Below are 72089 nucleotides of genomic sequence, written 5' to 3'. Positions count from 1 at the left end.
ATTTGAATCATTCTTCGGCATCAATGGACTGTCAAGTTTAATCACGATAGCCGTAATTCAAATGCCGTAGCTGATGCAATCGCACACCTTGATAATACTGGACACATGGAGCTAACTATCATTTCCCAGCCATCTGTGGTTTTGCAGCAGCTCCTGTCCAAAGGCTTAGCTAGTACCTGCAGTGAATAATTAGCTGCTGTGCAGCGTTTTTTTTAAACCAAAAAATAAAATATTATCAATAAAGATTATATAAAGCATATTATCGATAAAATAAATTTAAAAAATATTAGGGATAAAATCATATTATCAATAAAGATTATATAAAACATAAAATAATTTTAAAATTGTATAGATATTATATTCAGTCGTCCCCTATGTTTATTTGTGACCGTAAACTCGTAAGATGTGTGATATTAGAGGGTCCAACACTTGCTTCTCCCTTCACATATCCTTTAACAACTTAAATCTGAATTTAGGGTTTCTTTCCTATGTGGGATAAATTAAGAAAACTACAAGAACTGATTAGTATTTGCAGGCTGACGTTTTAATGGCATACTTCAAATGAGGCATTGTGTTTTCTTGGGTCTTCATAGCCCATTATTTGTTAAAGATAAGGCCTGAAACTCGGTGCAGGAACACCATTTTTGATTCGACGAGCTGCAGCACAAGAAAGAAAGAGAAGAAGACAGTTTTCCTGGGGGGGTTCCAACGGTTTCTATACGAATAATCGAAAATTATATATATATATATTAAAGAAAATAAAAAACTGGACCGTAAAATAAAATAAAAAATCAAATTAAACGGAACCACATAATACAATTTTTTGGGTCTAATTGCTCAGCCCTGACACAAGACGCGGTTAAGAGAAGAAGACAGTTTTCCCCCACTTCCCAGAACATTGAGTCCATAATTTTCACCAAAGATGAATATAAATTAATAGATTTGACTTGGATTCTGTAGGGTATTCAAAATTTTCTGCTAATTATACAGTTTTATATTGCCTTTGTTATGCAAAACCCTTGATTCCATTTCTTTAATATGTAAGCATCAACCACTTAAATGTTTTTTATATTTATAATTTCATGAATCATTGATTATGAAAATTGCATTAGGGATGATTGAATTTGTTAAGGTGCCATGACGAGTAATTCTCTCAAATCACTCACCTATTCCCCCCATTGACAATTTTGCATCATTTTACCATTTTCGAAAAAGAAAAATTAGGACACCTTTTTAATCACAGTCCCTGTCATTTAAGTCTTAACCCCCCTTCATAATTTGAACTTTAACTTGGTCAAGATTCCCACGGAACCTTTATTAATATCTGGCTTTTCTAAAAAAATATTACTAAGCTATAGCCACAGTGTACAAATATAATTAAAAGTTTATTATCTTAAAAATATAATTAATTGATGATAAAAATATATTAGAAGAAATTTAAAATTGATTCATATTGTAGTATAAGTACACATCTCCCCCTCTGCGGAGAGGTCAACTTCAAAGGAAAAGTCCATACAGTTCACGCGGATTCGCCAGTGATGCATTTGACAAGAATAGTTTTCATTGAACCATTTCAAAACTAGACATTAATTTTATTATACTATAACTATTCTAGAATACTGTGATAATAATAATTATCTACTACAAACCCAGATTTCAAATTTGATCAAAAGCATTATTTTAAAGCTGATTTTAGCTGCCACACCGTTAAATACTAGCCTTGTTTTCACATGGACACAGTCCAAACAAAGCTTTAAAATTTTCCCCAGACCACTTTTTTTACAGAATAAATCAAATGGGGCTGTACGTTGGCAGCCGCGTTCATTTTTGTGATGCACCACCTTTGTGGACTTAAGGACTCGATATATATATTAATCCAAGTTATAAACATGGAAGAATTCCAAATATTTATCAGCATGATACGAAAGACGGAGTCAAAGCGGGTGGGAAGCTATATATAAAAAAGGGTGCTTCAAATCTCTTCAGACCAGTTTTTGTAGAATTAGATTTCAGACGAAAAGGAGGAGCAAAGAATGACAGTGATGAAGTTTAGCTGGGGATCAATTATACCAAGATGTTCAAAGGGTATTGAGAATGAGGAACCAGAAGAACCCAAGGCTAAGAGGGAAGATTCAAAGCGCGCTTCTTTTGGGCGGCTAGCAATGTTGGAGCTAAGCTATCCAGGCTCGATGCTGTCCGAGGATCTTTCCACATCGCTCGTCGGTTCCAATCTCAATGTCTTTACGCTCGAGGAGCTAAAGGTGATAACACAGTGCTTTTCATCAGCTAATTTTCTCGGCGAAGGTGGGTTCGGACCGGTTCATAAGGGGTTCGTTGATGATAAGCTTAGGCCTGGTTTTGAAGCTCAGCCTGTTGCTGTTAAACTCCTGGATTTAGAAGGCTGTCAAGGACACAGAGAGTGGCTGGTTAGTAATCTTTTTTCACTCTGTGTGTTCAATGAATTTCCAAATACTTTAAAGATTGAAAATTTGTTTCATTAATTACAGACCGAAGTGGTGTTTCTTGCACAATTGAGCCATCCGCATCTGGTGAAACTTATTGGATATTGTTGTGAAGAAGAACATAGGCTACTTGTGTATGAATATATGCCTAGGGGAAGTCTTGAAAATCAACTCTTTAGAAGTATGTTCTGTCCAAAATTTACCTGTTTCTTTTTTCTCAATGTTTTGTTTTGTATATTAAAGCGATGTCCAAATTGTGTTGCAGAGTACTCGGTGCCTCTTCCATGGTCGACGAGGATGAAAATAGCTCTTGGAGCTGCCAAGGGTCTTGCTTATCTCCATGACGCCGAAAAACCAGTCATATATCGGGATTTTAAAGCTTCAAACATCTTGTTGGACTCTGTAAGATCTCGTCTCATTTTAGAACTGAATCATCGGACTTTCGCTTGCCTCGTTTGCTAACATGTTCTTGTTTTTACTCAGGATTATACTGCTAAACTTTCAGATTTTGGCCTGGCAAAAGAAGGCCCTGAAGGGGATAAATCCCATGTTTCAACTAGGGTAATGGGGACTCAAGGATATGCTGCCCCTGAATACATCATGACAGGTTAGAAAATTTTGATCCATGTTCATGTTCTGATTGTATTTTTTATGTTCGGAAAACACTGATGGTCTCTGTTGTTGTTGTTTAGGTCACTTGACGGCAATGAGTGATGTTTATAGTTTTGGGGTTTTACTATTGGAGCTGCTAACGGGGAGGAGATCTTTAGACAAGAGCCGGTCTCACAAGGAACAGAACTTAGTTGAGTGGGCTCGGCCAATGTTGAATGAACCTAGGAGACTTGGTCGGATAATGGACCCCAAGCTCGAAGGGCAATACTCGGAAATGGGTGCTCGAAAGGCAGCTGCATTGGCTTATCAATGCATTAGTCACCGGGTAAAACAAAGACCCAAAATGAGTGAAGTGGTTAAGATTTTGGAGCCGCTTCTGGACTATGAAAACACCTCGGTTGGAACCTTTGTTTATACGGTCCCAACCCAAAGTGGTTCGCCATCAAAGGAGGTCAAGGACACTAAGGAATGTGAAGCTAAACCCGAGGAAAAGGAAGAGAATGACCATCATCGCCATCATCATCGTCAAAGGAACGAGAAAGACCACAACGGACGTAGCCATCGGAGCAAATCGTAAGTCTAGGAAAATGACACATTGAAACAAAATACTGAAAATGGCTCCAATTCTCCTCTGCACCGTAAGTCTAGGGAAGAACACAATATGGACTAGATGAAACGTATTTCACATTGTAAATATTGCCTTTGGATTTGTCTACTGATAAATGTTGAAAGTGGAAGTTTCTTTTGAGAGCAAAGATGTTTTAATAAGGCTTATTTAAGGAGATAATAAAAAATAGTTAAAATCATTTCTAATAAAATACAAGAATAATGTCAAAAAAAGTATGCATTTACGTAGATATATATGAACAGAAACACGAGTCTATAAGTGACTCTGAATTCTTTATTCCAGGTATTCAATGAAAAAATATATAAATATAATATCTAATCAATGTGAGACTTTGCGTTATCAACAAATATTACATTATTTTGATATTAATTTGTATAAGTAGTTAAATATAATCTTGTATACCTTCTTACTAATAGCAAAATGGATGCATTTTTCTCTGACAATGAAACTGTCGGCTATTATAAAAGAGGGAAACGTCGCCTTAAAGATTCGAAATCTCGCAAGGAACTCCATGAACTTAGCAGGCACGCACCTTAACCACTCGGCCAAAGAGAATGGTTGCGCCAGGAACAATAATAAAATTACCTGATGCTTTAGTTACATACTGAAAAAAGGGTCATAATCAACAAGTCTCGCAATTTGCGATCCTTAATCTCGGATTAAGACGTCTGTGAATAAGGAAAAGGCCAAATTACATAAATAGTCACTAAACTTTTAGGGTGCTTGCATTTTCGTCACCTAACTCTAAAACTTACAATACAATCACTTAACTTTTAGTTCGTTTTCAGTAAGGTCTTTGAGGTTACTATCGTTAGTTTTATCCAATGTTATCTCTCTTCTTCTCCTTCTTCTTCTTCTTCTTCTTAACATGGAGATAGTCAATATGTATGAAAACTAAAGGGAGGTAATGTCATGGACTTTACTAAAAACAAACTAAAAGTTCAATGACTGTATTGCAAGTTTCAAAAATTAAGTGACCAAAATGCAAGCGTCCTAATGGTTTGGTGACTATTTATGTAGTTTACCCTAAAGAAAACAAAAAAAAAGACATTGTTTACATTTAGGTGTTGATTTGATCAACTACCGATGTTTTTGTTGGTCAGAGAAACGCATCACACCACGTGCATAAAAGTAGTCACCAAACAATTGTTGGAAAAATTGAATGAATTGATGTTTTTATAACTAATTAATTATAAGTTATGTCACTTAGTGAATGAACTTAATTTTTGGTTTAAAGTTGCATACATTCAATCATACCTATTCAACAATTCTCTTCATGAAAAAATTAAATCATTTTATGAAAATGTTAAAACCCTTTCATCAAAAGGATAAGTCTTTTAATCAAAAGGTTATCCTTTCATCGAAAGGTCTTAACCTTTCAGTCAATTTCCTCACCTATATAGGCTAGTTTAGGCTCAATGAGACACAAGTTACACAAATTTAGAACTTTGGAATAGGAAAAATTTGGAAAATTCCTTCCAAATTCGTTCTTTTCGGTGATAGAGAAAGCCAAGATTGTGTTCGACTGATCACTACAGTTGTGCTTACTGTTGTGATCATTTTTTGTTGTATCCTAGGAGACCGACGTCAACATTACTCAAAGCACCTAGGCGAGGACGAATATGTCTTAAGGAAACTATTCATATAGGCCTTAACAAAATTTCTTCTTCGATTTATCTTACTCTACTCATCTGATTATGTGTTTACACATGAGTAACAAGTTTCATTCTTCTATTTTAGTTCTTTAATTATTTTATTTCGTTCGATATATAATAATAATATTATTATTTATCTCGGATTAACCATTTTGTCTAACAATCTTAAGACAGATTCTAATATTATTTATTAATCCGAGATGAGCGAACTAATTATCTTTAATATATATGTACGAGTTCAAGGAGTTTGGGATGCAAAAGCTTATTTACAAATCTATAATTTGCATGATTAAGGTACGTGCTTTTATATCCACTAATCATTGTGCAATGAAGATATACGTTGTGAGTTTGCAGGTTGCATGTTAAAGCAATTTGTAGGTTCTATGCGAATTTATTTTCGGGTATTTGTGACCGTGGATTTACAATTGATTGGGAATTGATTGGAAACTTAACTCATTCGAAAACTCATGAAATTGTTCCCTTCAATCTTTGAAGTCTTATCACTGTAACGTGTACGAGGAACCCAAATTTACAAATTGCATCGTAGGAAATCTAAGATTTTGGAAACAGATTCACGTGTTAAAGCAAATTCAAAGCAATTTGTGATTCAAAGTGTGAGTCCCACAACCATAAAAAAATAAAAGTTGGCATTAGTGAACGAAATTTTGGCCCTCATACTTTAAAGGAACGGGTGTTGGGAAGATTCCAAATGCCACAGACTTAACCGCAGCGACGATGTGCTTCCATCTGAATCGATATTATTTTAATTTTAAACCAAAGAAAGTAATAGACGAACATCACAATGGAGAGTCATATCGGTGCACTGCCTATACGAAGGAAGTTGTATCGACTACACACCTTTGTAACCAACAATGGAGGCCTAGACGATACTATCGTGGATGAGGTCTCGAGTTCCATATTAGTCCAAATAATGAAGTTTTTGCAGGCAGTTGAACAAATTGTTCTTTAATATGCAAATCATGAAATTTTTTAATATACGAATGGTACAAATGAATGAGGTGGAGCCTAATAAAGTTTAGAAGTCTCATCGTTCGAACAAGTTTGGAGACCTAAGGCAAGATTTTTAACAATTGCGTCTATTAATGACTACACACCCAATGATTTGGTGAAAAGCGTGTGTGGAACCTTTTGCAAAACCTTTTCAGGTTCATGGTGAAATATTTTCCAAGTTCCAAAACAAGGACAAACCTTGGTGATTCGGTCATTGCAAGGAATTTTTTTAATCAATAGTAATATGGTGAATTTCGATCGAAAATTCAAGAAGGTAAGTATAATCATTCAATATTTCTTTTATAATATTTATATATTGAGATTTTACTATTATTTCGAATTTTATTAGATTTCCACCGTTCAACAGAAGTTAGTTCTGTTTCGAGAATTAATTTATTAAATTCTCATCGTTCAACAGAAATTGGTTCTGTTTTGGGTTTTAATCTCGTTGTCCAATAGAAGTTGATTTTGTTTCGGATTTTAGTTTTAAATCCTAACATTTAAAGAATTCAACAAATAATGTTGATTTTGAATTTCTGTTTCGGATTTTAGTTTTACTAAATTTCCGTCATTTTACAGAAATTACTCAATTGTTGGATTTTAGTTTTGACTAAAATTCATTGCGATAAATAAGGTACCAAATGAAATTATGATATGTCTGTGAACAAAAATCGGGTCTATAATTCTGTTTCAAGATTTTAATCCTATTGTTCAACAAAATTTATTTAATTTACTATTGATAACATAAATCGTTTGGAGGTAACAACATTGTTACAAATTTTGTTTTAAAATTTTAATTTCTAATTAAATTTTGTTGTTCAACATAAACAAATGGTAAAACAAATTGAATTAACTTTCAATTTATTGTTGGAATTTTTACAAATTTTGGTTACGTGTTTTTAAACGAAACAATGGTGACCCCACTGATTCACCGAACTCTTGATTTAAAATGTTGATTCCTATTCAGACTTTGAATAAAATTCAACGATATCAGTGGTTGTGAGCCACAACGAGAAGCATTTGAAATTCATGGATAGAATTTCAAGACATATCGACATAAGATGTTATATTTAATCATGCTGAATATGGTCAAATATAAGATGATCCTCCTATTCATATAGAGAATGAGATAGACATTGTTGTCATTAAAGCTTGAAAGCATTCTAAGTTTCTATGTTGGAAATACATTTCGAATAGATTGTCAGATACACCATATGAAGTGTATAGTATCCATAAGATTGCTAAAGAATTATGAATGACATTTGGCCATGTTCTGAGTTGTCAACAAATTACCTTTAAATAAGGTAACTTACAAGAAAATAGGCGAGACACCATATGAGTTGTGGAAATGTAGAAAACTTTCCTACAACTACATCAAAGTGTGGGGTGCCTTGTATAAGTATAATGGTAAGTCGAGACACATATGTCGTCGACATAATATCATTAAACAATTGATCTCAACTAGAGTTATCTACATTGATTTTTTAAGATCAAAAGATAACATTGTGGATCCGTTAAACAATGAGCTGAATCGAGATCAAGTTGATAAACATTGAAAGGAATGTGACTAAAGCCCATTAATATTTAAGGCGCTATGTGAAGGAAAACCCAACTTAGTTGACTGGAGATCCCAAGATCTAAGTTCAATGGGACAACCTACTTGCATATGCCTTGTGAGGTCACTTATTGGGTTCTTATCCCCAAGTCCATTCCTATGATGAAAACAGTGACTAAAATGTGGAAAAGGTTAGGCAATGCTTTTAATGACCACTATGTGTTTCGGTGAGCCGAACAACATAAGTCGCCTATGTGAGAGTGAAGTGAAGCCGCTTTAAAGAGACTATTGGGGCATAGTTCTCTAAAATCTTGCAAAACCAGGAGATGTCCACGGTGTAATACCCCGACTCGTACTCGACCCAGATACGAATCGAATGTGTCATATTGACTTTTTAAAACTTTGACTCTCTGAAAATTCAGTCTAAATTAAAAGTTTTATTTTTTTTGGTGATGACCCCTGATACAAAAGTTAATATTGAAAATTCATATTTCAAAATGAAATTAAATACTTGATAATATACATAAATATAAAATAGTATGATTACAAAACTAATCAGAGCATTACAATTTAAAACTTTATAATACACACCAACAAAATTACAAAACGATAATAAACCTACAGTTCAAATTGTTCTGATATGATATTCTTCAAGTGTATGTTGTCCCTTCCTAACTTTAATCCTCTGATCTCTTTGAACCTACGTGTGAAAGAATCACACATTAAGTCGTTGACTTAGTGAGTCATAAATGAATATAAAAATAATAAAGCATTTACGTAACATTTTCAAGAAACATTATTTATGGAAACCAATATACCTTTCATACATATACTTATAATCTTATATTATATTCAATTCATATCAATTTGTTTAAAGAGCCCAATGCATATTATTGAGAACTCAAGGTATGTGAGTACATTGAGGTTGTGCACTGTAATTGCATTTGAAACTGCAGCGTAGAATTTGCACACTATGCCACATAGAATATGCACCAAAGTGCCACATAGATTTTTCTTGAAGGACCACATAAAATTTGTCCCGAAGGACCGTGTAGAACCCTCAACTCTTGGCATGCCAACTATACCTCTAATTCTCATATATATACTTTGGGCTTTAACCATATAATTAAATTTCATTACTTTATTCAAAGTGTCTTTTACCCATATAGAACACATTCGCGTAGAGCATTTTTCACGTAAAACACATTCACATACTAATAAAATCAAAACAGTGCTTTGGAAATACAATTTATATAAAACATTAATAAAATATTACATAAAATAAATAAAATTATTTTCGATCGAAAACCTTCTAGGTTGGCTTTTCGAAAGCCGTCCTCATATATACTATAAAATAATAAATTACACTCACATTTGTCTCACGTAAGTCCTAAACGAAATCCTTTTTCTTCCGTTCAATCTCTTACTATGTCGATTCTTCGGTACGCTTTCGATCCAAATCTACACATAAATATGTCCAAGATCAAAACTGAATTTCCATTAACATATAGCCAATTAGCACTTACATAAACGGAATGAAAACTCCTAATTAAATTTCAGACTGCATTGTATCAGTAATCTACACACAGTATTGATAATTCTCTTATATGGTACCGATACCTACTTCAATATCGATACCATTTTGGCATTCTGGAATTTCATCCTCAATTATAGTATCGATACTACTTCAATCAGTATCGATATTGTTCATCCGATTCATACATTTTTCCTTCAATTTAGCCTTATAGTATCAGTAGTGTTCTTCTAGTACCGATACCCTTACCCAGAATTCACCTATTTCACTTCGAATTTTACCAAAACTTCACCTAAATCTCATACTTTTAACTCCAATCAAATCCTTAAACTCATTAATACTTATATCAACTAACTTACATCCATTAATTCCCTTTTAACATCCAATTTTCTCTATAGATTACTTAAAGCTAAAAATCATACCCATTCCTTAAACTTGTTTCCAATCATTTCTAATACTTCCAACACCTTAATTAGACCTTTGACAAGTCAAATATGCCTTTAAAATCTAATTACTAACCAAATTTCATCCATTCACTTAAAAACTCATTTTACTAATTCACCATTAATTCCTTAATCACTTAGTTTCTCTTCATCTTTAAGCTTCCTTAATCTTCTATACCACTTAAAGCTTCAAAACCAACCCATAAATTAAAGAAACAACCAACTTGAAACATATCTCACCTTAGCAATGGAGTCACGGTGGAAGAGAAGAAGAAGAAGAGAAGATAACCAAAGTGCTTCCAGACTTTTCTTTCCTTATTCTCTAATTCCCACATGTTTATATCCTTTAAAAATGAATTTTAAATTCATTTCCTGTTAAAAGATCATAATGCCATTTCATTCTTCAAGTTTTAATAATAATAACTATACACAATTTTCAAAAATCAGTCCTTGTACTTTTTAATTTATCAAATTAAATTGCTAAATTTTTAAATCCTTACATTTTAGTCATTGACCTGATGTTTGGGGTATTACACACGGCTATATGGACATAACCATGAGAACCAAATTCTTGTTAGTGAGATATTTATGTGAGATATGTCACCGCTTACACTAACGCAGTACAATTCAAGGACATTACGTCTACTGGACAACCAATAAGGTAAACATATTTTCACAAGGGAAGCTTCAAAGGGGGACGCCTACCTATCCTATGAAAATATCAAACATAGAATCTATCACCATATCGAGTCAGTGTTTGAATTATCAAGTTCATTCATGTGGGGGATTGTTGGAAAAATTGAATGAATTGATGCTATTTATAACTAATTAATTATAAGTCATGCCACTTAGTGAATGAAAATAATTTTTGGTTTAAAGTTGCATCCATTCAATCATACTTATTCAACAATTCTCTTCATGACAAGATTAAATCCTTTTATGAAAATGTTAAGCCCTTTCATCAAAAGGAGAAGTCTTTTAATCAAAATGTTAAGTCCTTTCATTGAAAGGTCTTAACCTTTCAGTCAATTTCCTCTCCCTATATATAGGCTAGTTTATGCAGAATGAGACATAAGTTACACAAGTTTAGAATTTTGGAATAGGAAAAACACTTAGAAAATTCCTTCCAAATTCGTTCTTTCCGATGATAGAGAAATGTAAGATTGTGTTCGACTGATCACTACGGTTGTGCTTACTATTGTAATCGTTTTTTGTTATATCCTAGGAGACCGACATCCAACATTACTCAAAGCACCTAGGAGAGGAGGAATATGTTTTAAGGAGACTGTTCATACAGGCCTCAACAAAAACCCTTTTTCGATTTATCTTACTTTACTCATCTGATTCTGTGTCTACACATGAGTAACAAGTTTCATTCTTCTATTTTAATTATTTATAATTATTTTGTTTCGTTCGATTATATAATATTATTATCATTATTATTATTATTATCTCGGATTAACCATTTTTTCTAACAATAACAGGGAAACATCAAGGGGAACCTTCTCATCCCTCAATTAAAACTCCCATGTGAAATATCAACAATACTTTTAAAAATATTTAATACAACCATATACATATAAGAATCTAGGCTTAATACCAAAATAAATATCTAAATTATACCTAAATTCTTGAATAGGTACCAGTTAGGTATCTGGGTCGTCAATAACGTTAATTTTCCCATTCAGTGACACGTTTCACAATCTGGTGTTTCTAAAATTTTCATTTAAAATTAAAAAAAAATTAAAATTATGCATATTTTTAAAGAAAAACAAACATTTTGAAATAACCCCCAAAAACTTTGAAAACACTCATTTCAACCCCTAAACCCACGATGATCATTGCCCTTTGCCATCGACAAAGCTCCACCCGACCTCATCTCCCTCCGATGACCAAAACCTCTATGAATCTTGACCGATCGATGGTGAATCGACGTTTTATACCTCGCGAACCCTAGGATGAAATCACGATCCCACACGATCTCAATGGCCAATCGACGACAACTACGATGGCATATGATTAGGAGGATGTCAAGGACTACGATGACATATGATTAGGAGGATGTCAGGGACTAGGACAGTTGCGGCAAAAATGGTCGAAAAGGGTGGCGACGGAAGGTTAAGGATAGGATTTTGGGGTTTTAGGTATTTTGGGGCTTTTATATAATTTAAGAGAAATTAGAGTTTTTATAAATATAATAATATTTTTAAAATAAAATAAAAATTCAAAATTATCAGATTGTGACACGTGTCATTTAAAGGAGAAGTTAATGTCGTTGACATTCCAGGAACCTAAATGGATAATGTTTGTAATAATAGGCACCGGATGGGTCAATAAATAGTTTATGCACATATTCGAGAATTTAGGTATAATTTGAGAACTTAATTTGGTATTAAGCCAAGAATCTACAAAGATTTTAATTCACTAGTTTAAGATATATGTTGAATAATAAAAAACATAAAAAGTTGGAACCACACTAGCTGCTTTTGCAAGTTGCAACTGCATAGGCCCTGGCTCGCTTCTTTTGTAGTTCTCATTAACCTTTTTCTTTCTTTAATTATTGGTCTCAAATGATTGTGTTATATGTGAAACCCCATAAACCATAATTTAATCCTGCGAAGTAATCGAGGGTTTTGGGGCCAAACTTACAAGCCTCCATGATTATAATCATTATTAAACTCTCATAAAATACTGTATTTAAGGCTAAAGTATTGAGCATTATCTTGTTTCTAGAACTAATTACAGTCACGAGCATGTACCACACTTTCTTAATTAGTTTTTTCCTGCACTTCCTGGGGTCAGTGGATCACTCATCTTTGGTCACTTATACGTACGTATTTCGGTGTGCGTATATTAATTAGGTCTTCTTATGCTAAACAGGTCAGCTTCCATGACCACCGGCTCGTCTACTTAATTTACATCTTTCTTTCTATTAATTCAGTGTTTGGGATATTATTGCTTTCCAGTTCAATTTTTCACGTTTGTTTAATGTTTCTTCGCTTGGTATCTTATTCTATTCTTTTCCAGCTACTATCTTTATTTTATACGATCCTCATATAAACCCATTAATTATGCATCTATTTTTTTATATAATATTTGAATATAATTTATTTCAAAAAAATATTTGAATATAATAACTCAACTTTTCATATCGACTGGTCTCAAGGTTCAACCCATTAAAATCTTAAACGTTGTTACTTTAGAACGAGTTAAGCCTTAATATAAAAGTTGGATTAACATATACTGGGACGTCGGTATAATTTAGATTCTGAATTGGTTTCTAAACCCTGAAACATTATTGCATTTTTTCTTCGCTTGTAATCCATCTATACCCTCTTTCATGTCCCCCCCCCCCATGGACATGTGTTATATATAATTTTGTTATGGAAACTCTTAACTTCATAATATCTCATCATGCATAGAATTATCACCCTACAACATGATATCTTGCAATCAGATCTTTTACTTCAATTCCATTATGTTTATCAAAGTTTTTGGCTTTTTCAAAGGTGTTTATTATTTTTGAGAGGTTTTCAAAGGTGTTTAATCCTTACAATCATGCAGTGGGGATCTAGAAATTTAAGAATGAGATCCAAAATTTTCATTTTCATTTTTAAAAAATAATGGGTATACAAAAAATTTATTTATTTTTCTCTAACATAGATAAATTTAACAACTTTTCTATAATAATGAGATGCATTTGGCTCTAGGGGGCTTAGTGCATCCGCCACTGCTATTATCGAATTTTTCCAAAGCCAAATGTCAAAATTACGATATAGGCACACGCATGTTACCTAATATAGTAAGGTACTATTATTATAGTACTAATTTAGAGTTTATTTTACTTTTTATGTGAATAAATTGATATAAAATTATGTGAAAAATAAAATAAAAATCATGTTAAATCAAATAGGTCGATCATAATCAATTATATAATTAAAATTTTCGGAGTAAGTAAAATAATTTTATGCTTTTCGTTTTTACTTGATGAAAGTCGGTGATGAATTCATTAAAGATATAGGTGGGCATCATGAAATCTAAATTTTCTTTAAATAATTACATATTTTAATAGTTATACCTATCCTAAAATTTTATCCGTGTTTATGTCGTATAAAAATATATGCATGCATACTCCAAAAAAAAAATATTTATGAATCCGCAATGTTAAAATCATTAAAGAAAGCAACAACAAAGAAAAAATATAGAACAAAAGCTGGCAATGAGGTATACAAGTCATAAAAAAACATATTACTATTCCTATTGCAACAATCAACACACTTTGACTGTTTGAAGGACAGATGGATTTTTTAATGAGAATATAGAAGAATGTAACTTGAAACTGATAATCGGATTTTCATTTTACTGCTATAGAACATACACCACAAGTGCATTACAAAGATAACCACTTTTAACTAAGCTAATCAACTAGACTGGAAGTTAACTCTTCAGTCAACATGCTCCGTGCTCTTTCCACTCTTCAATTTGTCTGAATGCCACAACTCCAATCTTCTCGCGATACATGGCAAAGTAATCTTTAGTCAAGGCTTTACTTAAATCATCAGCAACCTGATGATCCGAAGGCACATAGTTCACTCTCAACTTGTCTGCTGCAACTTTCTCAAGCACCAAATGTAAGTCGAGCTCAACATGTTTAGTTTTCGAATGATACACCAGATTTGCACTCATGGCTATCGCACAGGAATTGTCGCTCCAAATCACCGGTGTAGTCCCTACTCCCTAGCCTCACACACATATCGTCTAACAAGGCATTTAACCATGTTACATCAGATGCCACGTCCGCCAAACTCCGATACTCAGCTTCAGTCGTGGATATCGACAATGTTTTCTGTTTACTTGAACTCCACATAGCCAAGTTTCCTCCTAGATACACACAGGTACCCGAGATGGAACGCCTGTCATCGATACTCGCCGCCCAATCTGCATCAGCAAATGCATTTAGTTGAAGTGAACTCTCTCTGGGAAAAAACGAGAGTCCATAGTCGAGTGTACCATTCAAGTAACGTAACACTCTTTTTGCTGCAGACCAATGTTGTTCACATGGATTGTGCACGTAGTGTGTCAATTTATTCACACTATATGCTATATCCGGTCTTGTATGACATGCATATAGCAAAGAACCCACCTGTCGTAACCGGATTTCGTCCGGGCACGAAATATTATACTTGGCGAGAAATTGATGTAAATAAATAGTTTTGAAAATAATTTGGGAGTCGCCATCGGCCTTTTGGGTCAGGTAGGTCGAATACCTAAAAATTATTTTTTTTAAAAGAGTTTTAAGAAAACACCAATTAAAAAATGAACTGATCTGCGTTTATAACCAAAAATTCGTTCTTTTTAATAATAAAAAGGGATTCGTGGTCGATTACGTTTAGGGAAGGATTAGCACCCCTACAACGCCCAAAATTGGTACTTTTTAATTATAAATTGTCTCTATTATTAAAAATTAAAAAATTCAAAATATATTTAATTTATAATCCTATTATTTCAAAATTATATAAAAAAAATATTAAAAAATATCAGAAAAGGACTTCTAGGTGCTTTAAGACAGCTCTTTTCTTTAATATTTAAAAATAAATATCAAAAACATTTTATTTTAATATAGTAAGATATTTATTTATTCAAAAATATCAGAAAATAGCTTCTAGGTACCTTAAGACAACTTTTTTCTTTGATATTAAAAATAAATAAATATCAAAATATGATTATTTTTCTTAAAAGTAATTTATAAAATTAAATTTATAAAAGGAAAATAGAATAAAGAAATAAATATTATATATATTTATAAGACTATATATTGACATAATTAATAAAGAATAATAATAATAATAGCAATGATAATTAAATATATATGAACATAAATATATAAAGGTAACATATGATTAAATAATGTTTAAAATACAATTAAAACATGGTATAAAAATAATAAAGCTTGTAAAATAAATGAAAATATTAAACTTATGGACTAAATTATAATCTAATAAAATTAAATACCCAATTCATAATTAATTATTTAAAATTATAGGGATCAAACATGCTATTTTCCTTATTTATTAATTTGGTGACTAAAATAAAATTATAAAAAATTTGAATATTAGATTAAAATAAATTCTCAGGATTAAAATATTATTTATTAAAACTAAAGGACTAAATACATATTTATCCTAAATATATTATTTAATAGAAAGGACTAAAATAAATAAATCTAAAATTAAAGGACCGAATTAAAAGGATTATAAATTGATTTAGTGACTAAAATGTAAAGTTACAAAGATGATGGACTGCGGATGGGGTTTACCCATATGTGAAATTACACAGATACCCTCACCAAAACGGCGTCGTTTTGATGAGGGTATTTATACCTATTTAAGCCGGCCCTTAGGGCCATGATTTCATTTTTCTTTTTTTCATTTCTCTCTCTAACTGAGAGAGATGAAATTTCTCTCTGCCATCTCTCTAAAACGGAGATGAAGAGACATCGGCCGGCAGCCGTGCTCCGGCGCCGACCACGACCGCCGGCCACCGTGAGTGGTGGCCGGAACTTACAAAACCATACCAAATCAAAGCTCTTTTAACCCTAAAGTCAAATTTGGTATCCTTTTCCCCTACAACCCCATAGTATTTCCTAGATCTAGGATTTTACCTTCGAAGTTCGAAGGTTTCCGGCGACGTTTCGAAAGCCTCTAATGACGGAGTAAGTTCTCTCTTCTTTTCTTCTCTTTCCGTTATATTGGCTGCTGTGGGTTCGTTGTTCTTGTTGATATCTGTTATTGGTGGTTCTTCTCTTTTTTTTTCTGTTTCTTTGTCTGGTTTTTTTTTTCGTTCCCTGCCGTCTTCCTCTTTCTTGCAGGTGTGGTGGCTTTTATAGCCATGGAGGTACGTTCTTCAGACCGGTTCCAGTGGGGACTTCTGGTGAGTCACCATAGCTATGGTGGTGACTCACCATAGAGTTCAACGTGGGTGGCTTCGTGGCACTCCTGGAGGATTCTTTGAGGCAGAGTCGTGGAAGCAAGGCGTCGGCATCATCTGGATGTGGAGGTGGCGCCGCGTGGATGTTCTGGAAGCTTGGAGGCGGCGGCTGGGATGTTGGACCATTGGTTGGGACGGCTGGCTGATGATGAAAGAAACCCTAGTTGTGTTTTAGGGTTATTGTTAGGCTAGCTCGTGATCAGGCCCCGATCTTGGCCTTTGTATATATATATATATATTTATTTAATAATAATAATATATAATAATAATAATAATAATAATAATAATAAAATAGTAAGAAAAAAAAATTAGTGTTTACAGCTGCCCCTCTTTGCTCATTTTTGTGTTAACAAGAATAGAGCAAAGACGAAAAAGACAATAATTTTTTTTTTTCATTTAGCTTATTTTGAGTAATATGGAAATGTTGAAAACATTCTGCCCAGAGGTCTTATGAATGACCCTGAGGGTTTGAAAACATCAAAAAGCTCCCGAAGGCTTTTTGGAAACATCATGCACTGAAGGGCTTACAGATGACCCGAAGGCTTTGAAAACATCAAAAAGCTCCCGAAGGCTTTTTGGAAACATCATGCACTGAAGGGCTTACAGATGACCCGAAGGCTTTGAAAACATCAAAAAGCTCCCGAAGGCTTTTTGGAAACATCATGCACTGAAGGACTTACAGATGACCCGAAGGCTTTGAAAACATCAAAAAGCTCCCAAAGGCTTTTTGGAAACATCATGCACTGAAGGACTTACAGATGACCCGAAGGCTTTGAAAACATCAAAAACCTCCTGAAGGCTTTTTGGAAACATCATGCACTGAAGGACTTACAGATGACCCGAAGGCTTTGAAAACATCAAAAAGCTCCCGAAGGCTTTTTGGAAACATCATGCACTGAAGGACTTACAGATGACCCGAAGGATTTGAAAACATCAAAAAGCTCCCGAAGGCTTTTTGGAAACATCATGCACTGAAGGACTTACAGATGACCCAAAGGATTTGAAAACATCAAAAAGCTCCCGAAGGCTTTTTGGAAACATCATGCACTGAAGGACTTACAGATGACCCGAAGGCTTTGAAAACATCAAAAAGCTCCCGAAGGCTTTTTGGAAACATCATGCACTGAAGGACTTACAGATGACCCGAAGGCTTTGAAACATCAAAAAGCTCCCGACGGCTTTTTGGAAACATCATGCACTGGAGGACTTACAGATGACCCGAAGGATTTGAAAACATCAAAAAGCTCCCGAAGGCTTTTTGGAAACATCATGCACTGAAGGACTTACAGATGACCCGAAGGCTTTGAAACATCAAAAAGCTCCCGATGGCTTTTTGGAAACATCATGCACTGGAGGACTTACAGATGACCCGAAGGTTTTGAAAACATCAAAAATCTCCCGAAGGCTTTTTGGAAACATCATGCACTGAAGGGCTTACAGATGACCCGAAGGTTTTGAAAACATCAAAAAGCTCCCGAAGGCTTTTTGGAAACATCAAAAAGCTCCCAAAGGCTTTTTGGAAACATCATGCACTGAAGGACTTACAGATGACCCGAAGGCTTTGAAAACATCAAAAAGCTCCCAAAGGCTTTTTGGAAACATCATGCACTGAAGGACTTACAGATGACCCGAAGGCTTTGAAAACATCAAAAACCTCCCGAAGGCTTTTTGGAAACATCATGCACTGAAGGACTTACAGATGACCCGAAGGCTTTGAAAACATCAAAAAGCTCCCGAAGGCTTTTTGGAAACATCATGCACTGAAGGACTTACAGATGACCCAAAGGCTTTGAAAACATCAAAAAGCTCCCGAAGGCTTTTTGGAAACATCATGCACTGAAGGACTTACAGATGACCCGAAGGCTTTGAAAACATCAAAAAGCTCCCGAAGGCTTTTTGGAAACATCATGCACTGAAGGGCTTACAGATGTGGGAAATAGTTTACTAAGTAAGAAACTATGGAAATTGTTTTCTTACTATTCAACAATTTTATTTTCAGAAAAGATTGAATGAGAAACTATGGAAATCGTTTTCTCATTATTTTTCAAGATAACATGTTGATTAGGTAACATGCCCCAATCTCCAGATAAGGTTGTTGGAAATAGTTTAATAAGTAAAAAACTAAAAAAATCGTTTTCTTACTTTTCAACAATTTCATTTTAAAAGATAAAATGAGAAACTATGGAAATCGTTTTCTCATTATGTTTTTGAAATAACATGTTAATTGGGTAACATGCCCCAATCTCAAGATAATACTCATTCTTGTGGATTGCGTCCATCTATTCTTCAGATGTTTGCGTAATTCATGTATTTACGGTTTTGAATACATTCTTCTTGTAAGGTATTTCTTATCATGAATTTTCTTGTTCTTCCGAAGATCTGTAAAACTTTATTTTTGAATGCACTCAAATGTATCAATGTAATGCATTGTATATTGTGCAAATGATGTTCTTATGAATGCATGAATGTTGATGCAATCTTCATTTGACTTCAAAGTGGTGAACTTGGTCTTCCTTCACTTCATCATTTATTGCCAGGATTACCTCTAGATATCAGTGTAGAAACTTATGTTATCAAGCTTGCATTCATGCAGAATCATCTGATCAACTTATATCTTTGCTGTCTTCTTTGCTTCATGAAAGTCTTAGAAGAAATGTTTCACCTGTGGAACTCTTGTCGTAGTCAAAGCTATGACTTTGATGCCCCATCTTGTCTTGGATAAAACCAACTTTCTTTGCTTGGACTTGTGTAGAAATCCCATAAAGCTTTCATCTTTGAAAAGAGAATCTATCATCTGACTCAGCAGGGATTAATTAGGAGAGTATAGTTTGTTCTAATTTGACTCTTGAAACACATCACAAGGAAGATTTATTCCAATTCCTTTCATGTCTCCACATATAATCAGATCTCGAATAAGGCAACTTGGACCAATATCATGTTGAGATGCTTAACAACAACCTGTAATTCAACCTTAGTTGACCCCACTAGTTTCTTATTGTTAAAATTTCAACTTTCCTTGGAAAGAAATCTTCATTATATCTCACTTCTAATCTTGGGGTTGAAAAAGACAAACTTCATCTTGGATCAATAAATGGAAACCATATGATTGCAACATTGGTTCAGTACCATAATCACTGGTTCGTAAAACATTTGACAATACATTCATCTTTTCCTGTGGTTTCTGCTTGGATTATTGGTCAAGGAAGCATTTGACAACACATTCATCCTTTCCTGTGGCTTCTGTTCAGATGTTCGTAAAACATTTGACAACACATTCATCCTTTCCTGTGACTTTTTCCAAGATTTCTTAATCATTGAAGCTCTTTGCCTAATGTTCAAAGCTTTTGAATGACGTCACAAGACCACTTGAGAACAAAACTCAGTGGGGATTCAAGTGTAATGTTGGTATGACAAAAAAATTGGTCAAATTCACAAGATATACTGGTGTCGAATTGAATAGGAGACACTAACTGATCTTGATATCATCTCGGGCAAAGACAAATGTGATACTGATCACATTTTCTTCTATAATGATCTTTGTAGGAAGTAGAAACACATCAACTGTAGGATCAATGTACAGAAAGATATCCGTGGAATTTTTGCAGCTGGGGATGAAATACAAATGATAAAACCAAAATAGATGAAAACTCAGTTCATCTTGGCTAGCAATGATGATCCCAAATAACAACGGGAATAACAGTAATATAAGTGAGAGTCGAGTCTCCCTTTTTAATGTCATCAAGGAAACAAAAACTGATGTGAAAAACAGCTTCATAATCTCAATAGTATGGTTGAAATTATTTGCTAGGAATCTCAAAGAAATATTTTCAATTATCACCGACACACAGAGGGCCAAATTCAATGCTGAGATCTTAAGGAACTGAACCCTGGATCAAGTTAGTCTAACTGGGGATCATCTTTATTCATACAACCGTAATGTAGTTTATCAAAGAACACACTGTCATGTGACATACGGTTAAGAAGATTAGGTATTTGAAAACATACTTGATGAGTAAACATTTATTCAACATCATGATCATAATGTAATTGCCTGATGAACGAAACAATTATGTATAGTCAGTTCGACTGTCACTGTTTCACCATTTTCATTCTTCATATCTTTCTGTCTTATTGGAAATATTTTTTTCAAGTCAATGATCTTGACACAGGATGATATGGGCCTTCAGCATGCCCCAACATGGGCTAATACAAGCGTGCATAATGCATCGACATTCTTGATTCTGATTGAAATGGGTTTTCATCATACCCTAGCATTTTGCTGATATAAACATTCAGGATACATCAACATTCCTGATTCTGATTGACAAGGATTTTCAGCATGCCCCCAGCATTTGTTTCTTTTTAATCTGAGTCTTCAAAATGCCCCACATGGATCTGTCTGAAGGAACCTTTAAAATGCCCCAATAATTGCTGATACAGATGTTAAAAGTGTGCTCAACATTACTTCTTGTTGAGATGAGCCTCCAAGAATGCCCAAATATTCATATTACTGTGAGCCTTCAAAATGCCCCAATATTCTATTTCTGGTTGAAATTGGACTTCAATATGTCCCTCTAGATCTGTCTAAATTGGGTTTTCTAGATGCCTCAATTTTCTATTTCTGGTTTACTCTCAACGTCTGTTTGACTTGAATATCATGATCCCTACAAGGTTCAATTTTGACAATACACTGTGGTGGATACTTGTGGCTTTATTCGTGCTCCAAATATGTTTATCCTGAATACTCTCATTCTGGTGTCACTAAACAATAATATTGTCAAGTAACTGGAGAAATTCTCTGTTGATATTGTCACAAACTTAAGAAGTACTCAATCATTCTGATAGAAACGTCTGAGATATGTGTCTTCTGAATGGGGTGACCATTTTCTGTATCTGGAGGGATTTAGTCAGACAGAGTAGTAAAAATAGCTTGGTAATCCGTTCCAGGCTGACACAGTGGCTTATCATCTTTCAGTGAAGGCCATCTCTGAAATATACTTTTCTGTGGGAGGGAAACCAATTTATGCAAAAAGAAATCTGATGCAATGGCAAGACTACATATACAATGGTATAAGCTCATCAAAAATCCACACCCATGCAACATGTTGATCCTGATAACAACTCATCTGATTATGAAGTGATCTTTCAGGATGATTTCACAGATATTGATAGTTCTTCTGATATCGAGGAAATCCTGAATTCTGATTCTGATGAGGAGAATAAACTGTTATACTTGACAAAAATGGGATTCTAAGAGGCTGAGGCTTCAATAGCCATGGAGAGATGTGGTCCAGATTCATCAATTACAGAATTGACAGATTTTATATGTGCTGATCAAATGGCTAAAGGTGCTGACGCACTTCTTATGGTAGAAGATAGGAAGCCATTATGCAATGATCCCAATTACAAGCAAAGGCGAAACTTGGGCTATGATTTTTGTAAAAGGAAGAAGCAGAGGAAGCTTGAAAAGAAGCTTTTTAATGAAGATGATCATGCAGTTCATCTTTCAATTCCAATGATCGGTTCTGGGGTTCCTACTGAATCAGATCAGATAACTCAAAGAACACTTCCAGAAGATGCTATTGGGTCTCCTTATTTCTACTATGAGCAAAATTCATCTTTCAAATCCAATGATTGATTTTGGAGTTCATACCAAATCAGATCAGATAACTCAAAGAACACTTCCATAAGATGCTATTGAGTCTTCTTATTTCTACTATGAGCACATGGCACTTGCTCCAGTTAATGTTTGGACTGGAATATCACAATACTTATTCGATGTAGAGCCAGAATTTGTAGATTCGAAGCATTTTCATGCTACTACACTGAAAAGGGCTATATTCATAATTCTGCCAATTGAGAACAGATTTTCTCTTATTCTGCTTCCTCCATGTGCTGATGCTTTTCCATTGACAAAGAAATGATGGTGTTCCTTCGAGTGTCCAGAAGTATGTTCTTGATGAGTGCTTGAAAATGGAATCTGGTATGGATTAGAAAGAATAAAATGGTTCCACTTGAACCTGATGAGGTGGAAATGCTTCTAGGTTTCCCTAAAAACCATACATAAGGATCTGTATAGAGACATGTTCCATGGTGGTATCAATGTCCTGTCTCTTTTTCTCTGGAATCAGTGATGCAGAGATTGCCTTCTATTGTCTTGGCATACCTTTGAAAACAGATGTACAAGAACTGAATGGTGATCGGTTGGAACAATTGATGAGTAGATTTGTTGATTTCGACCTTGTTGTCGATGACATCCAGTGTAACAACCTTACTGGAAGAAATAAACATCATCAGGATGAAATAGAAGATTTTTGCTGGTGCATTTTCTTGCAATGACTACCACAGTGACTGTCTTTTTCTGCTGCTCCAAAATACACACTGTCATATCCCACTCTTCCCTAACCATGGAAAGGTTTAGTTGATGGTAAAACTAGTTATCTCAACTTTTGGAATCCTGTACAGCATACAAGTGTAGAATCTGTTCCAATGTCTTATTCTGTGCCATAAGTCCTTAAATTCAAATTCAGCAATCTTCTGAAGGATATAATGGGTATCATCTTGACAAAGAAAGTGATCGGCATAGAAGAAGTAGCAATAATGTATCAAGACTTGAGCCGAGCATCATGGTATAACCAGAGTGCAGGTAGTGACTTGTTCATGGCTTTATGATGTAATCTTCTAGAGAACATGAATTGATGATTGGGGGAAATAATATTTCTGGTGATGCTTATCGCCCTCAGCATGAGATAAACGATAATCTTTCTTGATGAATTGCTAATGTCATAGGAGAGTGTCACAAGTTCAATTCTCCAGACTTTCTGGCTTCTTGGACCACTTGCCTTCAAAAATGTGAAGCGCTTCATTCTTCTGACTTCGTTCATTCTTTTTCTACAACAGAGGTAGAATAAGCAACAATTGCTTTAAGGACCTTCCTCATTTGAGACTGTACTGTTTGAAAATGTTTTTTCTCCTTTCTTTATTGAAGAATGAAAGAATTTTGCAAAGTATTACCCCTTTCAGGTTCACAGTATAATCGAATCATAAACAATGAGTTTAATGAATATCAAATAAATCAACTACACTTTTAAATCATTCAAAAATCATAGTCCTATGGCAAGTGTCAAAATTATTGACTGATTTGAGGTGTAGGTTGATTTTGGTAAAGTAGGTTCTTTCAAGTTGGTTCAGTATGTCGTTTCGGCTTCCACTATCTTGAAGAAAAGGTTGTTATGCTCATCTTGTAAAGATGCTTCTCATTTCCAAAATCTCAGGAACGTCTTTGGGATGTGCGGTGCTTCTTTTAAGAGCTTAAAATTGTCTCTTATGTCGTTGTTGCACCATTCAATATTCGAGCCGCCTTTTCAGGTTTTCAACTCAAATCCTCCTTTGGTTCTAAGATGTTATTTAAAAATTTACATCTTGAACCCCCTTTTATCATTTTTCATATCATGTATTAAAGATTTTAAAAACCAATTTTTGCAAATAAAAATCAATCTTGAGAGGCGGAATGAATTCTAAAGATAATTTTCATTCTTTTACTTGGAAATCCATATATGATTAAAATGGACTTTTCAGGTACGTAACGTAGGCCATGGCTTATGGTTATGAAAAAAAGGGATAAAAAGGCCCAAATAAGTGTTTAAGGGTCATCAAACCAAGGATCAATTCATTCTGATGCCATCAATCTTATTTTGTTTGACTTGGATCTGCCTTGCTGGGGAATTTTCCATCAACTGGATCCCTCTAGACTGCCAAATTTTGGATTCATTTCCATTTTCTCATATCTCCAGCATTTCTTGCTCTTCTTGTTTGTACTTGATCAACCTTGTAACTTGAGGCTCAATAAATCACCCATCTTGATTCAATTTTCCTTTTTCTTTTTTTTTTCCTTTTTTTTTCTTTCTTTGCTGGATGAGTATAATACTTCAATTGCTTTGAGCACCTCCTTTTCCTTTTGCATTTTGGAGGTTTTCCATTATTCTTCATTGGATTGATCTTCAAGCACTCTGTATTTGACATACTTTGTAGTTCAAAACTTTCATGACTTTATGGAAACTTGTCTTCGTAATAAAACTGTATTGATAATCTTTATTCTTGTGAGCCAATATCTTTTACCTTGCCCCCCAATGTAGAGGGTGATCCTTGGTTAGGGTTGAATTAGAAGAAAAATTATTCAGACTCAAATGGGGACAACAAAGGATATATATATATATATATATATATATATATATATATATATATATATATATTAAAGGATAAATGAAACAATGCCGTTCATCATCTCATACACAGAAACCTTTGTAAAAAGAGGTATCCACAGGGGGATGAATATTCAAGATTAACTTTATTTACATGAAAAAATGTAATTAATGCATGATATATTTATTTCAATCAATCACTTTCCCCTTCTTCTTTGAGTATGCCCTAATCACTCGAAATTATCATCAATGAGTTGGTCCATGATGCCTCATCTCGTTTCTTCTTGCAGTAAAATTCACGAATAGTTGAAAGTTTGGTTCTTTTGATGTCTTTTGGTTTATGATGGTTTTGTATTTGGAAGGACAAATGTGTGACTTATAAAGTCATGTATATGGTGGAAAGTAGTATTATCAATCAATCGACTCTACCCGAGAAGGTAAACATCTAGAGTTTGTTTCTCAAAAACAGGTAGAGACATTTCTTCAGAGTCTCAGATAAATGTAGTGTCAGGATTTGGTTTTGGTAAAGGTCGAGTAATTGGTGTTGGATGTGATATGGAAGATATAATTTTATCACTTGCCAATAAATCTATAACTCTTGCAAATTTAAAAGAATATTTAATCTACTTGATACTCAATAATCTCAAGATTAAAACTTGATTCTTTGCTCATAGCAACACAATTTATTTTTTTTGCACAAAAGGCGGAGAAAGAAACAAAAAAACAAGTTCAAACAAGATGCTGAAAATAGAAAAGTACTATAGTGGTAGATAACACTTCCACTTATTTATTTATCATGACTCATCACTCCTCTATTGTTGGGTATGTACTTGGCCCATGATTTTTATCCTTATTTGCTCCCCATTTCTTGATCATTTCTTGTGTCAAGACTCCCTTATCGACGAGCGTCTCTATTTCCTTTAACAGTGACCTACAATTGCCTGTAGAATGCCCAGATACCCCCAAGTGAAAATTACAAACTCTATCTTGATCATAGCTATGAGCAGAAGGGTTTGGTGTCACTTTAGTTGGTCTTGGTGTGATGTATTGACCTTTAACCAAATGAGGATACAAGTCTAAAATGGAAGTTTGGAACACTTCCAAAGTTTTTCTTGATCGCATGACTTTCTTTGGTCGATCCGAACAGTTACTTACTCTTTTTCTTTTGCAGTTGCGGGGATTCTGGATGCGACATACATTTACATCATCAGCTTTTGTTTTCTGACCAGTTGGGCTCTTGGATATGACTTTTGGGTTTTCTTCATTGATTACATTCTCAATTAAATCTCCAGTTGTCACAAGATTCTCGAATTCCTTTGTCGGATTTGCATGCATCAACTCGCGGAAAGGAGCGGGAAGGGAATCACGAAACATACGTGATATCTCTTCTTCTAACATGGGATGTTGAACTTGTGCTGCCACTCCTCTCTATCTTAGGGCATATTCTTGAAATCTTTCATTGGTTTTCTTCTTTACTCTTCGAAGATCCATACGTGTTGGAGCTAAGCCTTTAACATATCGATATTGTCTCAAAAATGCATCAGCTAGATCTACCCATCTCTTGATCTGTTCTTGGGTCAACTGATTGTACCATACTACTGTTGGGCCAACAAGACTATCATGGAAAGAGTGAATTAATAAATCATTAGAACTCAAATATCCTTCCATTTTTCTGCAAAACATTCTCAAATGGATTAAGGGACAACTGGTGCCATCATATTTCTCAAAATCAGGCATTTTGAATTCATGGGGAATAATCAAATCTGGAATCAAGCTGAGCTCTCTTGCTTCTAATTCTTTGTGGTAGGCACTAACATCTTTCATGTTTCTGATTGCTTTCTCTGTTCTCTTGACTTTCTCCTCATATTGTGAATAATTAATGAGGCTATTCTTTGAGTTTGAGTGGGATGCCCCAGGGTATGTTATCTTTCTCGACTCTTCAATCTGATAGCACGATTTCTCTATAGCAGTTGTATCTTCTTTATCAGATTCCATTCTCTAGATAATTTGATCTGATCCATCTGGTACTGAATCTGAAACTTCTTTCCTTGTATCCCGAGGTAACCCTGTCAATGGTTCTGGCCAATGGTCTCGTAGTCCCTCATAAGATTGCTCCATTGTTTTCATGATGACAATAAAGTAATATGAATGAATGACCTTGGTTTTACTGTTACAAAACCTTTCATTAATTATTAACATGTTTTTATAATTAAAGTACATGACAGTACTTAAATAAAAATGTGAAAAATGCATAAATGAAAAATAAGAATGCAAAATGTGCAATTCAAAGATATAAAAATACAAAATGAAAATGCACAGATACAAAATGTAAATGCATGTATGAAAAGGTGTTACTTAAGAGTGATCATCTTAGAACAGATTTCATTGAACACAAAAGCTTCAGTACATCAAACAAAACTTTTACATGTAGGGGACAACTTTTAATCCTAACTTCAACAAAACTTTACATATAGGGAATAACTTTCCCATTTTCTTCTCTAAAACCAAGTTAGATTATCAGCTTATGGGCCATATTGCTTGTCTGGACTGCAGCTTCTTTCATGACATTATGGGGTTCTTTCATCTCCTATGTTAATTCTTGGAGTTGATCATTTTCCTTTGCGAGAGAACATTTGTGTTCAAAAAGTTTTTGGAGAAGATCTTCATGTATGCTGCAACTCTTTTTCAGTTTAGTGACCCCTGATATCCACTCTTCTGGGGTGTTTCCTATACCAGCATTTTGAAAAGCTTGACTGACCTTCTGGAAGTCTTCATGTATGGTTTCCATTTTGGTGTTCAATTTATCGTTTTCAATCTTCAAATGACGTATTTGAGCTTCAAACCACAGCAAATCTTCTTCTCTTTGGGCGCCCCTACTGATATTCTTACATTTGAAGACTTTTGGTATTAATCTATCAGGACCCTTAGTTACCAAACTAGATCGATCATTTACCATAAATTGTAAAGTTCCATGATCCAAAAGACTTTGGACTCGGCGTTTGAAGGCAAGACAATTCTCGATGGTATGTCCTTGAGCTCCGGCATGATATTCACAATGAACGTTGATGTCATACCAATTTGGATACGGAGGTTGGAATGGTTTTATATAATATGGATCCACTTCTCGTGCTTCAAGTAGCTTTTCATACAACTCTTTATATGATATGGGGATAGTATCAAGATGAGAACCACCTTTTGTCTTGGATTGAACCTGAGTTTTAGACATCGGGAGCAGACCAAACTTTGATGATTTCTGATTACATGATTTCTTCTCTTCTCTGGGAGCTTGTACGGTTGTCACCATTTCTTTGGTATCTCCATACGATTTGTGAATACGAATGATGACTGTCTGTAATTTCTCTAATTGGTTAGGAATCGAAATCCCTTGCGTATCTGAAACTGCAGAGTTAGGTTCATTGAGCTCTCTCTCTTTCTGTGCTGGAATCTCTTTTCCTTTGGCCAACACAGATATTCTATCCATCATCTTGGACATCTGCTCTCTTATTTCTCGTATCTCCTCTTGCTCCTTAATGGTCATACGATCTTTGGGTGCATAGCTTGCTTCTATCCTCGGAGTTTCCTCAGAATGTCTTTCTTTGGCCGCATCATATTTTGTTTGATCATAGAACTTTTTGTCCATTTATGACTTCTTTCTAATTTGATGAACAGTCTTTTCAGTTAACACCTTTGGTCATGATCATGCAATGCAAACAAAGAAAATAATTTAAACAAATTAGAGCAAAAATAACATACATGGGAAAATAAGAAAAAATAAAATGGTTAATACCAACTAATTGAAAGAAAAATTTATTTATCATGGTATATAATAAATCCTAACCTCATGCTTTTTAGTTCCATGCTTTGTTTGGAAAAATTAACCTAACCGCATGATTTCTAGTTCACATGCATTTATTCAGGGAGAAAAAATAATAATAAATTAAATAAATTAAAAGCTAGAGCTTATTTCTCCTTGGTGTACACCTATGAATAGAGGTTCAGTACTGTCTTAGATTAGGTGAATTTCTAGGGTTTATTATATGCAGAGTTTCAGTTCTAAGAGTAAAGGTACTCGAATTGTCCTTGTTGATGCCCCCTTGGGCTGTCAACCCTCAATCCTAGTCCATTACAGACTTAAACGGATTGAGTTCAATTCGAGGGGACACATTTCTCTATACCTGACACGGAGAATAAATTCTCACGAAGACATAGAGCATATGAACCCCAAAAGTTACTTGCTAGGTCTGACACGGAGAATAAATTCTCACGAAAACGTCGCTTTCACTCCCACTTAAAAGGGACAAACTCAATTATAGAGCTTTATGTTATGCAATGCAAGTGTTGTGTGTGAGGAGAAATATTCAAACCTCTAACAGATAAATAAAATAATTAATACCTGAATAAAAAAACAATATTAATATAAAAATAATAAATAATAAAAATTTAAAAGAAAATAATTAAAAATTAAATAAATGAATTTTTAATTTCTAATTAATAGAGACAATTTATAATTGATTTTAAAGTTTGACAGTCCCCAGCAGAGTCGCCAAGCTGTCGTAACCGGATTTCGTCAGGGCACGAAATATTATACTTGGCGAGAAATTGATGTAAATAAATAGTTTTGAAAATAATTTGGGAGTCGCCATCGGCCTTTTGGGTCAGGTAGGTCGAATACCTAAAAATTATTTTTTTTAAAAGAGTTTTAAGAAAACACCAATTAAAAAATGAACTGATCTGCGTTTATAACCAAAAATTCGTTCTTTTTAATAATAAAAAGGGATTCGTGGTCGATTACGTTTAGGGAAGGATTAGCACCCCTACAACGCCCAAAATTGGTACTTTTTAATTATAAATTGTCTCTATTATTAAAAATTAAAAAAATTCAAAATATATTTAATTTATAATCCTATTATTTCAAAATTATATAAAAAAATATTAAAAAATATCAGAAAAGGACTTCTAGGTGCTTTAAGACAGCTCTTTTCTTTAATATTTAAAAATAAATATCAAAAACATTTTATTTTAATATAGTAAGATATTTATTTATTCAAAAATATCAGAAAAGAGCTTCTAGGTACCTTAAGACAACTTTTTTCTTTGATATTAAAAAATAAATAAATATCAAAATATGATTATTTTTCTTAAAAGTAATTTATAAAATTAAATTTATAAATAGGAAAATAGAATAAAGAAATAAATATTATATATATTTATAAGACTATATATATTGACATAATTAATAAAGAATAATAATAATAATAGCAATGATAATTAAATATATATGAACATAAATATATAAAGGTAACATATGATTAAATAATGTTTAAAATACAATTAAAACATGGTATAAAAATAATAAAGCTTGTAAAATAAATGAAAATATTAAACTTATGGACTAAATTATAATCTAATAAAATTAAATACCCAATTCATAATTAATTATTTAAAATTATAGGGATCAAACATGTTATTTTCCTTATTTATTAATTTGGTGACTAAAATAAAATTATAAAAAATTTGAATATTAGATTAAAATAAATTCTCAGGATTAAAATATTATTTATTAAAACTAAAGGACTAAATACGTATTTATCCTAAATATATTATTTAATAGAAAGGACTAAAATAAATAAATCTAAAATTAAAGGACCGAATTAAAAGGATTATAAATTGATTTAGTGACTAAAATGTAAAGTTACAAAGATGATGAACTGCGGATGGGGTTTATCCATATGTGAAATTACACAGATACCCTCACCAAAACGGCGTCGTTTTGATGAGGGTATTTATACCTATTTAAGCCGGCCCTTAGGGCCATGATTTCATTTTTCTTTTTTTCATCTCTCTCTCTAACTGAGAGAGATGAAATTTCTCTCTGCCATCTCTCTAAAATAGAGATGAAGAGACATCGGCCGGCAGCCGTGCTCCGGCGCCGACCACGACCGCCGGCCACCGTGAGTGGTGGCCGGAACTTACAAAACCATACCAAATCAAAGCTCTTTTAACCCTAAAGTCAAATTTGGTATCCTTTTCCCCTACAACCCCATAGTATTTCCTAGATCTAGGATTTTACCTTCGAAGTTCAAAGGTTTCCGGCGACGTTTCGAAAGCCTCTAATGACGGAGTAAGTTCTCTCTTCTTTTCTTCTCTTTCCGTTATATTGGCTGCTGTGGGTTCGTTGTTCTTGTTGATATCTGTTATTGGTGGTTCTTCTCTTTTTTTTTCTGTTTCTTTGTCTGGTTTTTTTTTTCGTTCCCTGCCGTCTTCCTCTTTCTTGCAGGTGTGGTGGCTTTTATAGCCATGGAGGTACGTTCTTCAGACCGGTTCCAGTGGGGACTTCTGGTGAGTCACCATAGCTATGGTGGTGACTCACCATAGAGTTCAACGTGGGTGGCTTCGTGGCACTCCTGGAGGATTCTTTGAGGCAGAGTCGTGGAAGCAAGGCGTCGGCATCATCTGGATGTGGAGGTGGCGCCGCGTGGATGTTCTGGAAGCTTGGAGGTGGCGACTGGGATGTTGGACCATTGGTTGGGACGGCTGGCTGATGATGAAAGAAACCCTAGTTGTGTTTTAGGGTTATTGTTGGGCTAGCTCGTGATCAGGCCCCGATCTTGGCCTTTGTATATATATATATATATATTTATTTAATAATAATAATAATAATATAATAATAATAATAATAATAATAATAAAAATAGTAACAAAAAAAAATTAGTGTTTACACCACCAAACTCCGATAATCTTTCGCATCGGTCAAAGGGCTTCCTGCATCCTTGGAGAGCCTGAGCGAGGCTATCATAGGTGTAGGAGTCGATGCAGCATTATTCATACCGTTCTTGGCTAAAAGCTCCATCACAAACTTCTTCCGACTTAAGAAAATTGCACTGCCAACTCGCTTTGCTTCGATACCTAGGAAGAAACCAAGTTGCCCTAGGTCCTTCAATGAAAACTTGGTGCCAAGAAGATTTACTACTTGTTCTACCTCATCTTGATCATTACCAGTCACTATGATATCATAATACATACGTGACATGTTCTTTGGTACTCTTAATGAACAAAGAGCTATCTGCATGTGAGCTCTTGAAACTTGCTTCATTTAAGAAATCCCTCAATTTGGCATACCAATTGCGTGGTGCCTGTCTCAAACCATATAGCGCCTTTTGTAACTTGTAAACCAGGCCCGATCCATCTGCAGCCTTCCTTTCAAAGCCAGGAGGCTGATCCATAAAGACCTCCTCATGAAGATCGTCTTTCAAAAACGTATTGTTCACATCAATCTGCCTCAACGTCCACTTATTATGAGCTACCAACGCTAAAACGACATTAACAGTAGATGACTTGATCACTGGACTAAAAGTATCGTGGAAATCTTGACCTGGTACCTGCGAGAACCTCTTGGCAACAAGTCTCGCCTTATACCTTTGAATCGATCCATCTGCATTAGAGAATACGCACGGTCCAATCCCAAGCCGACGGCCGCCCTTGTGTTCGGTGGCACGGTATTGGATGTTAAACCGTCACCGGTTGTTGCGGCATTTAGTTCGCGCAGACCAAATATAGTGACTCCGCAGATCTTGAAACCAGACGTGATTGGACCGGGAGTCAACATATTGGCTGCTTGGTCCGAGGCCATTGGTCCCACCGGCCTGGCCAAGGACACGAGGAAGACCATGTTCAACATCATGTCGGGTATTGCCTAACGGCTATATCTCTTGCATTTTACCCATAATCTGTTCGTCTTTATGTCCAACAGAGTTATTTTCATAAACAAAATACCATTAGTAGGAATAATCTGACAATATTTGTCTATAAATATTTAGATATACTCGTGTAATACGCATTCGACTTCTATTATTTTGTTTAGTTATTTATCATGCTTCTGTTTGTTGCTTTAGGTACATCAATGTCGTGCCCACACATCAGTGGGCTAGCAGCATTGATCAAGGCAGCTCATCCGGAATGGAGCCCAAGTGCGATAAAATCGGCTCTTATGACCACGGCCTACACCCAAGACAACACTAACTCGTCTCTCCGCGATGCTGCCAATGGTTCATTTTCGAACCCATGGGCTCATGGTGCTGGCCATGTTGATCCCCAGAAAGCTCCTTCACCCGGCCTAGTGTACGATATCTTCACCGATGAATACATTACATTTTTGTGCTCACTCGGCTACACCATCGATCATGTCAAGACCATAGTGAAGCGGCCCAACTTTACATGTTGGAGGAAATTCAATGACCCCGGTGAACTCAACTACCCATCGTTCTCAGTCTTGTTCCGTATACAAAGTAACAGTCAATGGACCATCGACAGTTGGGATCTCAGTTAGGCCGAGGACACTCACATTTAGAACCGTGGGGGAAAAGAAGAGATATACCGTCACTTTTGTAGCCAAAAGAGGGACAAACCCAATGGCTAAACCAGAATTTGTTTCAATAGTGTGGGGCAATGCTCGAAACCAAGTTAAAAGCTCAGTTTCATTCTCGTGGACAGAATTGAGCGATTGACAAGTTTGTTAATTCTTACTTCTTTTCACCCGTTAACAAGCCTCGCTCAGCACTAGTTTCCATCCAGGAAATCGGGTGTGCAAAAGGACCCCTCTAGTCCTGAAAATGTCATTAAGATTGAGATTTGACTTGTTGTAAACAAGGCCCCTCATTTCAAAAACAGGGTCGTTTGTAATATTTGTTTACTTGAGTTTATTTTATGGAGATTGCTTGATGAAGTTGATTGTAACAGATTTTGTTAAAAGTTTCAAAGTTTGGTAACCAACTTTGGAAAATGTTTTTTCAAAGTTTGGTAAATGTTTCTTTGAAAAATGTTTTTCAAAGTTTGGTAAAATTTTGGTAGATGTTTGTTGAAAATAGAAATGGGTAAATTCACTTTAGTCATTGCACTTTAGGGTATTTTCAAAGATTAGTCCCTAAGTTTCTACTATAAATACCCTTACCCATTTAGCTTCAAAATCATCCCAAAACATTTCTTTCTTCCTATACTAGAGAGCTTTCTTGTGAGTAGTGAGTGTTTTGTAAACACCTGTAAATTTTCTCTCTTAGTAAAAGATCTGCAGCAGCCCGGAGACGTAAGCACAATTGGCTGAACTCCGTTATCAATTTTCGGGTATTATTTTTCCGCTTTTATTTCGCATTCTCACTAATCTGGTTATAGGGAAATTACTTGTACTCGGTTTATTTTCCTAACAACTGGTATCAGATCTTTTGGTTGTGAATTTTGTCAAATTTTCTGCGAGGTTACTATTCATTACTATTCACGTGAATAGTGAATTTTGTGAATAGTGAAATTCGGTCGGCGATACGAGTTTGTCGACGGTGGTGTTCTAATACACGGTGATTCGCAAGAATTGTCAGAAACGATCCAAACGAAGCCAGATTCGAGTGAGAGCGATGACTGCAGACGAAGGGAAGGTGAAAATTGAAAAGTTCGATGGTGCGGACTTTGGCTTTTGGAAGATGCAGATTGAAGATTTTTTGTACCAGAAAAATCTATATTAACCTCTCTCAGGAAAGCAACCAGAGGGCATGAAGGATGAAGATTGGGCTATTCTCGACAGACAAGCCCTCGGAGTTATCCGACTGACGTTATCCTGCAATGTTGCTTTTAACATAGCAAAGGAAAAGACCACGGCGGGTCTTATGGCGGCTCTCTCCAGTATGTACGAGAAGCCATCGGCCTCAAACAAAGTTCATTTGATGAGGCGATTATTCAATTTGCGGATGGCGGAAGGGGCATCGGTGGCACAACACCTAAATGAACTCAACACAATCACAACCAAGTTGAGTTCAGTGGAAATTGAGTTCGATGATGAAGTTCGAGCTTTAATTCTCTTATCATCTCTACCAGACAGTTGGAATGCTACTGTTACAGCAGTCAGCAGTTCGTCGGGAAACAGCAAATTAAAATTCGACGATGTTCGGGATCTGGTATTGAGTGAAGAAATTCGACGAAGAGAATCGGGTGAAGCATCAACCTCCTCAGCCTTACACACGGAATCTAGAGGGAGAACTTCAGAAAGAAATTCAAATCGTGGCAGATCAAAATCTAGAAGGGGCAAATCAAGAACAGGAAATAAAGATTTTACCTGTTATAATTGCTGCAAAAAAGGTCACTTCAAAAGAGATTGCCGAGCACCGAAGAAAAATACCGGCGCACAGGAATCTGCCAACATGACGGAGGAGACAGGTGATGCCATGATTTTAAGCGTCAACAGTCCGATTGAATCATGGATCTTGGATTCAGGGGCATCTTTCCACTCCACCCCATGCCGAGAAATCATGGAGAACTATGTCAGTGGTGATTTTGGGAAGGTTCATCTAGTTGATGATGAAACCTTGAAGATCGTCGGAAAAGGAGACATCCGACTAAAGCTGCCAAACCAGACCACCTGGAAGCTGACAGGAGTGAGACATATTCCTGGCCTCAAAAGAAATCTGATTTCTGTTGGGCAGCTTGATGGAGAAGGATATAGTACAACTTTTTCAGGCTGTGAATGGAAGATTACCAAAGGAGCACTCGTCATTGCTCGTGGTAAGAAGACCGGTACTCTCTATGTAACCTCAAATTTAGAGAATATCATTCCAGTAGCAGATGCTGATGGAAAATCAAACCTATGGCACCAAAGGCTCGGCCATATGAGCGAGAAAGGAATGAAGATACTTTTGTCAAAAGGGAAGCTGCCGGATCTAAAGAATGTAGATGTCGGACTATACGAGGATTGCATCTTTGGAAAACAAAAGAAAGTCAGTTTTACAAAGATTGGCAAGACTCCCAAGGCAGAAAGGTTAGAATTGGTTCATACTGATGTATGGGGACCATCCCCTGTTCCATCTCTTGCAGGCTCACTATATTATGTCACCTTCATCGATGATTCAACAAGGAAGGTGTGGGTTTATTTTCTGAAGAAGAAATCAGAAGTCTTTGATACCTTCAGAAAATGGAAGGCCATGGTGTAAAATGAGACTGGTTTGAAAGTCAAGCGGTTGAGGTCTGACAATGGAGGAGAGTACAGAGACAGTAGTTTCAGAGATTTCTGCGCAAACAATGGGATCAAGATGGAGACAACAGTTCCCATAACACCGCAGCAGAATGGCGTAGCAGAGCGCATGAACAGAACTCTGAATGAACGTGCCAGAAGCATGAGGATACATGCCGGATTGCCCAAATTTCTATGGGCTGAAGATATCAACACTGCAGCTTACCTGATCAACCGTGGGCCCTCAGTTTCTTTGGATGGCGGAATACCAGAGGAAGCTTGGAGCAAGAAAGAAATAAACCTTTCACACTTAAGAGTGTTTGGTTGTATTTCTTATGTACACATAAACTCTGCTGAAAGAAGTAAACTTGATGCCAAGTCCAACAAATGCGTCTTTGTTGGTTACGGTGGTGATGAGTTCGGTTACCGGTTTTGGGACTACGAAAATCGAAAGATCGTCAGAAGCAGAGACGTCATTTTCAATGAAAATGTGATGTACAAAGATAGGTCAACCGCAGAATCAAGTAATACCGAAGCTGAAACAAAGGAATTTGCTGAGTTCGAGGATATTTCTGGAAATGATGTTCAGATCAATCCTGAAGCAGTTCAAGAAGAACCACACACACCAGAACTGAGACGCTCCTCCAGAATTCCTAAACCAACCCAACGGTATTCGCCTTCTTTGCACTATTTGTTGCTGACTGACAATGGTGAACCAGAGTGTTATGATGAAGCAATGCAGGTGGAGGATTCAGTCAAGTGGGAGTCTTCCATGAAAGATGAGATGGACTCGCTTATGTCAAATCAGACGTGGGAATTAGCTGAATTACCACCAGGCAAGAAAGCGCTCCATAACAAGTGGATTTACAGGATCAAAGAAGAACATGATGGGAAAACGCTACAAAGCAAGATTGGTTGTCAAAGGTTTTCAGCAAAAAGAAGGTATTGACTACAATGAAATTTTCTCTCCAGTCGTAAAACTGTCTACAATCAGACTGGTGTTGAAAATTGTAGCTGCGGAGAATTTACATCTCGAGCAGTTAGATGTAAAGACAACTTTCCTTCATGGTGATTTGGAGGAAGAGATCTATATGAGGCAGCCAGAAGGCTTCATAGAGGCAGGCAAGAAAAACCTGGTATGCAGGTTGAAGAAGAGCTTGTATGGTTTAAAACAAGCTCCTAGACAGTGGTACAAGAAGTTCGATAGTTTCATGAGTAGCAGTGGTTTTACCAGATGCCAAGCAGATCATTGTTGCTACATCAAGAGGTTCGACAATAGTTTCATTATTTTATTGTTGTACGTTGATGACATGCTCGTTGCAGGCTCAAACATGCAAGAGATCATAAACTTGAAGCAAAAATTGTCGAAGCAGTTTGCTATGAAGGATCTGGGCGCTGCAAAGCAGATTCTTGGGATGAGGATCAAGAGAGACACAAAGTCGGGGACTTTGATGTTATCGCAGGCTGAGTACATCAACAAAGTACTCTCCAGGTTCAACATGCAAGATGCTAAACCAGTAAGTACACCTTTAGGTGTTCATTTCAGACTCTCCAAAGACCAATCACCAAAGACGGAGGAAGAACGTGCACACATGGTGAAGGTGTCGTATGCCTCAGCAATTGGAAGTCTGATGTATGCCATGGTTTGTACCAGACCAGATATTGCTCATGCAGTGGGAGCTGTTAGCAGGTACATGAATAATCCGGGCAAGGTACACTGGGAAGCAGTCAAATGGATCCTCAGATATCTTCGGGGTACCACAAACAAATCACTTTGTTTCAAAGGTGGAGATATGATACTGACAGGCTATGTAGATACTGACTTAGCCGGAAATGTCGACATCAGAAGGAGCACTACAGGGTATGTCTATACTCTAGGAGGAACTGCAGTGAGTTGGGTTTCTCAACTACAGAAGATAGTTGCTCTCTCCACAACTGAAGCAGAATATGTCGCTGTTACGGAAGCCAGCAAGGAGATGGTTTGGCTCCAAAGTTTCTTGGAAGAGTTAGGCAAGAAACAAGAAAACAATATCTTGTATTGCGACAGTCAAAGTGCTATCCATCTAGCAAAGAATCTGTCTTTTCATTCCAGGACAAAGCACATACAATTGAGATATCATTTTATCCGGTCTCTTCTGGAAGATGGGATTTTGAAACTTGAAAAGATTAGTGGAGCTCAAAATCCGGCAGACATGTTGACAAAGACGGTGACTACGGACAAACTGAAGTTGTGTTCAGCTTCAGTTGGCATGCTAGAATAACAAGACCAGACATGCTGCTGCATTGATCGAGGTGTGAAGACATATTAAAATCAGTCTTCAAGTGGGAGATTGTTAAAAGTTTCAAAGTTTGGCAACCAACTTTGGAAAATGTTTTTTCAAAGTTTGGTAAATGTTTCTTTGAAAAATGTTTTTCAAAGTTTGGTAAAATTTTGGTAGATGTTTGTTGAAAATAGGAATGGGTAAATTCACTTTAGTCATTGCACTTTAGGGTATTTTCAAAGATTAGTCCCTAAGTTTCTACTATAAATACCCTTACCCATTTAGCTTCAAAATCATCCCAAAACATTTCTTTCTTCCTATACTAGAGAGCTTTCTTGTGAGTAGTGAGTGTTTTGTAAACACCTGTAAATTTTCTCTCTTAGTAAAAGATCTGCAGCAGCCCGGAGACGTAAGCACAATTGGCTGAACTCCGTTATCAATTTTCGGGTATTATTTTTCCGCTTTTATTTCGCATTCTCACTAATCTGGTTATAGGGAAATTACTTGTACTCGGTTTATTTTCCTAACAGATTTCCCCTACAAATGAACATCCACCATCGACAAGTACATTCAAGGTTCATTGAGGATTTCGACAAAGCAGCACACAATACAAGGAAAAGAAAAGAGGGGGTACATACGATGGAGGACCCCTAGCAGAGATCTTTTCTTGTTCACCAACTGAAATTGTTTCAATCTTATGCTTCCCCCCCCCCCCCCCCCAAAAAACACACACACACACACACCACACTAAAGCATGTGTCAGTCAAAATCCCTGGTATCTTTGAAACTTTGATGTTTCGTCATACAAAATGAAATGAATGAACATGGATTGCATTCTGGGTTACGGAAATCTTTTAAGAACTGATCGAAAAGACGTTTCAACCACATAATTTGGTCGAGATTTTGAAAGGCAGAAAGGAAACCATGGAAACCATCTACAAATTCAGTTCATTTGCATCACCCATGATGAAATTGCCAGTTTGAAGGTCCACTGGTTTGAATTTATGGGACCTGAAAAAGAGGTTCATCGTACTCTCTCACTCTCACCCAACAGAGTGATCCTAAAATGACAGATTAGAAATGTGGTCTGCTCCTGCAATTCCAGATTAAATCTGGGTTTTTGAAGTCCCAACAAATTTTGGGATTGATTCAATAATTCATACCATACTATGAACCCGAAAATGCAGAAATATATTAGAATAACAGGCAGCAAGGATTACAGCAGATTTTTGTACAGTTGCAGCAAAGGGTTACCTTTGGACATTTAGGACAACATTTGCATCTGCAGCAAAAATAATCTGTGCAGGAAGGGAATTAAAAAATGCCGCAGTTTTGGCTGCTGCATGAGACCTTTCTGCAGCAACTGGATTTAGGACACGAGAAGCATTGCCATTTCGGGATCGTGCAACAGCTCGAACATGAACAGCAGCTGCATGAGCAGCACTTACATTGCCATTTCGGGATTGTGCAGCAGCTTGAACACGAACAGAAGTCGCATGAGCTGCACTTACATCGTGATTTTGGGATTGTGCAGCAGCTTGAACACAAACAGCAGTCGCATGAGCTGCACGTACATCGTGATTTCGGGATTGTGCAGCAGCTTGAGCACGAACAGCAGTCGCATGAGCTGCACTTACATGAACTGCAGTCACACAAGTTGCATTTACCCGAACTGCAATTGCAGAAGGTGCTGCATTTACATGAACTGCAGTCGCACAAGCTACATTTACAGGAGCAGCAGTCCAATGAGCGGCACTTGCATGAACTCGGGTCAAATGAGGTGCATTTGCAGGGCCTGAATTTACATAAGTTGCAAATGCATGAGCCGCAGTTGCATAAATCACTGTCACAGCATTGCGAACACTTCAGATGGGAAGAGCACCCGGAATAGCAGCAACAGCAGATCCATGACAAGTTAAAGCAGGGAATTTGGCTGCAAAAAGACGGAATTAATATCATAAAGTGGGATAAGTAGAGAAACCACAAGTTTGCAGTAGCCATGGTGTATACATAAATACCAACTAATTAAAGAATAAACATAAACCAGAAGCACAAGAAATTGATACCAAAGCCACTTCCAAAACCGACATGACTTTCGATTCTTCCGGCTTCTGCTTCAAAGAACATAAATATAAACCGTAAGGGCTTAAATCCTCTACATATTACACGAAAATTGTTGAAAACTAGCAACATTTTTAACTCTTACGTAGGTGTTAGAGGATCAGATTTTGCCATCACAAAATCTGTAACCCTGAAATGAAGAAGAAAATTTTTAGTATTGTAGAAATTCACATACTCTTTAACAGATGAACTAGGTGCCAACTGAAAAACTTCACATACTCTTTGCAGTATCTCGAAGCCGGTTGGAGACCTTGGACGGATTTCAACTCTTCCTGCTCCGAGTGAAATCATCAGCAACATTTTACAATGCAAATACAGGGCACAAAGGATGTTTTCCATTGATAAAACAAAGGTCCGTTCTTCATTCAGGTCATAATTTACAAATTCAAAGATGAGCAAGAATTATGTTCTGGTTTTTATAAAAGATTTAATTTTTTAGCCATATCCGAATGTGTCAATCGGTTCGAATGAATTAATAATAAAATTTTCCATGCAGTTGGATTGTGAATATTTACTTTCAATTTGCACTAACAGGAACATATAAAGTATATATTTTTATCCTAATCCATTTACAAAAAACATAACATTTTAAGCAAAAGCATGATAATAATATTGAAACTGAAAAACACCAAATCAATTTAAACACACCTCAAGGAACTAATCTCTCTCTCAAGCATCTGAATCTTAGCCGTTTCCTTTCGTTTCCCATGCAAATCAGGATACTCCGGTGGCGATTTCGGACGTGGTGGAGGCAGAGACCGGAGAGACGAAGTAGACCCATCCGACCTGACAGCCATTGCTGTCCTTTGAATCTCCGGTCACCACCGAACAAAACGAAAAACCGATGGCTTTAGTGTTTTTTACGTAATCTAAGTCCACCAAGAAAACGAAGCAAAAAAAAACAGCGAAGTACCCAGAAATGGTGAGTAAACAAAGGAACCCTTTTAAACCAGTGAAATAAAAGAGGAGGAAGAAGAAGGAAGCGGTAGGTAAATGGAGGTGCTGAAAGAAAGAGGGGTGTATGACAGGGGCAGAGGCAGTAGTTAAGCGTGTCTGACAGGGATAATTACGACCCAGAGCTTAAAAGATTAACCAGAAGCTGAAAACAGCAAAACAGGGGTGGTACAAAGCAATGAATGCGAATTGGTGCAATTTGTATTTAAAGTTGAAGGAGCAAGAGATAATCAAAGGGGAAACTAATGGCATAATGAGGGCAAACAGCGAGTCATCATTAATAGAAGAAATCAAATAGAGTGAGTGGCGGAGAGGGGAAGAAGAAGAGAACAATGATCTGATGATCTTTCTGGATTGACAACACAATAACCTTTGTGCATGGTAATAACGAGAATAGGAATATCGTAAAGACGGCTGTCAAAAAAAAGGCTGCAACTTTCTTGTACGAACGAAGTTTAAGCTAACGTTTCAGTCTTTTAGGTAAATTTCCCAGTGTGTTTTAAACTTGTTGGGGTTTGGGTGGTGAAAATTTCCCAGTTTTTCTTGCACTAATGGCAAGCAAATACCAAGTACCCCGTGGATTAAGGCTTAAACTTATCTTTTATGACGATTTAACACTTAAGAACTACTGTTTTAACAGTTTTAAACACATGGAAACAGTGATTAGGGTGGTTAAAATTTGGAATAATTTGGGGTATGTGAATCTATGTGGTGGGTTGGGGTGCAGAGTTGCAGCAGAAGGCAGAGAAACGAACAGCACGATGTACTACCTCAGATCGCACGTGACACCTGCCGACCTGCGTAGGAAGAGAGATACATTAAACATTACTTTTTTATATAAAAAAGGTGTGATTTTTGGGGTTATTTGTTGCATTTTCCACATCGAAGAACCCTCACTTTGAGAAGAAGAAAGTTGAGGAACAATATTGACGTAAAAGAGATGAACTCGATAAAAAAAAGTTGAGTTTGATTCGGTCAATTATTGAGTTTGAGTTGAAGTTGTGATTTTGTAGCATTCAATAAACTCACGGACCAACTCACCCAAACAACTACGTACTCTGATTTTATTCATTTAATAATTCAAGTTTGTACAACAACAATCGATTTGACTTTTTTAATTTATATTATTGTTAGACATTAATTTAAATTTAAATTAATAATATTTGACTATTATTCCAGTTAATCTTATTTATTGACAATTAATTGATTAGTAAATATATTTTCAACTAATAATTTTTTATTGACTAAAATAACTATTAGTTTGATTAAGTAAAGAAAAAAATATAATGATATTATAAAATAGTTTATCAAACTAAAATATACTTGTCAAATCAATGTAGCATTCTCCTATATATTTTAGGTTGTACAAACTAATCACTAAATAGTAAAATATAACCATATAAAAAATATTTTAGAAAATTCACTAAAGAACTGAAAAATGGTAGATATAAACAAAAACAACCATGGACGGAAAAAAAGCAATATCAACATAGTAAATAGTTTGAGATTGATTTATAATTCATATGATGAAATCAGTTAAAATATTGATTTTCTTATTAATGAAATTTATAACTGTTTTATTTGAGTAATATGATATATTATAGATATCATATATAGTATTTTTTTTAACTCAAACCAAACTTAGGTACATTGACTTAGTGAACAGTCAATTGATTCACTTAATCAACTTCTGCATTAACATTAAAATTAGGGTAAACTTGTAACAACCCGAATATTTACAAAAAAAATATTTAATTGAAATTGGACGTTAATTGTGAAAATTTGTGAAATTTAATGACTGAACTAAAATTTATGAAAAGTTATAGGCCATTTTATAAGTTGAAGGAAATTCAGGGACCAAGCCTTGAATTCCTCCAAGGAGTGTCGGCAGGCTTATAATTTAAGCGTGGTTTCAATTTTCCTTCTCTCGTACCCTTACTTCCAAGCCCGATTCCGACGCCGTTCGACGTCCAATCGTAAAATTGAAACCACCGTTGTGTTCATCATCAAGCGAGGAACAAACCCTTCAAATTAATTGAAGTGAAACGCTGCCAAACGTCGGGAATTTTCAGTCAAAGCATCGTCGTTTTTTTTAGCTCTATCGCCAGGAAAAACTTAAATTCACCGCCGATCGTTGTTCCGTTTACGACACCTCCTGCATCATCGTGTTCCTTGTGTCGTTTCGAGTCCGCCGGTGTCAACCTTGTTCGCCGTAGACGGCGGCGCGTGAGGAGGTGGAGCAGTCAAAGATTCGGCCGAGTTGAAATACGAGCTCTCCGCCGTTCAAAAATTTGAACCGATCGTTGTAAGTATCTCGGAATCGCTAAAAATAATTTTTAGAAATTTTTCCGGGAATTTTCCGACACCGTGGAACTGTTCACGCGCCGCACGCGCCGCCGCAGGGAGAGTGAGCTGCTGGAAAACCGGTTTGACCAGTTTTGAACCGGTTTGACCGGTCTGAACCGGTTTGACCCAACCCGACTGTTGACCCGACCCAACCGTTGACCCAAACCGACCGTTGACCATTGACCGTGACCGTTGACCGTGACCGTTGACCGTTGACTTTCTTTGACTAAAACTTAAAATGGCTTTGACCGACCCTTAAACGACCGTAAATCTTTTCCGAGTATACCTATCCTGATAGTTTTCGACGTGCCAAATCTATTTCCGCAGTCCTTTTCGCTAAATTCAAACCCGAAGGTCTCCAAATCGACGGTCAAAGTGGTTGACTTTGACTTTGACCAAGAATCTGAATTTCCGAAAAGTCATACTTTATATTTTTCGACGTCCTGATTCCGTTTCCGCAATCCGTTTGGCCAAATTCAAACTCAAAATACCCCAAATTGATAGTCAAACTCGAAAAATGCTTATATACTTAAGAAGACTAGCTTTGAACAATTAAATAGGATTTGGGGCTGATAGATTATTATTGTTTGAAGGTACAAGAGACTCTCCGGATCGTTCGACAGCTCGACCCAGCTCTTCTAGATCAGTTAAACCACGTGTGCCAGTATTCACCCGTTCGAAAATTGTAGCAGAGCGTGGTGAAACCAGCAATCAGTAAATTTGCTATTTGAACCTATTGTCGAGGTGTGTTCCCTACTTATTATTGAACTGTTTTATTGGTTTTAATATGTGGTACACCGAATTCATTGGCTATTGTTTTATGGATGCACCAATTTAATGTGACAATTTATGGAATATGGCTGCTATCTAATTTTTGTTTTGAAATGGTATATGATTACCATGTTTTTGGATTTATGGAATTTATGTCACGGTGCAATTGAATTTTGGAATTGAAATACGATGGAATAGCTCTGATCAAGCTAACTGGGCCTAATGTGACTCTTGAGGGCCCAAGATGTTTCATTAGGTCGGCTTTCCTTTGCTGTGTGCTTAGGGTAAGCTATATGGACTTATTGACTTGGGCTTAAGGATACAAGCTTCATAGCCTATCCTTAAGTCGGCTTTCTTTTTGCTATGTGCATAAAGTAAGCTATATGGAAAATACTTTTGGGAACTACTGATGGTGTACCAAAAAGGGTTTAAACTATGATTTTCAAAAAGTTAAACTCTTTTACGAATTTGTGAGATTACTGGACTATGATTTGTACCTATTGTGATTTTATGGAAATGTTGGGACACACTGAGCCTAGCTCACCTTTTGAAAATGTTTTCCCCTTTCAGATACTGTTGGTTAGATACCTTGGTTCGAGCACTTGGAGGATCAACATATCTCTTGAAGTAAATCAAATTGTAATGTTTTTATCTGGCAAGTTGACTTTATTTTGGTGACATGGACCTTATTTTAAAATATCGGATTTTATAATGATAACTCTTTTGCTAATACTGCTCGGTTTATTGTGATATTGAATTTGAAGACAAGTTTTAAATTAAATTATTATTTATTGGTACTATATTTACGAGTTGGATTTTGATAGTATAATTTGTTTATAATTTCAAGTTATTTATAATGTGATTTTATATTGATGGAATAACAGTTTCGAAAAATGTCTTTAATAATCATAATGTGATCCACTAGACTTAGTCGAAACGCATAGGCCGGGTCTAGGGGGTTACAAAACTAGTATTTATTATTTAAACTATCAGTTTTAATTCATTTTAGTACATAAGCTTTCAATTTTTTTGACAAGCATATGTAATGTAACGTTTAGTTTTCATTTCATTTTAGTACCACCGTTAAAAACTTAACGCGATTAGTACCTAAATTATCAATTTTAGTCCGTTTTAGTACCTAAACATTCTTTTTTTCTTGAAAACTTAATGTTAAATTTTGAATGAGGGTACTAAAATGAAACAAATACTAAAATTTAGGTACAGTTTTAAAAATTTAATTGTTTAGGTACTAAAATTGATAATTTAGGTATTAAATAAATAATTTACCCTTAAAATTATTATGTTAATTTTTATACTGAGTACTTTAATTGAACCCAAAATCAAAGTTTAATGTTAATTTTGAAATATTTCAAAATTGAATGATAAAACTAATACAAAACTTAAAAGGGTAAATTAATCAATCATCACCGAGCTTTACTCTTTATCCTATTTCACTCATTGTACTTTAAATCCGTTTAATTTCCTCACTAAATTTAACATAATTAGCATTTTTGGTCACTCAAACGTTTTCTTACCAAACGATGTTATAAATAAGTTGCTATATAGATGCAAAACGACATCGTTTTGGTAAAAATTTTATTTTTCCTAAAATGACTCCATTTTAATACCGTTAAATATTTAACGACTGAGTGATAAAAAATGCTAAATGTATTAAATTGAGTGAGAAAATTGAACGAATTTAAATTATAATGAGTAAATAGGAGAGAAAGTAAAGTTAAGTGATGATTGGTGTAATTTACCCAACTTAAAATTCAATGGCCACCGAATATAATTTACCCTAATTTATTTTGTATGGTATGCAAATGATGTCATGTAATTGCAAAAGTATTTGGTTTTGTCACATACAAACTACAAATAGCAAATCAATGTTTCACATAACCAGGTGTGAGGGGTCTATGTTAGCCTGACAATTATAGTAATGGAATTTTTATTTTATTTTTTATTTTCACGTAAGGCTTTAATAACATGAACTCAAATCTAATACTACTACAATAATATAATTTAGGGTAAAGTACGCAAATAATCATCTGATTATAAAATATTATTTTTATTGAGATTTTAATTATTAAAAGTTTTCAGTTATAGGGAGTTGCTTTGTTGAATCACTCGACTATTAAAAATTACAAAATGACCACCTTACTATTCATTATGTTACAAAGATTGTATTATGAGTTGTACGCTAACATGCCAGTTGAGATATAATAAAATATGATCTCATAATCTCAAATGAATATCATATCTCAGTCAACATGTTAATAATCAGCTCAGACGATCCTTAATTTTTTAATAGAAAATGGTGAGTTTAAAACAAAATGAATAATCGAGTGATCATTTTATAACTCTTAATAGTTAAAAGACTCAACAAAATAACTTTTTATAATCAAATGATAATTTTATAACTTTTAATAGTCGAAAGACTCAACAAAATAATATTTTATAATCAAATGACTATTTTATAATTCTTAATAATAAATAAACTTAATAAAGTAATATAATCAGTTGTATACTTTAGCTTATAATTTATCATCATTTAGACTATTTTAATATTCGATATCTTATATGATAATGGTGTTTTGAATGGGAAATTGCACGCGCAATGTGGGGGTGGTGAAAGGCATATGAGAAGACAAGTCAATGTGACCCAACTTCCAATGCTGAACTCTTTCCCAACGTGAGCTGATGCGACCATGTCTATTAATGAACAGAATCAACAATCATTGTCCTCCTCCTCTTCCTCTCCTTTACATTCAACAATAACCAAATCTTATATCTCATTAATTAATAATTGATTTGTGATTTTATAATATAAAATTTTAGTTTTTTCTTATGGGTATTTGCTGATATAACGGGTCGGCATGCGCTTCTTGTATGGGCTACGGCCATCTAAACTGCTCACAAATTGTAGCCAGTAGGCTGTTTTAAGGTTACTTTAAAGATTACACCTTTATTTTTATTTTTTTACTTGCAGTTTTAGGATCTTACCCTGATTAATCTAAATTAATCTGTATCATATACCTAATTTTAATAGATAAATCTCTTTTTTTATCTATATAATAACTCAAACTAAAAATCTACTCAAATGATATCAACTTGATTATCACGCCCAAAATGTATCTTGAGATTGACATGAAGCATGTAATCCACGTAAAAAGTTGCTATTTTCAAGTTACGAAACAGAGCAAAGGTTGTCGTCTTCGTCTTTAATTGCAGAAAAAGAAAGAAAAAAGCAACGTGGTGACAGTATTACGGTTCGTTTTCTTTCAATCAAACGCTACTTCATTTTACATTTCCGGATTTTGGAATTAAAAAGATGGATAATTCATTTCATGACTGCCATGATTCGTACAGTAAATGTGTAAATTATACAGAGACAAATACTTTGCCGAAAAGTGGAAGGGTCAAGCGCAAGCTTTGTCGACCTCCTTGGGATCCTCATAGGAATACCTGAAAAACAAGTAACCCCCGGCGAGCCCCGAAACGACGGCCAATAAAACGCCACTGTTGAGGGACACGATAGCCAACATCAGGAGATACCCAATTGCCGAGTTGACTCCGAATAGCACGGCCGTCACGAATTCAGAGGAGCGTCGGTATTTGGGGACGAGAGGAACGGCCGCGGCGGCGGAAGGTAGGAATGGGGTGGAAGAGCCGAAGGATCCGAAACGGAGGCGACGGTCTTCCATGTACTGGTAAAACGAGGAGAAGATGAAACAAGCTAGTAGAGTGGGGAGATAACTCGGCCATGAATCGGGTTTCCATGAATCAATGAGCAGAGTCACATCTTTTCCCCAATATAAAGTCATATGCATCCAACGAAAAACTCTTTTAAGATTTTGATAGATCGACTTTGGTCTAGTCGGGAGTTCTGATCTCATATGAAACCATTTAGCTCTTACAATGGAGTTTTGATTAATTACGATCATGCCCTTTGTAGGATGCACCAAGCTTGGAATCAAAGTCTTTAATGGGGACATGCCACAAACTATCGTGTCTGTCATCTTTAATTATATTATAGGCCATAGCTTTTTTCAAACTAAACCCACGGTTAAAACATCAAGGGATGCACTCACCTGCACAGTGACAAATATGAAACAGATCATTATAAGGCCGATCCCCAATATATTGTTCGTCCGCATATCATTCTTCCTGGGCAACATCGGTCCGGCGTAGCACTCCGACATGGATATTAGCACGCTATTGCCTTTCATTGTGAGGGCAATGTCCGACATCAAATCGCCCATCGATTTGCCCCATGCCAATACGGTTAGACCAAGTACTGAAGATTTGATACAAAAGACCACACCTAATGCCACCAACAACGCGAGGAGTTCGCTCGCGATCATGTAAAACCAGACTATACTCATGATAAATCCTCTCGAAACCCATGGAAGCAAAAAGACGAAAACCGACAAGGTGAATGATCGGATTTAGTGAATAGATATGCAGGGACTCCGAGTATACCACCCTGGGTTACACCAATGAAGTACACGATTTCATGGAGTTATTTCATCATCTTACGCGTTCCACAAGCGAGAAGTATCTGTTCCAATGTAGCACTAGCCACAGCATAACCTTCAACCATCTCTCATTCTCTCTTCCACCATAGGGATCGTTAACCGCCTTGGAAGTGTCAATGACAACTCCAGCAATCGAAGAAACTTACAACACAAGAATAAAGACCGCTCTTTCGATGTTTCCGCATCTTTGCAACCCCATGTCAGTTCTACAGAGTCATCGGAATAGAATGCCACCTGAGATGCCCACATCCAGTGAGGTAGCCTATTTTTGAGTCCAGTTCGAGCAGCATCACATACTTATCTTCACTAGAAGATGAACCCACTTTAACAGGCAACAAAGGTGCTACATACCCCAACTTAAACACCCTAATGTTGATCCTAGCAACTAATGTCCCTAACAAAGGAATTCCTATCAATTTGAACCCTTTTATCAGCTATACAAGAGAAGTAATCCCAACAACAACACAAGTCACAACACAGCCCCTCCTAATACACAACAAATCCCCACATCACCTCAATTGTAACACCGGTAACTGTCGGCGACATCATCAACGAACTCGAAAAGCTTTTCCAAAGAACAGGAGAAGTAATCTGCCACAGTGTTTCTAGGAATTTTCCTTACAGGTTCTTTCTGTCATCATCTTCTTTGATATGCCGCCGTTTATATATACATTTCCCCTTTTTTCTGATAAAATTCGACCCAGAAACCCCCACAGAAAACGATACCTAGTTTTCATACAAGTTCACATGTTGTAAGATTCTTTTCTACCTAAATCTTTTCCTTCCAACTTATGCACGATTAAGACAAGTAGTAAAGTGTCATCGGCTACTCTAAAAATCATATTAAGACATGGAGGCATTTAGTTCCTATGAGACATTTAAAACATGCCTAGATTGTGTTCAAACAATAATAATGTAATAAAAGAAGCTGTAGCAGTTCTTTAGATGCCAAATACCGCCTACCTTGATTCTTTGCAGTTTTACGCAAACCTTCTTCTTAAGTTGTTTTTTTGTGAAAACCAAGCCCGAGCTGTGTGTTCATCAATCTGCTGTCTTGCTAACACCTGAAAAAAAATTGAAAAAATTATTATATGAACCCTCCTCACTATATCATTTATGATCCCAACTAACAAAAATTATTCACTCTATTTTTTCTCTTTATGAATCTTCACCTTTTAAAAGTATATATGAAAATGAATGATTATTTGAAAGTTAATTATGAATGGAATAATAACTTAGAAAATAAAATGAGATAAACGACTTTTATAGAATTGAGATCATAAATAACGTGATTAGGATAAAATAATTTCTACTAATAGGAGTGTGTCCAACTCAAGAAAAAAAAAGGACCGACAAAAGGAATAATTTACAGTTTACGTAACATTATCTCTACTCCGAGGTTTCTCTCCTCCAGCCTCCACCATACAAGAACCTTTCTATCTCAAGCTGCAATAATTTCCAGTTTCCCTGGCTCTCATCAAACATTGTTGGGTACTTGTCTTACTTCTTGTGATAGCCTTTGTACTTCAAATCATCTTCTTCTCGCCCATATCTTGCCATCTTCTTCGGTTTCAGTCCCTCCATTAAACAGCCAGTTACAGGTAACACTATATTACATTTTGAACAACTTGTCGTTTCTTTGTCTTTACTAGGTTTGCACTTGATGTTTGTTTTGTTTCGTTGTAGAAAGTGAGTTAAGCTTGGAGAAGGATTGGGTCCGGAGGATGTTGCGGTGGATGAAAAGGGTACTTTGTATACCGCAACCAGAGATAGGTGGATCAGAAAATTGCATCCGAATGGTTCACCGAAGGATTGGATGAAACTGGGAAGCACTACTATGCTCGGAATTGCAACAGCTAAACGAGGTGGCCTTTTTGTTTGTGATTGCAAAATGGAAAATTAAAAATATTTTTTTTACCCTAAATTAGGTTTGAAACCATGCATGATTTTACAACATGAACTGCCATGTTAAATTCTCACTTAAGTTTACATATGATGGTGTAAGAGTTCTTGCTTCACATGTCCATGGATCTGAAATCAGGTAAACTTCAAATCAGATCCTGTTGATTGATATTTGACTAGTAGTACTAATGTTGTTAATTTTGAACAGGTTTGCAGATGATGTGATCGAAGCATCGGATGGAAGTATATATTTCAGTGTAGCAAGAACCAAATTTGAACAAAACTGGCATCTCGACATGCTGGAGGCCAAACCATACGGCCAGCTTCTTAAATACTACCCATCGACAGCAGACCTTGATTCTGTTGGATGGCCTCTATTTTGCAAACGGCGTTGCGCTCTCCAAAGACACAGATTTCCTTCTTGTTTGTGAAACGAGGTAACACATTCAAGTCATCATTGCCACTGTGCCACAGTTTCCAAATATGTTGTCATGTTTGACCTTCGTCTTTAGATTCAGGTGCCTGAAATATTGGTTGAAAGGTGAGAGTAAAGGAAAGACGGAGATTTTCATCGAAAACCCTCCGGGGGACACGATAACATCAACTTAGCACCGGATGGTTCCTTCTGGATTGCTCTACTCCAGGTACTCGAAACACCAATATCTAAAAGTTCAACGACAAACACACCATTGAAATGGATTATACTGAATTTTTGGTACAGTTGGTTCCCGAGGGGGCGGAGCTGGTGCACACCTCCAAGGCACTGAAACGGGTTATCGAACTTCACTAAAATGATAGAACTTGTTGTGGGTGGAGAGAAGGAAAGGCAACAATGATCAATGTGGTGGCCGATGGCAACATACTCAAGTGGTTCGATGATCCTAATGGAACCATTATAACGTTTGTGACATCTTCTGTGGAGTTCGTGGACCATCTTTACCTGGGTAGTCTCAACAGTCTTTGTGGGAAAATTACCACTTAAATGAATTCACAGTGGGATGCCAAGGGGCAGGAGGGAGAAACGGATATGGCAAGTGATTGCATAGATATAGATGCATATGGCTAATAAAATCTCCAAAAGAATGATTCACAATGACTCCTTTTTTGGTTCTGATGAGTGATCCAATTAGCGTGAAATTCAAATTCCAGAAATAACATGAACTTTAATTCAAGCAGAGTATTAGATGATAATATAAAGTTTGAAACTACGAACCCTTTTTTCTACTCTCTCCCAAACATAATGATCAACTAAAGCACGATTTGGTCCATGCTTACTAGTCGCGCTCACTAATTGCTGTCAAATGTTCATCGATTTCCTCGGTTGACAACACTTGGAAAACTGGATCATCAGCTTTCACCACTCCCACCTGCCAAGAATGAAAGGATTCTTGTCAACCACAGTTCAAAAAGAGGGTAAACAAGAATAATTTCAGTTAACACAATGACTGCGGTTATATGTAATTACGTATGTAATTATATTAGAGAAACAACAGCAATTGGATTAGAGTGAGAATACACGAAAGATACATAATCCATTCGCACATTTAGATAGTTGCAGACTCATCATAGTAATAAAATCACTACAAACAAAGATGATCGGCTGACTCGTTATACCTCTATCTCGGTAGCCTTGAAATCCTCTTGAAGAACAGATTGCAGAGCCGAAATAGCAGTCTGTACAATAGTAGGAATAGAAAACATTAGACAAATGTGATAGTGTAAGCAAATGTTAAACTTGTGGCCTTTAACAACTTCCTCTAACATACATAAAGGATAAAATAGCATACCTGCACTGTTTCCTCATAAGTAAAAGCAGGGTCATTCTTCATTTTCTTTTCCAAGAAATTAATTGCCTCTTGTTCTTTCGATCCAGCACTGGTTGCCTGCAGAACATCAGTCAAAAATTCAATCTAAATGCATAATGCAAACCCTAAACCAACTAAAATTTAACCAAATTATTGTGGTCACATCTTGTACTACACTCTCAACAAAACAAAACTTCCATATAGAATATAGTCAAAGAGACCTAGTTGAGAAAACAGTTATGAATCATAACCATAGTAATAATATATGGCTTCTGGAACCAGGCATTTTGAACCAAAATCAAGAATCCAAACATGATGAGCAATAAAATCAACTTGCAAACTACCTTGTGACCATAAAAATGGCCTGCTGGATCACACTTGTAGAGTTGGGGTCCCTTTTCTTCGTCAATACCCAAAACCATGGCAACTTCACATACAAGGAAACAGAACATAGCAGAGTAAGTTACCTGGAATACACAATTACACATAAGCATATATCTGCTTGCATGTGTATTAACAACTCAAAAATTGCAAATCTCCCACGAAAAATATAAAGATAGAAAAACTTTTAAAACAAAATTATAGTTGTAGGATGTTGAAGAAATCATAGGTTTACCAACTCCAAGAGGCCTCATATAAGCATGTTGAGTATAAACCTGTGATTTGTCTGCAATCCTATACCAATAAAGCATGAGAGGCTAAATTAGATGTATGATCATCAACATGGACGAGAACCATAAACATAAAAAATAGATCAATTTTCAATAAGGAATTCAAAATAACAGTTAAAATGTGGTTGGTCGTGTGTATTAATTTTTGGAACCAAGACTATACCCATGAACCAGTAAATAAGGATGATAATGCAGCTTCAACTTTGATGTTAAACGAGCAGGATCTTAATATTTTTCAAATATCTACTAGCAGAAGTAAAAGCGCATAAATTTATATCCAGTGTGTATCCAAATGACTGATCTCTTGAAGTCATTAAGCTTGATCAAACATTATCTAGATGAGATATACAGAAAATACAAAATCCAAAATTTCAAAAACAACTAAATATTGCCAAGTTCAAGAGAATATGATACAAGGGACTATACCATTTGGACAATACATCCACAGGCATCTCATATCCATATCTGAACCGAAACTCAGCTGCTTCATTCCTTGCTTGTTGGACCAAGGTCCTTGCATCAGCTGAAGAGTGGAAATGCCAATTATCATCAGTGTGAAAAGTGATATATCATTATAGCCCAGAATCCCTTACATCCCCAAAACCTTGATTCACTAGTTCAACAAACAATTATTAAAAAAAACTAGTCAACAAAACAAAGATATTGGCAATTCGAACAAATAATATCTAAGAAAAATATGTACCAAAATAAAAAAATGGTATTTAGCAAAACATAAACCTGTCATGCCAGTAGCCAATAATCCAAGGAACTTGGTAATAGGGAAAAGATGAGTGACACTAGTCTGATCCAATAGCTTGTCCTGCATAGCATTATTCAAAATTAAATACCCAAATCGAAGAAAACCCTTAAAATCACTTTAATCCCAAAATAAAGAAGTAAAGGAAATGTAAATGGGAGAGTACGGACGGGAACTTTCTTCTGGGTAACAACACAGACAAAATCTTTTCCTCGAACACCAATGGATGTGATCCCAGCTGCTTTCACTGCCTTAAACGCATACTCTGCTCAGTTTATTCCAAAATCAAAATTTTGAAACATATAATAACAATAATAAAGTTCTTCCAGATTCCAGAATAATAAAGTTAAAATACACATACCGACTAGGAAAAGACGACCTTCAGGAGAGAAGATTGTGATATGGCGATCGTAGCCGCCTCCACTTCCTCGGCTCATCTTTTTTTTTTTTTGAGATTCTAATTCAGCGAATTGATAAGCAAAGAGAGCTGTTTTCTCCTACAGATTTACGACTCTTTTTCAAGTAAACTCGCTGAAGAAGAAAACTTACCTACTTCCTAAAATGACCTCTATTTCAAGTAAACTCGCTGAAGAAGAAAACTTGCCTACTTCCCAGAATGCCATTCTTTTATTTTTTTTTTTCGATTTTCTTTTCTGCCTTCTTGAAATTTGAAATTTGACTTGTCTTCGATGTTGATTTAATTTTCATAAACTTCGATTTTTGGTAGGACAAATATGTATTTGATTCAAGTGTATTTCCATTTCATAAAGTAAGACGACGTAATTATTTTATTTGAATGGCATCTTAAATAGGTAAATGTCAATCAGATTTAAGTTTTAATTTTAACGATAATGAATACTCAATCAACGTCCTAATTATTCTCCAACATCAGCTTCTAGAGTTTGAAAAATAATTGTTAAATCTCATATTCTATTTAAGATTAAGATCTTTGTTTGGAGAGTGACGCATGGTGAGTTGTCGGTTGGTAAGCGTTTACGTGACAATCTATGTCTAATGTGCAGCTTGGAAGAAGAGACGGTAATTCATATTTTGAGGGATTGCTCTTATGATCAAGAAACTTTTTTGCACAGGTATGTTGGGGATGTTCTTGTTTAGCCAACTTGTTTCTCCATTAAATTTGTTAGATTTGGTGAATACTAATGTGGATCGGGTTGGCCTTGCTTGCTTTCTTGTATTGCTCTGTAACCTCTAGAATAGGAAGAATTCCAAAGAGCATGATAACAAGATTCAACCTCCATAGATACAAGCCATCAATGCTGCCTCCTTTCAGCATGACAACCTATTGATCAAGAAGCATGTGTCAGGGAGAGTGAGGATTTTGCAGTCTTCTCCAAGAGTAGCTTTGTGTATTGCTCGGGCGAAGTGGTAACCTCATCCTTCAGTTACGTGAAGATCAATATGGATGGTGCTTTTGAGTCTATTGGTAGTATAGAGGTTGTGGGGCTTATTGCTTGAGATTACGTTGGACAGGTACTTGGCCGCATGACTGCATCGACACCGGGTTGTGTTGAAACTGGACTTTCGGAGATTCATGCCCTGAATGCAACATTTTCTATGGCAAGTGAGAATCGGTGTAAGCATGTAGTCTTTGAATCAAATTCAATGCATGTAGTCAACAAGATGTCTCGATCGGAAGAGGATTTGTCCACGCTAAGTTATCATCTTCGGGAAACTAGCACGTGAATCTGAATCACATGCCACGAGAAGCTAATAAACTGGCTGATTTTATGGCAAAACTAGGCAGAGGTGCAACGCTTGGACTCTCCATTTTCCAGCGTCCTCCCTTGGATGCTTAAAGCATTCTCCAATCTGAGATACGTTTCTTGAGAAGAAGACCCCTTCGCTGCTAATGCAGTGTCATCTTTGTAACAAAAAATAAAATAGAGTTTTGTTCCTAGAGCTTGTAATATTGTGGCACATACTTTGGCTAAGTGGACTCTCCGTTCTGGAAATGCCTTGTATTTTGACTCGATTTGTCTCGAGATTATTATGTTTGTTGTATCCAATGATTTTTTTCCTGGTAATACAAGGTTCTAGGCACTCTTTTACCCTTATAGGTCCTAGAATGAGTTTTTAATGTGACCCATATTTTTTAAATAATAATAATGAATACTCGATTAACAAATATTTAAATGAAATTTTAATTCTATTCGAGTCATTTTGCATTCCCAAGCTGATATTTGAGGTTATATTATCTATTTGAAGGGTGCCAATTTAAACCCCAAAATATCATAAAAGCAGCAGATACAACACTGAAAATATATTAAAATACAACCTTCAAATATGTTTGGAAAACTCACATTTTATTCGTGTTAAAATGTATAGCTAGAGATGCCAACTTCACACCGTAGATTTGCCCGGCGCCTTCTCTATGAAACCCTTGATGTCAAAACCATCCTTCATTTCATTCTTTTAATCACACCCTGCTTAATTTTTTTTTGATAAAAGTTGGAAATCTCATTAAAAACTCCTTTCGTATTCGTCAACATACTAAGAAATATGTTAACGAACATTAGAAGGAAGAAAAGAGTACCTCATAGTTTATTGAATAGAACACGTAATACATATGAGAGTCGGCAAGACATCGTCCTTTCCGTGTAAGTAAATATATTCCGACTCGAACTATAAAAACCTTACATTTATGAGAGTCTGTTCATGCATATTTTGTTGCCATTGGTTGGAATTTATATTCGATGATTAACTGTGGAATATTTTATGAACTTGTGTTTAAATTCTATACCACCTTTAATTTTTCGCCGCGTCGTCTTCTCAATGTTAATTCGTCCGATGTCGTTACATTCCAACTATGCAAAAGTTATTTTTCAATGTCTATATCGAAGTTTAATCTTGCTATAGGATTCGTGACGAATGTCACGAATCATGCGTATTTAACTGATTTACTTGAGATTCCGCAGGATTTTGATGCCGATATAGCCTATGAGACTCTTACCGGCTTGGCTGGCCACACGTTCAACGCTCGCTCGACTCGAGCTCATTTTATCCATGACCTGACTTTACGCTACATCCACCGCTTCCTCGCCTATAATTATTCCGGGCGAAATGACTCGTCCTTCTCCTTGAGCCGAGTTCAACTATTCTTTTTATGGTGTATGTCAGCCGACCAACGAGTGAACTTGGGATTTTGGTTTTCTCGGGCCTTTGAGATTGTTATTCGATCCAATCGTCCACTTATCCTTGACTCTTATATTGCTCATTTAGCTTATCGCATCGCTAATTTTGATGTTACATGATTTACTTATGCTTTTTCTACAGATGCTTTGGATGAGCCACTACAGCAAAACAAAGTTTGCGGCGTTTTTTAGTCCTATAATGGCGTTTTTAAGCGCCGCTAAAAGCACTTGCGGTTATTGAAAAACGCCGCAAGAAGCGCCGGCCATACCAGCACCGCTAAAGTTTGCGGCGTTTGAGAACAAAAAACGCCGCAATAGGTCAAGATCTATTGCGTCGTTTTTTGGAACAAACGCCGCAAAAGGTCGAGATTTATAACGGCGTTTTTCCAAAAATGCCGCAAAAGGTCAGATCAATAGCATCATTTTTTGAACAAATGCCACAAAAGGTCAGATCTATAGCGGCGTTTTTAGATACAACGCCGCAAAAGGTCGAGATCTATAGCGGCGTTTTTTGTTCTCAAACACCGTAAAAGGTCAGATCTATAGCGGCGTTTTTGGATACAAACGCCGCAAAAGGTCGAGATCTATAGCGGCGTTTTTTCCAAAAACATCGCAAAAGGTCAATATCTATAGCGGCGTTTTCAGAACAAACACCACAAAAGATCAAGATATATAGCGGCGTTTTCAAAATAAACGCCGCAAAAGGTCAGATCGATAGCGTCATTTTTAGAACAAACGCCGCAAAAGGTCAGATCTATAGCGGCGTTTTTGGATACAAACGCCGCAAAAAGCCATATCTATAGCGTCGTTTTTGGAACAAACGTCGTAAAAGGTCATATCTATAGCGGCGTTTTTATACAAATACCGCGAATTAAAACTACTTTTTCAAATGTTGTTTTCTACTCTTTTGTTACCCAAATTTAAAATGTTAACATGTAGCATTATTCAATAAACTTGACATCCATAACATCAAACTTGAAATTCATAACAAGAAACTTGAAATTTATATTAATAAATCAAAGTTTACATTAATGTAGTTCAACATTGTTAATTAGAATAAACAATAATATGACCAATAACCACCAAAAAGTATAACAATACTCAAATCCAAAAACCCTTCACAAAATAGTTGACAATCCCACAGTTTCCCCCTCATCGATTCTATTTTCCGAAGCATTGAGTGAACTGCGTGGCCTTGCTGAAAGGTGGAACATAATCAAATTAGTCAGGACATGCCACAGAACATTAAAGAACAATAAAATCACAAACATCAGAGCAGACCCATTTTTCCAGGAGTGTCGCCTTAAATACAATTGGAAAACACTCACAGTTGTAAAGAACAAAGAAAACATTTTACAGTGAAAAACCAATTACAACAAAGAAAAAGAAAACATTTTACAGTTGCAATGCAGCATCAAGTTGAATCCCCTTAGGAAGCATGAAACTTAGAGTTATGGACATAGTGAAACCATCAATGAACAACATTGTAATCGCATTTTATTAACAATTCATTTTAACATTCATAAAAACTAATCCTATCACAACTGCAAACTTAACTTCTCTTGAACAATTAACATTAAACAACTCTGAGCTTAATGATTAACAACCAACTAGAAAATAAAACAAATATGCAAGGACGTCCCAAAATGAAGAAGAAAATGAGGAAAGGTACCTGAAGTGCAGCATACCAAACTTTCGAAAATTTGACATCATGCAATATCCCAATTACCAAATACAGCATTGCAAGGCTGGATATATATGAATTATTTGTGATGAGAAAGCATATGCTTTCTTTGTTGGAAATGAAATTATATGCACAAATTTGTATCAATACTTGCATTATTTGTAATCAAAAAGTCGGATTCAGATAAGAAAGGAGCTAAGAACAAAGGAGAAAATTCAGATCAGAAAAGCCGGTTTGAGAATAAAAAATCAAAAGAACCTTTTTTTCTTATTTCTTATTTGTAATCAAACTCTAGATTTAAGAAAGAAACAAAAATAAAGCGAACAGAGTGACATTTGCAATTCAAATAGACAGGAAGCGATCGTACCTTTTAGGAAAGACAAAACTGGGAACTGCACCTGTGATGGAGTCTTCGGTTTGACATCTGAAAATAAGAACGAAAATCAAAATGAAAATGACTGAAACAATTATTTGAAGTAACCATGATTATATGGTGCCATTTAGAGTCTCATCAATACTCTGAATTCTAATGACAAGTAGGCTAAATAATGAAACACATTATAGATAGGTTCTTTATAGAGTCATAAATCACATAATATGCTTCCATGAAAGCAATCCGGTAAAATAGTGGTAGTAAACAACCACTGATGATTTGGGAAGTATTTTCTTACAGAATTTTGGAGTGGAACTAGAGTTTCCTGGATTTTTCACTAAATAACAACTGCCGACCTTCAGCAATTAACTCCCCTGTTGCTTTGTTTCTAACAAGAACAATTGTTCCATCATAGCCTCCTCTTTGTACTAAAGCCTTTGAGGTAATCTCTAACTCATCCTGCAAATGGCCTCCAATCGTATTAAAAGCGGTATAACCAAACTCTCTTACAAACAGATTAACTAATGTGAAAGAAGAAACACCAGTGAGAATATAATCTGCATGGATCATAATACACGACTGAAGAGAACCAACTACAGAAAAACCAACAGACAGATTTCTATTCATCAATAAAACCTAAAAGAATGAGGATCAATCATCAGATTGCAAATCTTAATCCAAGTATTATAAGCATTTCAACTAGTGAATTTTGTCTCAACTCTAAGCAAAAAAGGTATTTGAGAAATGGAATGATATAAACATCTATATGAATGGAGTTGACGTACTCCGTAGCCTCTTCCTCCAAAATGTAGTCAGAAACTGTTAAATCCAACAAGTTAGGCCAAACCAAAAATAAAACAAAGTAAAATCTCTACCGTAAAAAAAGTAGATAACATGAACCAGCAGAATGAAGAATTGTTCTCAAAGAATTTGTTATTTTTAATTTAAGACTTAAATGTGGAAATATACTACCAAAAAGAAAGACTACAATACATTGTTTTCTTTATAAGTAGGCAATTAAGGTCATAAAAAACTGCAAAGATCTAATTGAGAAACATTAACTAGTTAAGTCTTTTTCCATCTTAATTCCTTGAATTTTTAGTCTTCCCCATTATCTGCACTTTGTAGGTCAACGTAGGTGAGTAAAGGAAAAAAAGAGTCGTCTGGTCACCAGACACTACCAACCTAGTTACAAGTGCATAAAACCATTACATGAAAACTTAAACATTAAAGCAACAGATGACCAGACAAAGCAAGCATGCACCGAATCATGTACATACAAGTTGAAAAATGGCATTTGTGCTCAACCTTTTTAAATCAATTATGATTGCACACCAACTTCAACAACTAATAACATTAATAAAAGAATCAAACACAAGAATCATCTTGAAACTTGTTCACTATTCTGCTCATTTCATACTATAGGTTGTTTCCTATAGCACATTTTGCATGGATCCAGTCCAGAAGACCATAAAACAAATCTAACCTTGCTCATTTTCATAACCTGCTCTGTTTATCCCACCAAGAACCTTATATGCCTCTGAATGAACCGAATCCACCCTCAACGAGTAAATCTTAACACCAGCTTCCAGTGTATAACTGGCCTGTACAAAGTATATTGCAAGTCCTTCATTAAACATGAAGAAACAATGGTAATAATCAATTCATCATGCTATAATTTTCTTAGCCTTTTCTCCAAGCATTTCTAATAGTTTTGGCTTTCACAGTTACCACTAGACTTAGCAATATTAGACACAAACACGAATACACAAATATATGAAAACATATATAAACAAACTCAATAATGTATAAAAAATATTTATGCAAGTATACAATACCCTAAACATAATTATGGCACAACAAAATATATGAACACGACAAGGATATAGGAGTTGCAAGGTCTAGTTATAAACAACTGGTTCAGCTCACATTTACACAACAGGTACTTAGTCTGACACACAGTCGAAAATGCAGATGCACTGATCCAGAACAACATAAGTAACTTCTTGTTTTGGACCTTCAGTCTAAGCATTGATTTACTTCCGTATTAGATGGTAAAAACACTATTAATAAATAAAAGGAAATGCCTTCTCTAATAAATAAGCCATAAAGGTGAAACATAATCCTAACTTGATCCACCTACTATAGTCCCCAGCATTAGCCTAGGAATTATTTTATTGATCTTGTTATTAGTGACAATTCCATATCTTGTTTATTCCACTTCCTACCATATTAGACATAAGAAAAAACGCTAAACATACCTTTTTAAAGTTCGTCTCCACATCATTTTCTTCTTCAACCTTGATAATGTCGTGAAGATAGAGAGAGTGAACGGGAATTAGAGACATTTTCACTGGTCAATTTGATACAATTTTGGAACAACTCTAAAATCTGATATTTATTGAGAAAATGATCGGGATAAATAGGCGGCTGAGCATGGGAAGTTACGGGCATACGGCGGATAGTAGCGGGTTTCGCGGCTCGAGCCTGTGCACGCTCGAGTTTGTCGTCGTTAGAGCCCAAGAAGAAGGGGCTTGTTGGGGACTGGATGCGAGCAGCCATAGGGATCCGTGGCCTAGGGTTAGGGCTTAGTGCTTCTGCCATTGTCTTAAGTTGGTTTAGGAGTTTTGTTTCTTCAACAGTTCGACGGGGCCTCCTTGTTCAGAGCTTCTGTAGTCTGAAATTAGCGGAAAAAGAAAATGAAAAAAACAAAGGGGAAAAGCCAGTGTCTTCGCTATCTCGTTATAAGAAAATAGTTAAAAAATGAATATATATTTTAATTTCCCTCCAATTTCATGGTTTGAATCTTTTTTTGATTCTAGCGGTGTTTGTGGAAAAAACGCTGCAATAGATGAAACCTATTGCGGCGTTTTACAAACGCCGCTAAAGTACTACACTATTTATGGTGTTCATGAGAAAAACGTCACTATAGGTGTCCTCTATTGCGGCGTTTGTGTAAAAACGCCGCTAAAATTCTAATCTATTCGACGTTTATTGAAAAAATTTCCCCTACTAAATTGTCTACCTATGCATTTTCCCCTAGTTAACTACTTTTGAGCCTATTCCCATTTCTTTGTTTTCAACATATTCAAAAACCCGAGTCTTTTTATTTCATCCCTCTTTTCTACCCTTTTCAGAGCAAGTGAATAATTTAACCATTGTATGCTCCATCGAAGAAAAAAAAAAGAAAAAAGAACAGCAGTTCGAAAAAGAAAAGAAAAAAAGATAAAAAAGATGTTCTAAAAAAAAAAAGAAAAGAAGACATGAAAAAAATGGAAAACAAAACAACAAAAATATGAAAAAAAAGGAAAAAAATCAAATGCATTCTAAAAAGAATTTTGTTGTTCGATAGTTTGTCTTTTTATTTTGTTGTATGCTTAATGTTTTGATGGAGTTGAACTTGTTATTTGCTTGTTCCTTGCCTTGAATTCTAGCCATATTAATTAGCATTTTTCCCACCTTTACCAAAGCCCCGTTACAACCAATAAAAGACCCTTTGATTTATGCATCTTGTTCTTATTAGTAGTGGAGATTTGATTTACTTGCAGGCCTATGGTAATATCGTGTCGGTTCTGACATTGAGCGTTTCTTTACCCCCAAACACATTAAGTGATTTGAGTAAATCGAAGTAAGGTGTTAAGATATAAGCATTGAGATTAATGAATAAATGGATGTTACAATTGCATTTAACTTGTTCCAATCGGTGATATTCAATTGATTGATTTCTTGACTTGAATAATTCTTGTGGTCTCTACCTTGCTTACTTGAATGTGAAACTTGACAAAGAACAGTAAATGAAATATTTGATAAATTTGATTATATCATACTTGAAGACAAGCATGAGATAAGTGAGGGAGAATTTGATGAGTATTCAGAATCGTTAATATTTGCTCGTTATTTCTTCGATCTTGTGGATATATTGCTACAGATTTGATTGTGTTATGCTTATTTTCGTACAGGTCCTTACTTTCCAGAATTAGTGATAAAACGAGCGCATTCTATATATATTTTTTATTATTTGGTCACGGATGGAGACATGGGCACGACTCTGGGTACGACACGGTCTGACGTGATAGTTTCTAGAAGGTCCAGTCGGTGGCGGTTTCTAGAAGATCTACTTAGCGCGCCTTCTGGAAGATGGACGAGTAGGGTTGCATTAGGAGACTTGTTTAAAGTTTGAATTTAGAAAGAAAAAAAACAATTATCTTTAGGATTATTTTATTTTAATTTCTTTGTTTATCCTTAGGCTTTGAGAGGCTATAAATACCCTCTTAGGGTAAGCCTAAACACACATCTCAGATTACAATCTTCTTTTTCTTTCTAGTTTTATTAAAGTTTTCCCTTTTATTTTATTTTTCAAGTTTTCAGTTTTCTTTTATTTTCAAGCTTTGTTTTTAAATATGCTAAGTATGACTTTTGTCATGCTTAGTTAAATTTTTCATAAGCCGAGAGCTGAAGCGATGACTCAATTCCAACGGGAGAATTGAAACAGACCCTTAATATCTTCGTAATATCTCTCTCAATCTATGCGCTTATTTTTCAAAATCAAAACAATTTTAAAAATCAAAGATAGACTTTGGTCTAGATTTTTGTTGCGATTAAACGCGTGGGAGGAAGATTCGGCTTATAGAAAGCCCATTCGACTTTCTGGGAACACACTTGGCGAGATAGCTTCGCCAAGAGGGAATTAAGATTGGAATTGACGATTATAGAAGCAACAATCCGAGTCGGTAGCCATGAACTTAAACGGTAATTGATCAAAGACAATTGATTTTGATTAGATCAATTTCTGAAGTCGGAATCAAAGATTACCTTGGTATTTGGTATACAAAATAGAGTCACGGGGATTGCCCTTGTAGACAAAGTAACCGACATGAATCCCGAAAGGAAAATCTAATTCGATGATCTAAAGGAAATTGAGTCAAAGCGAAGCTTGAGGCTATTTTTACCATATCAATTTACAACCTTAAAATATTTTCTTTATTTTTACTTCAAATCGCTTTTATTATAATTTAAAATTCTTTTTAACACCCCCCATTTTACTACTTTCACGCCTGGTTAAGCAACTCAGACAGAAAATTTATAATTTTCTAAGTCCCTGTGGAATCGACCCTTACTTCTCTTTATTACATATTTTTCTTCATTTATCAATTGAGAATGAGGAATTTATATTGACATCGAAACGACAGTTGTCAGTAGTATATACCATAGACATGCTCATATGCCTCATATCTAATGCAAGCTAAGCTAAGGAACTAAAAGGTTCACAAATGGTATAGAAAGGTTAAAAATGTGTTACCTTTGAGTTTTGGTTGCTGAAAACTGTTCCTCTTCATTCAATGACCAACTTTTCCTTCCTCTAGCCTCAGAGCTTTCTCCACATTCAAAGGAAATGGAAAATGAGTTACTAACTCATTTTAGAGACCATAATGAACTTAAAAACACTTTCCTACTCTCAACGCATTAAAACGAGCTAAAAATCCCTAATTTTCTAAACCCTCATCTATGACTATATTGACCAAATCTTGAGATTGAGAGGTTGAATGAAAGCTTGTGATGAGGAATTATGATTCTTACCTTGGAAATTTCGTGCTAGGCTTGAAAGGCTACTAAGTTTCTACCTTTGCTCTTGCTTGTGGAAGAAATTATGATGAAAATGGAGAGGGAGAAGGTAGGAAACAAGGGAGGAGGAAAATAAGGAAAAGGGGAGGGTGGTTAGGCAAATTACATCACCCTCATAAAACCAAATCAATTTTTGGATTATAAAATGGTAGAATATCTCTTTGGTCCTTTCACTTTTATTCAACTATTAAAAGTCCACTCTTCTAGCATTTGGGTCGAACCCCAACCCTAAATCCACTTAATTGGGTCGAAACTCTTCTATAAATCTAGTGGGCTTATTTAAATCTTGGGTTAGCCCGAAGCTACTAACCCGAGATTTCGGGTGTTACAAGCTCATTGTTACAAAAAAAAAATCTCATCTTTATCATCTTCCAAGTTATGAGCCAACTTAACGTCCACAAGTTCAGCAAGGATTTCATCTTCAGGGTCCACACTAGATAATTCAGAAAGCTTCATATTTAAAGAATTAATTTTACTTCTTGTTCTATATTTCAATATCCTACACGAAGGCTTTACTTTTTAAACCAATTGTTAGAGTTTACTAGGGACGTCCATCCTTTATCGTTGACCAGCAAGATTTGATAAGATCCTCAAAATCATCTTCAAGAATCCAATTTATATCAAAACGAAAAGAATAGATATGGCTTCTTTAATTATCTAACATTGAGTCAACCGTGTCAAGTAAAACTAGACAATGATCTGATATAGTATGGTTCAAGTGAGTGACACAATAGTTGGGAAAAAGATCCCGCCAAGAAAAATTTGCCACAGCTCTGTCAAGCCTTTCACGGATATTGTTTGTTGATAATCGACCCCTTTCGACACTGTACCACTTTCCTTTATAGCCAAGATCAATAAGATCATAGTCAAGATGAGTGTCTCAAAATCCATTCATTCTATGGGAGGATTTAATACGACCACCCTTTTCTCATTTGCCAACAAAATCTCATTAAAATCCTCTGCACAGATCCAAAGGAGGGCACTACTAGTACTAAGTGTCGAAGAAGGTGCCATGAATAACCCTTTGGCTCTCAATGGGGCTGTATAGAAACCTGTAAACCTCCAAGTAATGGGACAATCCAGATCAATGAGTTCACATCAATATGCGACGATAATAAGAAAAACCTGTAGGTGTTGCGACCATCCAAGTGAAAGACCACCTCGAGAACCATCAACAGCCACATCCAAAACCGAATTGAAAGCCACAACTCCTATTTCTCTCCATTCTTTTATCAAACCATAAAAACAAAATTGGGACGACCTCTCTCAATTTATTTGAGACATCCGACTTCCCGTAGCTCCCCAAACCACAGACAACTAATGGTTTTCATTGCGGACAAAAGGCATGCCGATGAAAGAGGTAAGACATCATTCAATATGCTAAATGAGAAACTTCTGATGTGCGAGATTGAATTCGTTGACGTTTGGAACCTTCAATGAGCTCAAGTGGATGAAGATGGCACATGCATTGACTTTCCTTGAAATTCTCTTTGATTGAATCATCAAGATTTGATTTTGCCAAATTTAAGGAAGACTTTCTAGGAGTAATTATCGTTGTGATTGGAGAGATCCCACTACGATTCTCAGAATTACGGGATCCTAATGCCACCGGTTCTCTCAACTAAATACTGGATAGAGGTGCAGCGCATCCAGGAGGAGCACACAAAGATATATCCCATTCTGGAACAATCTGTTCAAATCCTCTAGCAAGCTTCACAGGGCACAAGCTTTCTCCATGGCCTAACATTCCATAGATACAGAAGAACACTGTTATTTTCTTATAAGAAAATCGCACAAAATGATGTTTACTAGTAGACAATAGCAGTTTCTTTCTATGTTTGATGGGCTGGCGAACATCTAATCTTACACGGATACACATAATTCCTTTGTATCCCAAATCAACATCTTTGGTGTCATATTCGAAAAAAGAACCAATGAAATTCCCTGAAAAGCGAGCAACCCTTTCGGACATAAAACCATGAGGAAAATGGGAGACAAGAATCCAGATGCAAAGATGGTTTATCAGGACAGTCTTCGGATCCTTCCCCATGTTAAAGTTTATGTAGAATCAATAGGTGTTTATTGAAATTCCAGGGACCCCCAAATCGATACAATTATGTTGACGAAAACGGGTAAAGAAAACAAAAGAACACGAGAATTTTACGAGGTTCGGCAATGTGCTTACGTCCTCGGTGCCTAGGCGGCGCTAGAAGTTTTTTATTCAATGATATTTTAGGTCTAGGTTACATCTCTATTTATAATAGAAAACCCTGGTACATAATTACAATATCAACCCTGTACCGTACCTAACAAATCTCCACCTTGGCGAATATCCTGCCTCTTGGAAACTTCAATGTGGGTTGGGTTACCTTGATCCTTTAACAACTCGAAACATTCAACAAGTTCAAGCAATGCTTGAACTTGTCTGTCGTAACTGGCTTAGTGAACATATCAGCAGCATTCTCATCAGTATGTACCTTCTGAAACAAAACCTCTCCAGATGCAACCAACTCTCTGATCTTGTGGAACCTTACATCAATATGTTTAGTTCTAGCACGATACACCTGATTCTTAGCCAAGTGAATAACACTTTGATTATCACAAAGCAACTGAACTCCACCTTGTTGAACACCCAACTCCTTCACTAAACCATAAGCCATAAAGCTTCTTTGCAGCTTCAGCCGCTGCCATGTACTCAGCTTCAGTTGTAGATAGAGCCACAATAGATTGAACAGTAGACTTCCAACAAATAGGCCCTCCACCAAGAGTAAAGACATACCCTGTTGTAGATCTTCTATTATCCAAGTTACCTGCATAGTCTGAATCCACATATCCTACAACCAAAGGATTATCCCGCTGACTCCCAAAAACAATTCCATGTTCCACAGTACCCTTTAAGTACCGAAAGATCCACTTGACTGCTTCCCAATGTTGCTTACCAGGTTTAGACATGTACTTACAAACTTGACTAACAGCATGAGCTAAATCAGGACGAGTACATACCATCGCATACATCAAGCAGCCAACAACATTAGAATACGGAACCTTTGCCATATCTTCAGCTTCCTTATCTGTCTTGGGGCACTGTTCTGATGAGAGCTTAAAGTGATTCGCCAATGGAGTGCTAACTGGTTTCGCGCTGCTCATCGCAACCTTTCTAGAATTTCTCAACATAACCCCGTTGAGATAGCCGCTCTCTCAATCTATGCGCTTATTTTTCAAAATCAAAACAATTTTAAAAATCAAAGATAGACTTTGGTCTAGATTTTGTTGCGATTAAACGGTGGGGGAAGATTCGGCTTATAGAAAGCCCATTCGACTTTCTGGGAACACACTTGGCGAGATAGCTTCGCCAAGAGGGAATTAAGATTGGAATTGACGATTATAGAAGCAACAATCCGAGTCGGTAGCCATGAACTTAAACGGTAATTGATCAAAGACAATTGATTTTGATTAGATCAATTTCTGAAGTCGGAATCAAAGATTACCTTGGTATTTGGTATACAAAATAGAGTCACGGGGATTGCCTTGTAGACAAAGTAACCGACATGAATCCCGAAGGAAAATCTAATTCGATGATCTAAAGGAAATTGAGTCAAAGCGAAGCTTGAGGCTATTTTTACCATATCAATTTACAACCTTAAAATATTTTCTTTATTTTTACTTCAAATCGCTTTTATTATAATTTAAAATTCTTTTTAACAACCCCCCATTTTACTACTTTCACGCCTGGTTAAGCAACTCAGACAGAAAATTTATAATTTTCTAAGTCCCTGTGGAATCGACCCTTACTTCTCTTTATTACATATTTTTCTTCATTTATCAATTGAGAATGAGGAATTTATATTGACATCGAACGACAGTTGTCAGTAGTAGATATACCATAGACTGCTCATATGCCTCATATCTAATGCAAGCTAAGCTAAGGAACTAAAAGGTTCACAATGGTATAGAAAGGTTAAAAATGTGTTACCTTTGAGTTTTGGTTGCTGAAAACTGTTTCTTCATTCAATGACCAACTTTTCCTTCCTCTAGCCTCAGAGCTTTCTCCACATTCAAAGGAAATGGAAAATGAGTTACTAACTCATTTTAGAGACCATAATGAACTTAAAAACACTTTCCTCTCAACGCATTAAAACGAGCTAAAAATCCCTAATTTTCTAAACCCTCATCTATGATATATTGACAAATCTTGAGATTGAGAGGTTGAATGAAAGCTTGTGATGAGGAATTATGATTCTTACCTTGGAAATTTCGTGCTAGGCTTGAAAGGCTACTAAGTTTCTACCTTTGCTCTTGCTTGTGGAAGAAATTATGATGAAAATGGAGAGGGAGAAGGTAGGAAACAAGGGAGGAGGAAAATAAGGAAAAGGGGAGGGTGGTTAGGCAAATTACATCACCCTCATAAAACCAAATCAATTTTTGGATTATAAAATGGTAGAATATCTCTTTTGGTCCTTTCACTTTTATTCAACTATTAAAAAGTCCACTCTTTCTAGCATTTGGGTCGAACCCCAACCCTAAATCCTCACTTAATTGGGGTCGAAACTCTTCTATAAATCTAGTGGGCTTATTTAAATCTTGGGTTAGCCCGAAGCTACTAACCCGAGATTTCGGGTGTTACAAGCTCATTGTTACAAAAAAAAATCTCATCTTTATCATCTTCCAAGTTATGAGCCAACTTAACGTCCACAAGTTCAGCAAGGATTTCATCTTCAGGGTCCACACTAGATAATTCAGAAAGCTTCATATTTAAAGAATTAATTTTACTTCTTGTTCTATATTTCAATATCCTACACGAAGGCTTTACTTTTTAAACCAATTGTTAGAGTTTACTAGGGACGTCCATCCTTTATCGTTGACCAGCAAGATTTGATAAGATCCTCAAAATCATCTTCAAGAATCCAATTTATATCAAAACGAAAAGAATAGATATGGCTTCTTTAATTATCTAACATTGAGTCAACCGTGTCAAGTAAAACTAGACAATGATCTGATATAGTATGGTTCAAGTGAGTGACACAATAGTTGGGAAAAAGATCCCGCCAAGAAAAATTTGCCACAGCTCTGTCAAGCCTTTCACGGATATTGTTTGTTGATAATCGACCCCTTTCGACACTGTACCACTTTCCTTTATAGCCAAGATCAATAAGATCATAGTCAAGATGAGTGTCTCAAAATCCATTCATTCTATGGGAGGATTTAATACGACCACCCCTTTTCTCATTTGCCAACAAAATCTCATTAAAATCCTCTGCACAGATCCAAAGGAGGGCACTACTAGTACTAAGTTGTCGAAGAAGGTGCCATGAAATAACCCTTTGGCTCTCAATGGGGCTTGTATAGAAACCTGTAAACCTCCAAGTAATGGGACAATCCAGATCAATGAGTTCCACATCAATATGCGACGATAATAAGAAAAACCTGTAGGTGTTGCGACCATCCAAGTGAAAGACCACCTCGAGAACCATCAACAGCCACATCCAAAACCGAATTGAAAGCCACAACTCCTATTTCTCTCCATTCTTTTTATCAAACCATAAAAAACAAAATTTGGGGACGAACCTCTCTCAATTTATTCTTGAGACATCCGACTTCCCGTAGCTTCCCCAAACCACAGACAACTAATGGTTTTCATTGCGGACAAAAGGCATGCCGATGAAAGAGGTAAGACATCATTTCAATATGCTAAATGAGAAACTTCTGATGTGCGAGATTGAATTCGTTGACGTTTGGAACCTTCAATGAGCTCAAGTGGATTATCTTGCCCCCCATAATTATATCCACAACTTCAGTGGGTTCATTAATTGGCTCAAAATGTGTTGAATTATTAACTGTAGATGAAGATGGCACATGCATTGACTTTCCTTGAAATTCTCTTTGATTGAAATCATCAAGATTTGATTTTGCCAAATTTAAGGAAGACTTTCTAGGAGTAATTATCGTTGTGATTGGAGAGATCCCACTAAGATTCTCAGAATTACGGGATCCTAATGCCACCGGTTCTCTCAACTAAATACTGGATAGAGGTGCAGCGCATCCAGGAGGAGCACACAAAGATATATCCCATTCTGGAACAATCTGTTCAAATCCTCTAGCAAGCTTCACAGGGCACAAGCTTTCTCCATGGCCTAACATTCCATAGATACAGAAGAACACTGTTATTTTCTTATAAGAAAATCGCACAAAATGATGTTTACTATTAGACAATAGCAGTTTCTTTCTATGTTTGATGGGCTGGCGAACATCTAATCTTACACGGATACACATAATTCCTTTGTATCCCAAATCAACATCTTTGGTGTCATATTCGAAAAAAGAACCAATGAAATTCCCTGAAAAGCGAGCAACCCTTTCGGACATAAAACCATGAGGAAAATGGGAGACAAGAATCCAGATGCAAAGATGGTTTATCAGGACAGTCTTCGGATCCTTCCCCATGTTAAAGTTTATGTAGAATCAATAGGTGTTTATTGAAATTCCAGGGACCCCCAAATCGATACAATTAGCATCTATTTCATTGTATAGGCAGAACAAGATCCTGCCTTCTCCCATTTCTGAAATTGAAATCCCTCCCATTGGATGCCATACATTTGTCAACGTGGAGCGCATCGATAAAAGTTGATAACACTAGAGTGAGAAATAAGCCGACAAAGCAATGATCATACTCTTCATGGGATCCAAAATCTGACTTATCTATTTCCAATACATCATTCTCCCCAGTACTAATAGAAAGTGCAGCAATATCATCTTCAACTGTAACCATAGATCATAATGAAACAAACCCGAGGAAACCTGCTGTGAAAGCAGAGAGAAAAAAGAGAGTAAAGAAAAACCAAGAAATGTGCTACAAGAGCAAGAGCAGAGAGAAAAATATGTCAACAATTTTTTAATGTTAATGATCTCACCAAAACATATATTAAATTGTATCAAATTTAAAACTAATACTCTTAAATTTATTCAGTTACGTTTTAGTGATACAAACTCGCGATTTTCCTAAAGTGACAACTAAATTAAGCCTCTTAATAATGACTAAAGCTGTTGTACATAAGTGACT

The 72089-nt window shown here is 35.9% G+C and overlaps 3 protein-coding genes and 3 pseudogenes across 4 annotated transcripts; 3 read left to right on the top strand and 3 right to left on the bottom strand.

Moving 5' to 3' along the window:
- The first annotated feature begins 2018 nt into the window (after positions 1-2018).
- Positions 2019-3830, top strand: LOC120166278 (serine/threonine-protein kinase RIPK-like). Its single transcript, XM_039175577.1, has 5 exons — positions 2019-2426; positions 2508-2643; positions 2728-2864; positions 2946-3069; positions 3155-3830. Exons 1-5 carry the CDS (start codon positions 2034-2036, stop codon positions 3649-3651), a joined length of 1287 nt encoding a protein of 428 aa, XP_039031508.1. The 5' UTR covers positions 2019-2033; the 3' UTR covers positions 3652-3830.
- Positions 3831-32135: 28305 nt separating this feature from the next.
- LOC120166287 lies at positions 32136-33607 on the top strand (annotated as a pseudogene).
- A 5908-nt stretch (positions 33608-39515) lies between these two features.
- Positions 39516-40733, bottom strand: LOC120166274 (guanine nucleotide-binding protein subunit gamma 3-like). The gene is made up of 4 exons (XM_039175574.1): positions 40677-40733; positions 40543-40587; positions 40403-40447; positions 39516-40269 (listed from the first exon to the last, which is right to left on the bottom strand). Exons 2-4 carry the CDS (start codon positions 40569-40571, stop codon positions 39651-39653), a joined length of 693 nt encoding a protein of 230 aa, XP_039031505.1. The 5' UTR covers positions 40572-40587; positions 40677-40733; the 3' UTR covers positions 39516-39650.
- A 7844-nt stretch (positions 40734-48577) lies between these two features.
- LOC120166286 lies at positions 48578-49908 on the bottom strand (annotated as a pseudogene).
- An 8-nt stretch (positions 49909-49916) lies between these two features.
- Positions 49917-51954, top strand: LOC120166285 (annotated as a pseudogene).
- A 154-nt stretch (positions 51955-52108) lies between these two features.
- LOC120166273 (proteasome subunit alpha type-6-like) lies at positions 52109-54780 on the bottom strand. 2 transcript variants are annotated; one of them, XM_039175572.1, is made up of 9 exons: positions 54563-54767; positions 54372-54466; positions 54183-54264; positions 53871-53967; positions 53390-53448; positions 53118-53200; positions 52756-52851; positions 52583-52642; positions 52109-52335 (listed from the first exon to the last, which is right to left on the bottom strand). In XM_039175572.1, the coding sequence occupies exons 1-9, from the start codon at positions 54636-54638 to the stop codon at positions 52243-52245; spliced, it is 741 nt and encodes a 246-aa protein (XP_039031503.1). In that variant the 5' UTR covers positions 54639-54767; the 3' UTR covers positions 52109-52242. The 2 variants fall into 2 exon arrangements, with proteins under 2 accessions (XP_039031503.1, XP_039031504.1); XM_039175573.1 differs by lacking the exon at positions 52583-52642 and having other exon boundaries at positions 54563-54780.
- Positions 54781-72089: the final 17309 nt, after the last annotated feature.

This window comes from Hibiscus syriacus, unplaced genomic scaffold (assembly GCF_006381635.1).
Source record: "Hibiscus syriacus cultivar Baekdansim isolate YM2019G1 unplaced genomic scaffold, ASM638163v2 tig00111634_pilon, whole genome shotgun sequence".
NCBI lineage: Eukaryota > Viridiplantae > Streptophyta > Magnoliopsida > Malvales > Malvaceae > Hibiscus > Hibiscus syriacus.
The sequence above is the reverse complement of the archived record's forward strand: the minus strand, read 5'-3'. Positions and strand labels throughout refer to the sequence as shown.

Coding starts and splice junctions, on each gene's coding strand:
- LOC120166273 (XM_039175572.1), bottom strand. CDS start 54,638: ATGAGCCGAGGAAGTGGAGGCGGCTACGATCGCCATATCACAATCTTC. Junction 54,265..54,371: donor TTACCCAGAAGAAAGTTCCC/GTCCGTACTCTC, acceptor AATGCTATGCAG/GACAAGCTATTGGATCAGAC. Junction 52,643..52,755: donor CTTATGAGGAAACAGTGCAG/GTATGCTATTTT, acceptor ACTATTGTACAG/ACTGCTATTTCGGCTCTGCA.
- LOC120166278 (XM_039175577.1), top strand. CDS start 2,034: ATGACAGTGATGAAGTTTAGCTGGGGATCAATTATACCAAGATGTTCA. Junction 2,644..2,727: donor TGAAAATCAACTCTTTAGAA/GTATGTTCTGTC, acceptor ATTGTGTTGCAG/AGTACTCGGTGCCTCTTCCA. Junction 2,865..2,945: donor CAAACATCTTGTTGGACTCT/GTAAGATCTCGT, acceptor GTTTTTACTCAG/GATTATACTGCTAAACTTTC.
- LOC120166274 (XM_039175574.1), bottom strand. CDS start 40,571: ATGGCAAAATCTGATCCTCTAACACCTAC. Junction 40,448..40,542: donor TCTGATCCTCTAACACCTAC/GTAAGAGTTAAA, acceptor TCTTTGAAGCAG/AAGCCGGAAGAATCGAAAGT. Junction 40,270..40,402: donor CGGTTTTGGAAGTGGCTTTG/GTATCAATTTCT, acceptor GTCTTTTTGCAG/CCAAATTCCCTGCTTTAACT.